The 53,233-nt window shown below is 37.8% G+C and overlaps 7 protein-coding genes across 7 annotated transcripts; 3 read left to right on the forward strand and 4 right to left on the reverse strand.

Annotated features, from left to right (window-relative positions):
* Positions 1-3,650: 3,650 nt before the first annotated feature.
* LOC147862531 (golgi apparatus membrane protein-like protein ECHIDNA protein) lies at positions 3,651-6,903 on the reverse strand. Its single transcript, XM_087321205.1, has 6 exons — positions 6,815-6,903; positions 6,650-6,706; positions 5,932-6,135; positions 5,627-5,686; positions 4,265-4,391; positions 3,651-3,995 (listed from the first exon to the last, which is right to left on the reverse strand). Exons 1-6 carry the CDS (start codon positions 6,815-6,817, stop codon positions 3,907-3,909), a joined length of 540 nt encoding a protein of 179 aa, XP_087177331.1. The 5' UTR covers positions 6,818-6,903; the 3' UTR covers positions 3,651-3,906.
* A 2,398-nt stretch (positions 6,904-9,301) lies between these two features.
* On the reverse strand, positions 9,302-11,630 carry LOC147862532 (uncharacterized). The gene is made up of 4 exons (XM_087321203.1): positions 11,363-11,630; positions 11,077-11,251; positions 10,038-10,134; positions 9,302-9,779 (listed from the first exon to the last, which is right to left on the reverse strand). The coding sequence occupies exons 1-4, from the start codon at positions 11,605-11,607 to the stop codon at positions 9,499-9,501; spliced, it is 798 nt and encodes a 265-aa protein (XP_087177329.1). The 5' UTR covers positions 11,608-11,630; the 3' UTR covers positions 9,302-9,498.
* Positions 11,631-15,132: 3,502 nt separating this feature from the next.
* On the forward strand, positions 15,133-17,988 carry LOC147862533 (pentatricopeptide repeat-containing protein At3g09040, mitochondrial-like). Its single transcript, XM_087321470.1, has 2 exons — positions 15,133-15,195; positions 15,329-17,988. Exon 2 carries the CDS (start codon positions 15,427-15,429, stop codon positions 17,785-17,787), a length of 2,361 nt encoding a protein of 786 aa, XP_087177596.1. The 5' UTR covers positions 15,133-15,195; positions 15,329-15,426; the 3' UTR covers positions 17,788-17,988.
* A 774-nt stretch (positions 17,989-18,762) lies between these two features.
* On the reverse strand, positions 18,763-21,231 carry LOC147862534 (cytochrome P450 71AU50-like). Its single transcript, XM_087321471.1, has 2 exons — positions 20,282-21,231; positions 18,763-19,796 (listed from the first exon to the last, which is right to left on the reverse strand). The coding sequence occupies exons 1-2, from the start codon at positions 21,227-21,229 to the stop codon at positions 19,146-19,148; spliced, it is 1,599 nt and encodes a 532-aa protein (XP_087177597.1). The 5' UTR covers positions 21,230-21,231; the 3' UTR covers positions 18,763-19,145.
* Positions 21,232-23,326: 2,095 nt separating this feature from the next.
* Positions 23,327-33,190, forward strand: LOC147862535 (uncharacterized). The gene is made up of 2 exons (XM_087321107.1): positions 23,327-25,087; positions 29,550-33,190. The coding sequence occupies exons 1-2, from the start codon at positions 23,402-23,404 to the stop codon at positions 33,180-33,182; spliced, it is 5,319 nt and encodes a 1,772-aa protein (XP_087177233.1). The 5' UTR covers positions 23,327-23,401; the 3' UTR covers positions 33,183-33,190.
* A 916-nt stretch (positions 33,191-34,106) lies between these two features.
* Positions 34,107-39,079, reverse strand: LOC147862536 (putative serine/threonine-protein kinase At1g54610). Its single transcript, XM_087321653.1, has 7 exons — positions 38,305-39,079; positions 36,949-37,233; positions 36,410-36,727; positions 35,991-36,218; positions 35,806-35,906; positions 35,611-35,725; positions 34,107-35,075 (listed from the first exon to the last, which is right to left on the reverse strand). The coding sequence occupies exons 1-7, from the start codon at positions 38,698-38,700 to the stop codon at positions 34,605-34,607; spliced, it is 1,914 nt and encodes a 637-aa protein (XP_087177779.1). The 5' UTR covers positions 38,701-39,079; the 3' UTR covers positions 34,107-34,604.
* A 7,935-nt stretch (positions 39,080-47,014) lies between these two features.
* Positions 47,015-51,047, forward strand: LOC147862537 (glucose-1-phosphate adenylyltransferase small subunit, chloroplastic/amyloplastic-like). Its single transcript, XM_087320900.1, has 9 exons — positions 47,015-47,389; positions 48,234-48,530; positions 48,771-49,040; positions 49,248-49,427; positions 49,515-49,618; positions 49,714-49,825; positions 49,908-50,006; positions 50,353-50,472; positions 50,593-51,047. Exons 1-9 carry the CDS (start codon positions 47,177-47,179, stop codon positions 50,707-50,709), a joined length of 1,512 nt encoding a protein of 503 aa, XP_087177026.1. The 5' UTR covers positions 47,015-47,176; the 3' UTR covers positions 50,710-51,047.
* Positions 51,048-53,233: the final 2,186 nt, after the last annotated feature.

Raw genomic sequence — 53,233 nt, forward strand, 5'->3', positions numbered from 1 at the left:
ATATTTATATGCCTCCTTCCAATCTATTCAAAATAATCAGGCGCATCACAAAATTTGCAACGTCAAACTCCATGGTCAATTGTACTTACATCTAAACGTAAATGCATGTTTTCTTATGATAGGTAATGGCCAAAAACAATAAAAAAAACAAGATAGGTAGACATTCTTCCACAAGTATGTTGCACATATGGATTACTCTTAGGTGCACATGTTGTGCATCTTGGATTCAAGGAGACATTAAAACATGTAACCTAAACATCTTTCTCTAGTTCATACTCGAACTTTCAAGCAAACACGACACTACATTCCAAATCACAATGTGGGAGCGATGCATACTTATCATTCGTCATCGTCGAACTTAATAAAATATTCAACCAATGTGCTTTTTTCAAAGAAAAAACAAATTAGAAAGTTTCCACGTTTCTCTTAGTCCTTGGCAATTTCATTATTTTCATGCAAATGTTCAAAAGGGTCAAAAAAATGTATTTAGTTTTCAGTTCCTATATGTTATTCCGACTTTGTGATTCTCATAGTTGAAAACGTCCGTAAACTGCTAACCAACACCATTATCATCGAAGAGTGAGCAAAATCATGAGCCTTTTTAATCTCTTGAAAGTAAAAGATCAATTCAAGCACGTGTACATTTTCAATTTTAAAGACGACAAGACAAGAGCATATTTCACAAAAAAGACTTGAACAAAACAAAAATGTGCCATAGAGTGCCTCTCAATGTATATCCACTAGAGCACATAGCTATCTTCTTTATATGCATAAATATATAAAATTATACAAACATGGGATAATATGTATAAAGAGAGGAGTTTTTGGACATGATGAAGAATATTGAATAACTTTTCAATGTGTGTAGTAGGGGTGTTGTTTCAATGTCTATCGATTCCCAATACTTCATTTGCAAGAGGATGTGGTCAAAGATGTTGGATGGTAATCCAATCTTAATGGGGATGGATGGTGCTCGGGGAGTTGGCCTATTATTGGTGCTATTGAAGTTGACGTGATGGTTTGGAATTCTAACACATGAACTTGAAATGACTTTGAGAAATCAATTTAAGAACCTTTGAATCCGTAAAATGGATGTTGATGTCTATGTGAGGTAGACATGGAATGAATTCTTTTATCACATATGCATATCAATGATGCATTGTTTCAACTCGGAGCACATAAATTACATTTAAAGGATGGCATTTCCTTCAAGAAATGTTTAATGAGACAAGGATAAGTAAGGATATTCACATCTATTTATAAAAGAGATTTTAATAAGCAAATATATATACCTCAAATCTATAATGGGAGGGAAACTTGAACGCTTTTTACAATATGACGAGCCTATTGATCAATATGTGTGGAATAAGGTAATCTACGAAGAAACATAGCAACATATAATTATGTATACCTAATTACGCATATAATTAGGTAATAATTGAGCTTATCGATGGATGTAGACAATAATTGTTAGGATATTCTTTACTAAACGAAAGCTTTAACAAGTGTAGAAAAAAGGTAGCCATAGAAAAGTCATGGTCTTTGGGCTCTGTCCAAAAGATTCTAGTCAAAGATTGTACCATTTCATTGAGATGTCAATAAAAAAGGTCAATGTCTGAGTTTTGGCCCACCTTGACGTTTAGTAGTTATTGATTCGTAGGAGTTTTGTATTTATCTCGTTCAAAATCCAAAATGTACATTTGTTAATTTATTAAGCTTACAATGATGCGTACTTTTGTCTTTGAAATCTACATCATTATTATTATTCTAAAAGTTTTGGTGCTGATTCTTTTAATGTAGAATTCTTTATAAAGTGGATGATGGCCTCTCTCAACGACTCTTTCAGCACATCTAGATTGAAGGGGTGATAGATGAAAGCAACCACCAACTTTTGGTGGACATGTCCTAATGGAGCAAGATTGGGTTGGAACACTAGGTCGCTCCACGATTAATCCAAGGGTTGCAAATGTATCTCGAGGACCTCGTGTTGTGCAAACAAATTGGACTTAGTGGCTCATTGTGTAGTCTCTTGCTTCTAGGATGTGAATCCATTCCCCATGGTTAATGTGTTACAAACATTGGGTTATGGATTTCACTTCTTTGGGGGGTCCCAAGTCAAGAAGAGTTATGCTTTTGGATTGATTTTCCTTTCCTAGTTTCAAAATCAAAGACCTTTGTATACAAGAAGAACAAACTAAACATGATACTTGGGATTGGCTATAATGACAACAGATTAACAATGATCTAATGGCAGCAAATCAACAAGGTTAGGCTAACTCAACAAGAAATTTCATCTACAACCGATTTAAGCTACCCAATGTGACTTCTATTCCTAAAACTTGATGCACTTATCTCTCAAGATTTATGAATATATTACGATTGAATGTTCATGCATATGCATGCACGTGCATTTATATGGTTTTCAGCCCACTTTTAGTTATAAAACCCTTTTTTATTGATGAAGAGCTTACCATACAAAGCTCATAAAACCAAGAAAGGTCATCAATGCACACTCTATGAAGCTCATCAAACCATTTCTATAGTTTTCTAACACATAATTGGCTTTAAGCATTTGATCATTGTCCCACATGAAGACATGGTTGTTGTATTGGATATATAGAATAATGGCAAACTTGACATGTCATTTATGTTGGATATATAGAATAATGGCAAACTTGACAAGTCGTTTTGCGTTGTCTAAACACCATCTTTTTTCTTTTATGCATGTTAACATGCATCCTTAGGGACATTTTTATAATTTTGATTTGGCAATAGTTAACACACTTGAAGATTGTTTGTCTTATTCATGTGTTCAAACAAGAAAACAAGAAGAGTTTCAAAAACATCCTTGAATATGAATTCTTCTTTCCAAGACAAAAGAGCAGATGCATGTGGAAAGAAACATGTGTATCTTATTTCAAGTAACTTTCCTTTCTACAATTTGAACATATCCATACATAACTTATCTTTTATTTGCACTAATATTTGAACCTCACATACGTTTCTTATCTTCAATTTTTCATAGACATGATAGTTGTTTTGTACTATTCATATTCAAATGTAGGGAGTGAGTCATGATCCCAGGAAATTGGAATATCTAACTCAATACATGTTTGTTAGAAAGTCCGTGCGCGCACGCGCACACACACACACACACACACACACACACACACACACACACACACCACTCAAGGTGTTATTATAAATGTTATGAAATCTGGCCTCTCCATATTCAGCATGTTTTCATAGCATCAAGTCCCACTTGCAAGGTTGCTCCTTTAAGACATTTTTTTAAGGTCTTCTTATAAATCCTATTTGAACTGGTAATGAGCTTAATCAACAAGACGTTGAGAAGAGACAAAAGAGTGAACAAAGAAAATTTAAGTGCATTCCATTCTCACGTAATTGGAGGGCTGAGTTTGATCAAGAACAAGAGCATGAATAAAATTCAGAATAAAGTCTAATAGCAATACGATCTTCCCATTTCTGCATATTAATAGCCTATCCTTCAAAGATTTTACAAAAGAAATAATCGATTTCACTTACTTACAACCTATCATTTCAATAGTCTTGGGCACCAAAGAAAGAACTTATTTATAAGCAACCAAAAAACTGACTATTTATTATGCAAAGGAGAAACAGCTTCTATCTATAACAGAAAACAAATAATCTTGCAAGGTTTTCTCCTTCCTCTTCAAATAATATCTTTGACGTGACTCCTCACAATGTAGCTGTTTGGGCATTGTAAACTTACCTCTTAAGAGAATACAAAATATATAAAATACATACAGTGCAAATAGGGTTCTCAGAAAAAAAAAATAGAGCAGCTACGATTGATTCTTTGGATAAGCATTTGGTTGCTAATGCTTGATATATTCTACATAATATTAGCTTTACTCCATATGGTTAAACAACAGTAAAGGCTGACTGAAGAGTGGATGCTAATTGTGAGGCCACAGTTCGAGACGCAAAGGCTTGAACTTGCTTCTTAGCATCTGTCGATGATGTATCCAGACAGTAATAAGTTCTCATATACACACACACATAATCACACGTATAAAGATTGAGATATATAAATTTACTTGATCACACACGTACAAGATTGAGATATACATAAATCCACTAGATAAAAACATATATAAAGATTCAGATATAGCAAATTACTTTATTAAAACAGGTATATAAGAGAATTGATGAGACTAGTAAATTTACAGTCACACATATAGTATGCACATACCCAAACAGTAAATTGAGAAATAAATACCTTTCTTGCATCTTGTAAAGCCAATAAGATTTGCAATACTGAGACAGAGACAAACTCCCACAACCAAAAGATAATCGAAGTTCAACCTAACTATTGCAATAAGTCCAAGCGCAACCCACACTGCCGCCTACAGATAAATACAATGAAAATCATGTCAGGAAAGCCCCCAAAAACTGACAATCTCTTATTGATGATATGGGGTAAGGAAATAGTACTTGCTCTTCGTTATCTAATAATGAACCGTTTAAAGAGTGTAGATATCTGATAGTGAACCATCTATGGGTGTTTGATTATCCATCACTTATAATTCTTTTACTTTCACCTACAGCCCATTTGTTAGAAGTCTGAAATGTTGTTTCTGGTTCATCATTTCTACTATTGTATTATTTTCCTATTACTTAAAAGTTATGCACTGGCTACATTGGTCAGAAACACCCTGAATACGAGAACCAATATGCAAAAGCATCACAACATCATGAATGATGGAAAACAAGTACGTCCAAATCAAAGTAGAAACCACAGACCAGACTGTATTCAAGAGAAATGTCTTCTGGTTTCAGTTGGACCAGGGTCTGGGATAAATTTATGTAATTTCTTTCAATAGACGCTCCTGTAGATGGTGATGCCACATCATGTTTCATTTATAAGAAATTAATATAAATTACATCGTAGAAATGATAGTTGGGAAGTATCTTGCATCTGGTGACATTGCCCATGAGACCCAATCACACCTTAAGTTGTTTTAGAAGAATAAAGACCAAGGATACCTTTTGATGTGAAATCATAGAAAGACATGCAACTGAAGTTATCATTACTCATCTTTATTGGCTCATTCTGTGAAGGAGGACCCAATATGGCTATATTTGCAGATGTACAAAACATTAGAGATGGTTGTTTCCTATCCCAATTCATATATGATCAGAAATACCTGGGACTCTTCTAACTGGAGATACATAATCATAGAGAGTCTCTTTTAGGAGTAGAGGAACTTTTTTATATTGGAATTGCGCTGTGAATCTATCATGGTCTCAAGTGCAGAAGTAAATTGAACTTCTGAACAAATTCATAATCAAAGGATTACCTATAAATTATCAGAGATGAATAAGACCTAACTTTGTCTCTCATTGTCCAGTTTTCAATAAACATGAGTAGCAATATAGCATCTCACATCTGAAACATGCCTTAGAAAGTTAATCGTCATCTTTCCTATGATTTTTATCATGTCCATGAAAACTAGCTGTGTACCAGAAAATACAACATTGCCCAAAGGTTCGAATAATCAAAATCACACTGTTAGCTGCACTTGCATCGCAGAAATAGCAATGAGATAAACAACAGGAAGGGGAAGTTAGAGAAACATACATTGAGATAAAGAGTCCACCAGAATAGCCATGAATCTTTCTTATTCATTCTCAATAGCTCCTAAGCCCCAGAATGCAAAGACAAACAGTCAGATAAATATAATTCAACAATTAGGCTTGGTAATTTGAAACAATTTATTGACAAGATCTTATGGGTTGATCAAAGATTACATTGTTCAGATAACATTCACATTAAGTAGTTATGATTGATTTTTTGACAATAGTTATCATGTTGATTTGCGGGCTACATCACTGAACATGAAATCTACATATAATTTTAAGGTCAGTTAACCGACAAAACCTTACCTGTTGATCTAACGACTCATATCGCCATATGCTTTCTCCATGATCATTCACCTCATTCCACCATCTTAGGCCAACAAGGATTCTTCCACTAACATTCTTTACAACCCAGAAATCAAGAGCTTCAAGCAACACTGTAACGACAAATTGAATGGAGAAATAGTCGAACAAGATAGATGATAGGATGTAGAATGCAATGGCAAGACCCTGCATCAACCCCTCTTCACATTTCAGAATACCCTGATGGGATTAAAATTTCGTCCCATGTTTTAAAAATACTCTCATGTGACGAGAAATAAATAAAAGGTGCATTTTTGCATGCATGATAGTTTTTCCTGTTTGAATACTCTAGTATCTCGCGTGATTAAAAAAAGACATACTTTCATTATTTGCATATATTGTGTGATCAAAACACATTCTCACATTTGAATACTCTCATGTGATCAAAACAAGGTTCATGTCTAAAAACTCTAAAAACAAAACAGACGTTTGAATACTCTCATGCGATCAAACAAGATTCAATATCAGAAAACCTAAGATAAAAACACAGTTCCAAATTTGAATACTCTCAAGTGAGGAAAAAGTAAAGAAAACAACTTCATTTCGAGAACTCTACTGAGATAAAGAAACAGAAATTTCATTACAATACGAATAATGTGATCGAACAAGAGGAATGCATGTCGAGAAACCTTAAGGAGACAGAACGAAAGAGAGATCTAACCTTGAAAAGAACATGAAAGAAGCAAGTCAAGGGATTCATATACTTCTCATCTTCAGCCTGTGAATGAATGCAATTTACAATCAAGAAACACATTGAGCAAAGAAAAAAGAATCATTTTACGAGAGGATGCGATTCTAGTGTACAAAAATCAAAGCAACACTTCACCATGGCACTGCAGGAGGATTCGTGAAAGATCTGTGCAGATTGCGAGCTGCCCCTGCTGCTGCTTCTCGTTTTGCGAATATTTTACATATTTGCTACGATACCCTCGGGTTTAGACAATTTGCCGACACCCCTCAGTTTTCTTAACTTGCCAAAATGCCCCTCGAATCAAATTCAACTTAAAAGTTAATCCCCACTCCATCTCGTTCAAATCAAGCTAGAACTTTTACAATGTTTGTCGGTTGCTCTTTCGTAGCTTGATTGATTCCTTCAACATGACCATTCATTGACTGATCGTTCTCTTATTAGGGAGTCCTATCCAATTACACATGTTAACTTGTTGAAACTATATGACCATTCATTGAGTGATCGATCTGTTATTAGGGAGCCCTATCCAATTACACATGTTAACTTGTTGAACTAGATGTTGGTTAAACCAATCAGGATGCTAATTATGCCTCTACTCCCCCAAGATAGAGTTCAAATGGCAACATGGAGAGATTTTGGACATAGTCTATGTGATCTTATGCAAACGCATGCTCGTTAAAAAGGGGTTCTCCTTATGTAAGATAAAGCACATTGCAACTGGAAGCTGAATCTACTCAAATGAGAATATGAGTCCGCCATACATAAGTTACAAATTATTTCTGAAATAAATTCACCTAAAGATGGCTTGAATTCTATGAGTTTCCATCTTCTCAAGGTATGTCAACATTGTTATAGGCGACGAATTGGTTTTGAGAATATTAATATTCCCCAAGTGTGTGAGGGATGCATGTATAGAGGATTGATTATGGCATGGCATAGAGATTTGGTATAAAAGGCTAAAAAAGTATCACTATTGTAGCAACAAGCAACAATCATTAATCAAGAAGCTATATCTAGCTACATCTACACATTCAAGTATGCATGGGTCATTCCATAACCTTCAAGTTTACAAAGCAAGACTCTTTCTAGTATCAACATTATCAATAACCAATGTACTATATCGATCAAGGAGAGTGTTTTGGGTGTTGCATAACAAAGTAAGACCCCAATTGAAATAGTTGTTTCAAGATCAAAACGTTTGGGAGGAGTATTAGAAGCTTGTTTATATGAAGGCATGGCTTATGTTGTATTTCTCAATGTTTGCAAGCATGACACATCATCATTTACCCAAAAGCTTTGCATTCACATACATAAAGAATAGTGGTCCAATAAAGACTAGGCAACTACATTCACATCCCTCTTGTTTTGCTATTCACATGTACACACTAGAATATGACAATTTCTTTTCAACTATCTAGTATATACTCAGGATCCCCAATGGTCATATATGCCACTGTGGTTTCATATACGAGGACCCACCTAGACATTATTACTATAGGTTTAAAAGATGGCAAGTAGAAGCTTTGTTCAAGCTCTTAGGTGATTTGATCAAGTATGTGATCATCGAGGATAGATTAGTAAAGGTACTTGTGATGAAGCAACAAAATGCAAAAATGTCAAAATTACAATGTTACATTGCAACTATTGACCCCAATACAAGGTAAAAATGTGATAGCCAATTTAGTGGTGATTAATGATTTTCCAAATCCATTTACCCATAACTATATTTAGGCATATTGATCGATTAGCACTAGTTGACAGTTAAGGGTCATCACTATATTCTCTTCCCAAGGCAATCTACTCGTAGGGAAAAAAACACTAATACATACGAGGTTCATGTGTACCATGCAAGGATTTCATTAAAAGTTCATTAGGTTTTGGTGTAATTCGTGAAAGCTATGATGACATATTAAGAGGGGATTATGACTCAAGTGTCACACTAAAGAGAACACAGAGAAGTTTGAGCTCATATGTGTATGTCTTATTTATACACATCAAGACTTTGTGCTTCAAAGTTCAAAGTATGAACATTCCTTCTTAGGAAGGAGACACACATTGAGAAAACTTGTTTAGTTAGGTCCCATGGGCCAATATTGGCCTCTCTATAAATGCTAAAATTATCTAATCTAGTAAGTAGAAACCCAAAACAATCAAAGTGAACCTCACACTTGCTTCTATCTTGTAAACAACAATTTCTATTGTGTACGGTGTCAAAACAATCAACAAAAACCATGATGACCTCTTGCTTTAATTGTCATATAGACAACTACATTTGTGTGAACAGGTGAAGCTGAACCATTGTGTGGAGCCCATAAAAGGCAAACACAACCACATCAACCATCATGTTAAAGGGTTGAGGTTCATTCACAACCATCTCATAGAGTTTAATTTGATGTGTGAAATAACTACTGCTATAAACAAATGCTACCAAGGATTGAAGTCTTCATCCCAATTTCAAAACAAGCTAATTTCTTCCGTCAATAAAGACCCCTCTTTTGCTCTATAGTTAATATCCTATGCATTAAAGAACGTTTTAATAAAACATTTGAAACAATTAGGTGAGGCGTCACCTACATGAATTACTATTCTGTAAGCAATCCCACAATCAAAAGAGATAATGTGGGAGAGAAGTGGCTCTCAATTTATGATTTCTTAATGGCAAAACGCAATAGCAATTAATGTGCCTTTTAAACTGGCAATGGATGAGTTGTTTTACGTGTACTTGTTTCACTATTAAATTTACAGAATAATCACACGGTTTCACAAGTACTTAAGAGAAGAAACTCTAATCTAAAATTTATCTTTGGGGCTATTCAGCTTCACTTCACTGCCACACGCTTTACGACTACCACAAGAAGCACTACAACAGCGAGCATCATGGAAGATGCCAAGGTCTTGTCGATATTATTTGTGTCTCTTGCTGAGACAAATGCTTGCTCAACTGATGTAAATATTGAACCAACAATCTCGACAACCTTGTCAAGTATTTGTAACACCGTCCCACTTACAAAATCGCACACCTTTGAAGCGATCATAGTAATGTTAAACTCCTCAGGGTCATTTTTGTGGCAAAATGAAGTTTTTTGCCCAACTGTAGCATCTATATGATCCAAAAGAAAACACATCAGCATATCAGATGGCCATCATATTATCCAAATGTACCCATAAAATGCAAAATATGAACTATAACCAGGATGTGATCCACACCCCAACATAACTTGTTTAATATTTAAAATTGTTGAAAAGAATAATTGCATAAACATGGAATTAAACAACATACCCAACCACAGAAGTAATTAATGCCATGCCTATGCATAAGACAACTAAGAGATAGTAGAAAGAATACAGATATGAGTACCATTATCTTGGAGACCTCGGGCAAGCTCCATGACTTTCTCATTGCTTAAGACTGCATTCCAGACACTAGGATCACGAGCCAATGATTTCACTGCCTCCTGCCATGACATAAGCACATGACTACTTCAAGGATAACAAAAAATCCAACTTTGGAAACAAATGCATATAATTCCTTAACCACTTAACTATGCATGAAACCAATCCTTAGTTTTTGATGCACAAATATACATAGAACTAAAAAGCAGCCATCACTTAGATCAGGGTTATTTCAAAGCCCTTGTTTCATACACTTTCTAATTTACATGCAAAAGATGTATTACTTAAAATAGGTAAAAGATGCAACCATGGTACATGACTTCATCATAAGGAATTTTTCTAGGTCTAGTGTTTCAGACCATAGTATGAACCATACGTACCATACGTGTCTTCACATTCGAGAATGTTTCAATCATTCGAGTATGGTAAACACCCTCGAAGTATGGTAAATACCATACTTTTGTATTCATTATTTATTATAAGGTAATTTTTTTTAACGTAAGAAAGTTGAGGTAAAAAGTGTAAAAAAAACATAAGAATGTCTTGATAACATACACATTCGTTTGCATTTGTATGGAAAAGAATGTTTGCCAATGCATTCGAGTATATTACGTACTATGTTTCGGACTACTTATTTTGCATACAAAAGGGTATTCATTTACATGGACATATATGTTAATGTAACTATTGCAACTAAGTTCAAAAACTATGTTTTCTAAGACCCCTGTTTTATACAACACCTAACATATGAAGATAAGGTATGTTTTTATAGGTTTGAGTAGCCAGAGAGGATATGCATATTCCTAAAATAAAGCTGCAGATAAAGTGATTGTTTTGAAAGGGAGAAAACACGAAAATACCCCTGAATTTTTCTTTACTTCCTTCCCGAAAAGCGAAAAAATCAGACAAATTCACCATATGGTTTCCCCACCATGTAATTGTGCCACAATGTAATGAAAAAAAAGTGCGGGTATTTTTGAAGGTTTGATAGTTAGTATACTTACCTGAACCTTAGGATTTGTTTGCATGAGATGAAATGCTTGGTGGACTGAGCTGCTACGTCCTTGAAGCAGTCCGAGACGGAGTGCCAAATTAGAAGAAAATGCATTATCTTCCCTTTTCTCTTTATTCACAACAACACTCTCTTTCTTCTCAACGCTTGCAACACACTCCTCTGAGCTGTGTATCGAAAAGTTCTCATTTCAATGAATCTTTCTCCGAGAAAGTGCATCTGAATTATAAGAGCCAACGGGCTAAAACACTTGTTGCTATAGATTATGTATACATTACCGATCAAGGGCCGCTCGGAGATCTTTGGTAGCTTCTTCAACCTCTTCCTCAGATGGTATAGGTGCAAACACAAGGTGATCAACTGAATTTTGAACCCATTCTTCTTTGCCCGGAGTTTCCCAATCCTTGGCCATCTGGGCATGTGTGAAATCAACTGAATTTGACGTGGAATTTGATGGCAATGCAATGTCTATATCATCTTTCGGGTTTGAATCCACCCATAGTTGGTTCAAGCCTCCACCCATACCTACCAGGCAGACTGGAATAAATCAAAGGAATTTTTTTTTAGATACAACTTCTCATGCCAATTTCTTCAGTTTATAGTTCAACGGGATGTACATCAAATACAACAGAATAATGAGGATCAACAACCGAAAATAGAGAATTAAAGCACATGTTTTTTTATAGATCTCTTTGCCAAATTTATGTGCCTAAAATGCAGAAACGAAAACACAAGGAATGAGAACACAAAACTAGAATAAAACCACACAAGCGTATATACATCTTTAAGTCTACTCTTCAGTTTATGCAACCAGAATCTATACCCAATAAATTGCCCAAAAACACTAGGACGGAACACAAGAACATAAAAAAAAATTGCATAATATATATACATATATACATGTGTGTGTGTGTGTGTGTGTGTGTTTGTCTTTATGCCAATTATGCAGTTTATGCAACCAAGATATATGCCAAATATAATGCCGAAAAATCAGGATTCGGAACAGAAAAATATAAGTCAGAATGTATACATACATATTTACACCAGTCTTTGGTTTATACAACTACAATGTATACCCATGATGAACAATAAAACAATCAACACAAAAACATAGGAATAAATTGGATGACTTCTGCATACACTTGTATTCATTTCTTCCGTTCATGAAACAAGAATTTATACCAAATGTAAACAAAAACACATAAGGACATAATTTCCACTATAAATCTTTATACCAATTCATCAATTTATGCATTCGACCGAGATTTACACAAAAATGCAAGAATAACAAGCGTTTTAAAACAATAAAAAACACATTAATTCTTATATACACCTGTATAAATTTCTTCTGTTATCATATTCACCAGGATTGATACCGTATGTACCCAAAACCAAAACACGAAACATTACCGCAGAAGAAGAAACACGGAGTCCATACACGTTACTGAAAAGGAAGTTCATTAAAACATTCCGAGAAACAGTTGATAAAATCAAGGGTTGAAAACCCACATAAAAAAAGAAATTTCATAAAACATTCTGACAAAAAAGGGTTGATAAAAACAAAATCATAGAAACAGAGTAGTCTGTGGATGCTTCAAATCTTTCTCTTTCCAATGTGTTTAAGCGATGAGAAGAAGAAGAATCAGGCAGACATTAATAAACACATCGTATGTATATAATCAGTGAGAAAAAGAAAACGGGGGTCTATATGACAGAGATGGGCTCATACCTGAGATCGTGAAAAGCGAAGCGGAACCAGAAGAAGGTGGAAGGGAGAAGAAGAACAAGTAGTAGTAGTAGTAGTAGTAGTAGTAGTAGTAGTAGAAAGCAAAAACTCTATAATTATTATTATTATTACTATTACTATTACTACTATTTTAGAATTTGGCCTATATATTCAATTATAATTGTACAATTGAGAATACATACATACATTGTAACATTTCATTGAATTAGTTATGTATATGAAATGTCCGAATAATGATTCAACAAAATAAATAGTTAAAAAGTAGTACATGAATGACAAGAACATTATGTCGGAAAACGGGGCCGAATGACAAAGAAGCGCATTTGGCCCCCAAATCCACCCGTTATTATCCCTGCCTACCAGACTAACTAGTAACTACTACACAACTTAACTACCTACCCAGTAGCGGACTATGGTTTATCGGAAGCGAGGCCATGCAATTTGGATCCCGACCAATCATGATAAAAACTTGTCAACACATCACCAGCTAATGGCCAGCAACGTGTTGCGACGGATGGCCGTTGGCTCCCTCCTCGATATTGAGCATTTGCATCCAAGTCACTTCCGACTCTCTTTGCCCACAAAAAATGATATTGATTTAAATTTGGGCCACATGTTGCTTTCTACTGTGTCGATTCAAGTGAAGTTTTAGGAGCCTCTTGCAACTCTTTTACGGCTATCATGGCTTGGCCGTGTGGTAAACATCTTGGCCCATGGGTACGAGTGATGATTCTCCGCGCCTTCTTTTTGTTTATGGATCCTCTTGCAACTTCTTTATATTGTGATTGGCCACCTAGTGCACATCTTAGTTCGTGGATTCTATCTTCATCTACATTGTTAAAAACCTTATCATGTTTTTGTTGATCAATGCCACCCAATAATAGTTTGATCTAAGTATTTGCCAAGTATGGAGAGGGATATCATCACCTTTCCCCTCTACACCAAATTCTTTCCACATGAAGGTCCTATGTGTGCAAGAACTCACATCCTAGATCAAATTTCAATAGCTTTTCTATTCTCTTGAGTAAGTGGTTACAACATTGAATGATTCATCTTGCAATAAAATTTTCATGAAAACTTGTGGATATTAAAGATTCTCCAAATCCTGTCCAATGCACTCGATGAACTCCTAAGGATCAATTTTGCAACCAAATTGGCATGGAAAACTTTAGGATATCAAGGATTCCTAGAGCCCCATGGACTTTGGGAGAACTGTAAATATACATCCCCCTATGGGAGTTTTGACCGTCCGATCATTTTCATATGTATTAGAGTTTCAAAAACTATGCTTGTTTATTTTTTAATTTTACTTATATTCTGCTTGGTAAGGCTCCTAATCACATGCAAATTAATAAAAATCACATATTTAATAAAACTCATAAGCAAGTGTTCGACACATGATTAATTTAATCAAAAAAATTTAAAGAGGATTTAATGATTAAATATCAATCTCAACAAAACTTGTTTCTAACTTAACCTCATATATCAATTTTTGGAAAAATTACTAAAAGATATTTTTATTTATTTTCAAAGCTTATACATGACTGGTTCAAATGTAAACATCTAATAGCATGAAACTAACTTTGAGGATATTATCAATTATTATTATAGTGATATATAATTTATTAGTGATTTATCAAATAGCATGAAACTAACTTTGAGGATATTAGCAATTATTATTATAGTGATTTATTAGTGGACAACCAACATTACAAGTTAGCAATAATTCGTGTTGTAGCCTTCATGAATGTGACCAAAAAGCTAAAGAGAAGGTTGGGAGATTTGCATGCATTGTAATCATCTATTGGTTTGAAATAAAAAAGAGGAGCAACTAGAGCTGTAGAAGGAAGGAGGAAGTGAAATAGTTAAACATAGTGTTATTGCCAATATAGCGAAAAATATGTTACGTGAAAACATTGCCATCACACATCACATAAGAGACTATCGATGTCCACAGAAATGATGCTAATATGCTCACGAGGTTACCATGTAAAAATTGTAAAGATTTGTAAGCTTCATGAACATATCATAAATCTTTCTACATGAATTCATTCTTTTCGTATTTCTTCATTCCCAATCCTATCCTTATAGTGGATCCATGGTTTCTAATGAAGTGAATTGACATTTACTTTACCTTGGTGGTAAGTTCTTAATCTTCTACTTTCACGTCTTGTGTTCAATCCCCCTACTTAAACACCATTCTGTTATATATTTAAAGCGTTAGGAAACCATGGGATTAGGAATAATAGAAGACATGCATACGTAGTTGAGATGACAATGTCAAATTGTTTGGAGACTCCATTAGTTGGATAGCTCTCCATGCCATGGCAATGTGGGCATGGAATGGAGCCTACACAAAATGATGTACATGATTGGTTCTTAAGAAAAAGATTCGAATGAATTTCTGATGCTAGTCGAATTGCTTTCTCATACGATACAGTGAGAACATTGTGCAGATCATTTTGCAGTTTAACCTAATTGCTCTTCATTTCGGCAGCTTTCAAAGGAGACCATGCATGGGTGGCCTTAACAGCTATGCTGCTATGCAAGGATGAGGTAAAGCTATTTGCATAAGAGAGAGAGAGAGAGAGAGAGATGATCATGAGTGAAAAATGTCATGTGGAGCTTGTGGCCATGCTCAAGACATGTGCCAAGAAGAAGGATCTTTACAAGGGCACTAAACTACATGCATATATCACGACTAAAGGTCTATTACTTGAACAAAACCCTTATTTAGCAAATGCGTTAATCAACATGTATGCCAAATGTGGTAACCTCATGAAAGCACAAGAAGTACTGGAAGAGCTCCCAAATCGAAATGTAGTCTCGTGGTCGGCCCTTATTGCTGGATATACCCAACAAGGTAATGGCCAAAAAGCCTTTAATTGTTTCAGAAAGATGAAACAAGAGGGTTTCTACCCTGACGCGGTTACTTACACTTGTGTATTGAAAGCATGTTCTGTCACCCGAGGCCTAGCAATGGGCGAGAAAATTCATAATGAGGTCATAAGTAACGGATTATTAGAGAAGGATATTATGCTCGGCAATGCTTTGGTAGATATGTATGCCAAGTGTGGTTCTCTTGCAAAAGCTCAACAAGTGTTAGAGGGACTTCCTATCCGGAATATTATCTCTTGGTCGGCATTAATTGTAGGATATGCCCAACATGGACAAGGTCATGAAGCATTGGAATGCTTCCAAATGATGGAAAATGAGGGCCTCTCTCCCGATGTGGTTGTATTTACTTGCATTTTGAAAGCATGTGGTAGATCCGGAGCTTTACAAATGGGCGAACAGGTCCATGATAAGATTGTTGCAATGGGGTTGTTGGAGAAGGATATTGTGATTGGTAATGCTTTGGTGGATATGTATGCCAAATGTGGTGAATTTGTGAAAGCACAGAGATTGCTTGAAGAGCTTCCTCGGAGAGACATATTCTCTTGGAATGCATTACTTGCCGGATACGTTCAGGAAGGTCAAGGGCGAGAAGCTTTGAATTGCTTTGAATGGATGCAAAATGATGGCATAACTCCAGATGTGGTCACATTCATTTGCATATTGAAGGCTTGTGGTAACTTAAAAGATTTTGAGAAGGGCCGACAAATCCATGAAGAGATTCTGAATATAGGCTTACTTGCAGAGAAGGATATTGTGCTTAGCACTGCATTGTTGGATATGTATGCCAAATGTGGCATGCTTGTAATAGCACAACAATTGTTCGACAAGATTCCAGTTCGGAATGTAGTGTCTTGGTCAGCATTGATTGCGGGGTATGTCCAGCATGAGCGAAATCATGAAGCAATACATTGTTTTGAGGAGATGCAACATGAGGGGATCTTTCCAGATTCAGTCACCTTCATTTGTGTCTTAAAAGCCTGTGGCAATATTGGAGCTATAAAAATGGGAGAATATATAAACGAAAAGATTGAGGAGAGAGGCATTTTGAAGAAAGACATAGTGCTTGGTGCAGCTCTAGTTGATATGTATGTCAAATGTGGCGTTCTTGAGAAAGCACGAAAGGCACTACAAGAGCTTCCTGCCCGAGACCTACTCTCTTGGAATGCATTAATTTCAGGGTATGTTCAGCAAGAGAAAGCAAATGATGCACTAAGAAGTTTCGAACAGATGCAAAGCGATGGTATAGCTCCAAATATGGTCACCTTGGTTTGTGTCCTCAAGGCCTGTGGTAGTGCAGGAGCTATTGACAAGGGAGAACAAATCCATGAAAGAATCAAGAGTGAGGGCTTTCGAGATGAAGAAAACATTACCATACTCGGCACTGCATTGGTGGATATGTATGCAAAATGTGGTTCACTCATAAAAGCTCAAAAGATTCTTCATGAGATTCCTCAACGAAACATCGTCTCATGGAATGCATTAATCGCGGGATATTCCCAACAAGGGCAAGGTCAGGAAGCCTTGGCATGTTTTGAAAAGATGCAAAATGAGGGGATATCTCCAAATAAGGTCACGTTCCTATGTGTTTTAGTTGCATGTAGTCACTCAGGGCTCTTGGATGAGGCCGAGGTGCTTTTCGAGAAAATGACCAAAATATATGCTATCAACCCTGAGTTCGAGCACCATACATGCATGGTACTAGTTTTTGGAAGCAGAGGGAACTTCGATAAGGCATTGTTAATAGCTCTGCAATCTTGTGATCATCTTGAAGTCTGGGTTGCATTGTTGGGAGGTTGTAGGAAATGGGGAAATGTGAAGCTTGGAAGCTTGGCATTTGATCAAGCAATGCAATTAGATAGCACTTGTGCTGCAGCCTATGCCCTTATGGCTAATATATTTAGTATAGCTGGTTTTCAAGAGGATGCAGAGAAGGTTGATGCAATGAGATTGAAGTATGGCGTTTTGCACAAGAGAGGAGGACATGGTGGTATGGTCCATTCATTTCCTCTCCACCAGCTATTGAAAGCATCAGTTGGGATAGTTTTGGAACCTTCATAGATTGCATAAAGAGAACTTTAATGCATTTGTATCTTGTTCAAGTTTCGAAGAGTTCCTAGTGATAGGTTTGTCCTACAGAGTAGGACAGATTCTACAAATGATTGACCAAATGACATGTTTAAATTTAGTAAACTTACCACGAGTCTATACATTTGGTTAATGGGTTCCAAGGATATGAGTGAAGTGAATTCCAGATATCTTTAATGGGTTCACAAGGAATACTTGGGAAAGGCTTGTGGTGCTGACATTGCCATGAGAAGATATGTTCCCTTGAAACGGGATGTGGTGCTGCTGATATGGGGATAAATGATTGGTTGAAAAAAAGTAGGGACACCTTGTGATACTTGGAAAATGGGTGTGGTGCTGACATTGTAATAATGATTGGTTGAAAAAATATATCAGCGATATTGGTATTCGAGTCTGGATCAAAATGTTGTCAGATGGGCAAATACCAATTGGGATTTGAACTCATGCCTAACAAATTGTATTAAAAAGTTCTTGCTTGTTGTCCACTTGGTCATCATCTGTCACTTTTACTGGATTCTCCAATGTTTCCCAGCCTTCTCTGCCCGGATCTTTCTCATGAAATGTTTTTAACATGTTTGAGTTGCTTGTCACTATGAATTGTTGGGAAGATAATGTTGCATTATGAATTGTTAGATCAATGCCAGTGAGAATACTGAACATAGGGCTCCATATCTGAAATCATCAATCTCATAGACTGTTGATGTATATGCATTGTTGGAAACGTTGTGCCTCATGTTACTATCCTACAACAGAAAACATAGAAATGTTTTGCTGCCCCTTGAAGAAATAATCCCACATTAGTAAAACAGGGTTTGCTAATGCTTTCTTCACAAGCAAAGGTGAAGAAAGGTAAGTAGACAATGCAACACTCGGTCATGTATATATTATTGTTTGTGCTTTGCCAATACACATTAATTATTCGAAGACTTTTATGAGGATGAGTTTAAGTTTAAAATTTTAAGGGCCATTCAGATCCCATTATACAATATGTTTAGTGCATATAAATATGGACTTATCTTACATGCCCACACGTTGGTCCAGGGTCGTTTGACTTCAATATAAATAAGGACATGTGATACACCGATTGTCTTTACAAGCCATTGATTATATTAAGGTTAAGATAACATACCGTTATATGGAGGTAATTATATGTATAGATTAGTAAGCTGAAAATAATAGAATGTACACAGGGAGGTGATTACATGTAACCATGTTCGATTTATTAGTAGGTAATTACTAGTGGTAATAGTTCATTATACAAATATGAGATTTGAAGTGAGAAACAATTTTATGATGGGGGTCTTGTGAAGGGAAGTAACAGTTACATTCTTTCATGTTTTCAAGCGAAAGGTTGGAAAAGCAAGGAGAGGGTTAGCCAGGGTTAGTGCGCGTGCATGACTACTTTTGGACTCTGAGAGGTCAACAGTTGAAGTTGAAGGGGACCAATGGAAGCAATGGAGCAGGTTAGCTAATGTAAGTTCAACAACATGAAGGCCTTGGCTCATGCCAGGGCACATTCGACGTCCCGACCCAAATGGTAGCAGCTCAAAGTGTTGGCCTTTCAAATCGATGGCACTATCTACAAAACGCTCGGGCTTGAATTGATCTGGTTGCTCCCAGACATGCTTATCCCTCCCAATTGCCCACAAATTAATGAAAACCATCGTTCCTGCTTGTATCTTGTAATTATATGTCTTGTCTGTGCCATCCAAATCCACTCCCAACACTTCGATCTCGCAAGCTTCTTTCGACATATGTGGTATCATCATCGATGCAACAGGATGTAATCGGAATGTCTCCTTTATTATGGCCCTCAGATAAGTCAACTTCTCTAAGTCATCATCATTTACCATCCTTTCCATCCCCACTACCGCCTCCAACTCTTGTTGTACCTTCCTCATCTCCTGTGGATTGGCTAGTAACTCTGCCATTGCCCAATTCATCGTGTTTGCTGATGTATCTACACCTACTATGAACATTTCCTGTATCCACGAGCAATCCAAACTTTGTAATATGATGAGTGAAAATCGAAAAGATTAATCGATTCTCAGTGGCTATGAAACATTTACAAGTACATGCACGTAAGAAGTCTGGATTATTACGAACCTTAGGGGCGGGTAATGTCTCAAATATTCTAGAACTTAAAATTATAAGGAAGTAATCACAAAAGCTCGAAAACATTAAATTAGTTGGGTTCTTCCTAGTCCCTACCTAATAAAGCCCCAAGAATAATTAATTAATTATTAACCTCTACATTAATCAATGTTCCCATATTGGTTAAAAAAATAACCCCGAAGAGTACACTCCAAACAACAAGTCAATTTCTTAATCCGGTTCATTAGTTTCTTCTTAATCTACTGCACTTATCCTGCGAGAAGGGTAATCACGGTATTTTTCGAGGAATTTGTGATGGGTTTTGACCTAAATTTCAATCAAATTTAAAGACATCTTGCTGTCATTTTTTTACCAGTATGGTGGCATTGAGAAAGGCTTGGTCCTCAGTAGTGTGGTCTAGCAGGAGGTCGAGGATGTCATCAAATCGAATGCCGTCCGACCGGGCACGGACACGACGGGCCACAATCAAGCCGAGGAGGCGGCCCGCACGCGCGCGTAACGCACGCATACGTCTCTTGGCACGCGCATCAAGGAATGACAAGAACCGCACGAAATCGCCCACCAATGGCGTGAACAAGAGCCTCACCGTCTCTTCGACAATTGTGTGAAGCGGGTGCAAGGCCTCCTGGCGCACCGTCTCGATGAGCCTCTCGGACAGCACGAGGCGCCCCATGATGTTGCATGTCACATGGGACACACATGTGAGAATGTTGAGACTAGTGGTACCTGAATCGGCGCCCCGACGGATGTTGTCCACCATGTGCGCTACCTCGGCTTGCCTCACATTGCTCTTCTCGGCGATCCGTGCCTGGCTCAGGAGCCGCGTAGTCCACAGCTTGCGGAGCTCGCGCCACCTCGCGCCCGCATTCTGGAACCCGATCACGTTGGCCCGCCCAAAAAGCAGGTGCTCCGGGACGCTGAACAATGCCGGCCGGTCACTGAAGGCCACGTCGTGCGTGTGAAGGAACTGCCGCGCGCTCCCGGCCGTGCACGCCACCAAGGCCGGCGTGGAGCCAAGGCGGATCGAGAGGACTGACGTGTTGTATTGCTCGGCGAGATGTGCTAGGGCTCGGTACGCCCGTGGCCCTGCTAGGATGGGAAGGTTGCCGATGATCGGCCAAGGCCGTGGTCCAGGAGGACACAATCCCGGGGAATCCCTTGATAAGGCGATCTTTGTCGCCCATACTATGGCTACCAACAAAGTGGCAATCCCTAGTAAGACCACCCCAACAACTTGTTGTGTGGGTTGTTGTTGGTACATGATTCTTTCACCGTGGTCGCGAAAGAGAGCATTCATCATGGGTCGCCACCTATTTAGTTTTCTTTGTTGTGTTTGGGGGGGGGGGGGGGGGGGGGGGAAGTGGAGTTCTTTTGTTGGTGGTTCACAACTTACAAGTTCATGTGTCCATTTGCTAGGCCTTTCTCGCGGCATATCGTGTATGTGGGTGGGCACTTCCACGAATTCCCCTGTCTATATTCACTAGGCACATCCATGTCCCTACTTATTTCTTGTATCCTATGGCCCATGTTTTTTAAATAAATTTGTAGGAAATGTACACAACTCAAGCCCAAATTCAATTTCTTCACATGAAATTATGAATAAGAAGAAGGTAAGGCTTACAAATTTCAAGAGAATTGATAAATTTCTAGCGGACTTAGTTCACATTATAAATAATTTGCAACCGAGAAGTCAGAAAAAGCAACTGACATTTTATGAACGAGGTCACATTGTTCCTAAACATTTAACACAAATTGAATATATTAATGATAGTTGGGTGATTAAGGTCAAAATGGAGTGGACTTTTACAATTTTTATATGTATATGGCCTAATTCTACATGCCAAAGTTTCTCCATACCATGAAGCCTGAATTTATGGAATATGTGAGGACTAAGGTAGTACCACCATGATTTTCATCCGTTACGAAGGCTTAGCTGTCAATATATAGCTCCCAAGTGTGAAAGAAACCTAGGGAAAAGGGCAAATCTCAATATATGTTACATGGTTGGAATAGAGTCAAATTATGCATTGTGTGGTTTTTTGTCATTTATCTCACAATATATAGAATTGAATACTAGGTAGAAGTTATGTGACACTCAATCCATATCATTAGAGATGTTCAGACAATTCAAAAGCACACACCCCACCTCATAGTTAACCTATCAAAAAATTAGTATGCATCTTTACCATAACTTCTTTGGTTACCACCAAATAATTTCATCTCTCATTGAGAAATTTGAAAACTCACAATCTCAACATCAGCAAGGCACATGATTTACTACTACCTTATCATGTTTATATACTTGAATTCTAGAATTTTCTAAAACCTTGTGAATATCTTTATGCAATAAGAATTTACGATGACAATTGATGTCTTCTCTTATAGGATATACATTGGCAATCGGTTTCATATTGTGCTTTACCACAAATGTATTGTTATATTTGTTGTTGATTTCAATATGTTGAAATTTGGGCCACCTTCTAGAACCTCGCTCTTTCCATTACTCTTTTTGTGACCAACAACTAAGTGCTTTTTTATTTGTTGGTTTGTTCTTGCTAGTTTCGACGACTTGGAAAAAAACCACCTTGTATGAGAGTCTTAGATATTTAAGAAGGCCCAAGTACAAAAGGCCACGACTCTCACATTCTTCTTTATATGTGCGCCTTGGAATTTAAAATTCATATGATAAGCTATGATTCCAACCCCATATATTCTCCAACTAATGAACCACAATCATGTTTCAAGCCATATGAACAAAGAGTACGGATCATGGTAAGGTTGCATTGAGGTTGAGATTCTTGTTGTTGCATCATATGGCTTTGATTGTATCATCATAGCAGAAGTATGGTATCTTTAAGTGGTGGTAAAATTGAAACATTGATCACTATAGTGTAAGCGATGTAATGTCGTTCATTGAGCTTAATCGGTTTGTCCAAAATGCATGTGAGAGTTTTCCTTGGCCGGCAAAGGATACAAGGTTTTCCTAGCGGAGTTTGCATTTCCAATCAGGTCAATAATGCAAACATCTCAGGAGAGAATTTGAAGTTGGTCTTGGCTAGCAAAGGATACGAGGTTTTCCTAGCGGAGTTTGCATTTCCAATAAGGTCAATAATGCAAACATCTCAGGACACAATGTTTGAGGTGAGAAATTGAAGTTGGTCGATGAAAAGTTCAAGTTCAAAAAGCGGATTTCTCAAGCAAAATGTGAAAGCAAGAATGAGAGCCAGTGTGAGGTGAGAAAAGATCAAGGTGACGAAGCAACCAAGTCTCTACTCACGAAAGACTAGAGTAAAAAATGCAAAGGAGCCAAAATATCCCGAGTCCCGGGCCGGTTAAGGGAGGGAATGACTAGACTTCTTGAGAGAAAAGATCCGCACTTAGGTAAAGGGAGAGGAAGAAGAAAGAAAAGCCAATAAATTGTTAAAGACTTTAACAATGGCGATGAATGGAAACTTAAAAGTTAGTTATTAAAATGGTTTACAGGCAGAGAAAGCTAAAAAGAGTCATTCATGGAGTACACGAGAAGGAAGATCTCATTGACTTACTCAGAGTTTGTGCCATTCAGAAAGATCTCCAAAGAGGTACTACTCTACATGCTGATATTCTAAAGAAGGGTCTCCTTAAAAAGAGTCCTTATGTAGCAAGTGCTTTAGTGAATATGTATGCTAAATGTGGAAACCTCACAAAAGCACGTGAAATACTTGAAGAAGTACCTTGCCGAGATGTCGTGATATGGTCGGCAATGATTGGTGGATATGCCCAACATGGAAAAACCAATGAATCATTTATATGTTTTGAAATGATGCAAAATGAGGGCATCACTCCTGATGCTTTTATACTCGCCTCAGTCTTGAAGGCATGTGCAAACATAAAAGACGTAGAACAGGGTAAAAGAATCCACTATGAAATCGTGTCTAGAGCCTTATTGGTTGCTAAAGATGATATGGTGCTGGGAAATGCTCTCTTAGACATGTATGCCAAATGCGGTCTCATTCTGGAAGCCGAGGATGTTCACAAACGGCTTCCTTATAGTGACTCGGTAACTTGGAATGCATTACTTTCTGGTTATGTACTTGCTAAGCAAGATCAACAAGCTTTAGGTTGTTTTGATCGTATGCATAATCAAGGTCTGTCTCCAGATATAATCACTTTCACTTGCATCTTGAAGGCTTGTGGAGGTATTGGAGCTATATATAAAGGCAAGCAAATTCATAACCAAATTGTGACCGGATGCTTGCTCAACAAGGATGTTCTGCTTGGCACGGCCTTAGTGGATATGTATGCCAAATGTGGGGCTCTCACTAAAGCCCAACAGATGCTTGATGAGCTTCCTCTGCAGCATGTAGTCTCTTGGAATGCATTGATTGCGGGGTATGCCCAACAAGGGCAATGTCATGAAGCATTACAGTGTTTCGAACGGATGCAAAGCGAATCTCTCTATCCAGATATTGTCACTTTCATATGCATTTTGAAGGCTTGTGGTAGTGCTGGAGCCATAGACAAAGGCAATCAGATTCATAATGAGGTGGTTCTTCGAGGCCTCTTGGAAAAGGATATTGCAATTGGCAATGTTGTTGTGGATATGTATGCCAAATGTGGCGTGCTTGCAAAAGCACAAGAAGTTCTAGAAGAGCTTCCTGTTCGAGATGCAATCTCTTGGAATTCATTGATTGGGGGTTATGCCGAACAAGGAAAAGGAGGCAAAGTACTTGATTGTTTTGAACAAATGCAACTTGAGGGGATTTCTCCAGATGAAGGCACATTTCGGGGTGTCCTCAGTGCATGTAGTCATTCGGGGCTATTGGCTGAGGCTCAATTTATTTTCCAGAATATGGCCATACTGTATGGCATTACCCCAAACTTAGAGCACTATACTTGCATGGTTGTAGTTTTTGGATATACAGGGTATTTTGACAAGGTGGCCTCGTTGATTGAGGTGATGCCCTGCTTTGATTATCATGCAGTTTGGCTTGCACTATTGGGTTGTTGTGAAAAGTGGGGAAACGTGAAGCTTGGGACTTTTGTATTTGATCAAGTGTTACAATTAGATGATGTTTGTACCACAGCTTATGTTCTCATGGCTAACATTTTTGCTACTGCTGGCATGCATGAGGATGCTGAAACAGTTGTGAAATATATGCTGCCTCGGGGAATTCAATGAAATAGTGTGGATTGATCTGGTGAAAGACTCTTCAAAACATTGAATTGATGCCACAAGCTGTGATAATCACTTTCCGAGGCTCGGTTGGCAAACATATCTTCAGAATAAACGCAAAACCTAGATCAAGACAAATAGATTGTGCCACGTGTATTGGAGGATTGATTGTTTAGGGGTTGATGTAATTACCATTGTAAATACGTGAATTGTAACTATTGGAGTTTGACTCCAATAATAAACATAACAGCAGGAGTTTCACAAAAGGTAATTACATAGTGGTTGTTTGTGGCATAGTGGTTGTAAGGATGGCAAAGTGTCCCATATAAGCAATGACCAAGAAACAGGATAAAACTCTCATTTGAAATTAGTCCACACATGTTTATGCACGCAAATGGACTGTCCAAGCTATAAAAATAGATTTTGTATGCTTTGAAACATGAACATAACGGAGGATAGGTGAATAATATGTGTATTATCCTTCTATACACATCTCAATGGTAGCATCGTGTTCATCTGAGACATAGAAAGCCCATTTTATTACTATACACCACATGGTTATTATTGGAGGAGGAAAGGTGGCATACACTCACGATCTTACATATAGGAGTAATGTTTATTGGGCATCGATTCTCCCTATGGGAAGCTGTCTGTGCAGGACTTTGATGTGGATATGCGACCCTTTGGCTTTTGAAATATAATATGCACAATGACAACAACAAAATTGTGACTTGATATACGTGTAGCCTCAACTCTTCTCTACAGAGTAGACTTGGGAGATTAATCGTTCATAAGGAACATAATTGGAGAAATTTGGAGATGCCAAGCTCAAGCACACACCCTTATAAATGAATGCAAACCTAATGTGCACCAGAGTCCACCGCGCATTTCATTAATGCAAAGGAAGCTGGTGTATTGTTGAGCTTAACATCTTGATTCTTATCACGCCTCTTCAAACTCAACTGTATCATCGTTTAGTGGGCTTGGATTTCCTTCACTTGAGTTTGAAGAATTTGAAGAGATCTTTAGTTTCGATAATTTCTTGTATGATAAGTGAAGTATTGGTATCCCATGATATAATCCGGACAGAAATGGGAGCAGCCCCAATAATGACCAGGGCAGCAAGGCCTCTTGGTAGGAACATAGTTCACTATAAGGCCCTCTTTAACTCACATCACATGATGGATTTATCATAAAATATTCTTATATGGATAACACATCTACCACAAGCACTCCTTACTGTGATAGGGTGGCTCAAAACCTCTCCACATTAACTAGAGATTGAGACAAAAATATGCACTCAAATCTATGGAAGAACAGCTATGCCAATTGAGCCATCAAGATGTGGAATCGGAGGAACACTATGTTTCCCGTTGTACTGTTTTCTTATGAAATAAAGAGGAGATACCACTGCATCTTCAAACAAGGCTTTGACCCACTCCACAAGGTACTGGAATACAAAAGCCGAGGATGGTTGGGACTGTTCTCACTAGAAATCAAGAGACAGAGAGAGACTTTGATGGTCGACAATATAATCACAAAAGCTCATCACTCCATGCTACAAGTCAATCAAGGACTTCACAAGTAGGGTCTTGACTAGAACGTTCAAAAGAATAGTCATATCACCCTTGGCCATTATCATCTGACACTAAAGAATCTTCTTTTTGCTCGTAGACACCTTCGTCTTTGATCAGCCCACATTTTCAAAGGCAGAAGTTTTAGTTCATTGAAGCTCAAAATGTGCTTCATTGATAGAAAAACTCCATTATTCTCCACTGTGGCCATTGAATTCATGATTTTTGGTTCTTATTTTTTCACTCAAAAGTGACTGAAAATCTTGTTCGATGCAACCATAGACAATTACAATTATATCCAACCTGACTTGAGGCACATGGCAACATCATCAAGATAGAGGCTTGTGTGAATCTATATAACCATTAAATCCCTTCATGCAATTTCTACTAGAAAGCAGCATATTTTAGTCTCATTGCCTCAAATTTTTCTGCATCATCTTGCATACCAGCCGTGACAAAGATATCAGCCATGGCGATATAACTCACGGCACAACTATTATCAAGTTGCATTAGCTGGTCAAAAGCCAATATCCCAAGCTTCGAATTTCCCCAGATTCTACAAACATCTAAGACTGCAATCCACACTGCACTGTTATCAGATGACGGCATCACCTTGATCACTGACATTACTTGGTCAAAATACCCAGCACATCCAAATACCGTGACCATGAAAGCAAGATGCTGTAATCTTGGAATAATATTGTATTTCTCAGACATATTTCCAAAAAGAATTTGGACTTCATTTAGCAGCCCTGAATGGCTACATGCATTCAGAACACATTGGAAAGTGACCTCATCTGGAGAAAGACCCTCACATTGCATGGATTCAAAACAGTTCAGTGCTTCATGACCTTTCCCTTCTTGCGCAAACCCTGATATTAATGCATTCCAGGAGACCACGTTTCGAACTGAAAGCTCATCAAACACTTGTGTTGCTTTTGTAAGCATACCACACTTGGCATACATATCAAGCAAAGAAGTACCAAGTACACTATCTGTCACCAGAAAACCCCTACTCGTGATATCTTCATGAATGAGTTTTCCTTTGTCTATAGCTCCTGAATTTCCACATGCCTTCAAGATGCAAATAAATGTTACTGGATCTGGAGCCAATCCCCCTCTGCAAATCTTTTCAAAACAGTTGAATGCTTCAGCACATCGCCCTTGTTGGGCATATCCTCCAATTATTACATTCCAGGAGACCATGTGTCTAATAGCATGCTCTTCAAGAACTTGTTGTGCTTTTGCAAAGAAGCCGCATTTGGCATACATATCTACCAATGCAGTAGTAAGAACCATATTGGTCTCTAACAAGCCCCTACTTAAAATCTCACTATGAAGTTGCTTTCCTTCGTTTATTGCTCTCATGCTCCCACAAGCAATCAGAACACAAATTAAGGTGACTGGATTTGGGGAGATGCCCTCACTCTGCATCTGTTGAAAATGATGTAATGCTTCATGACCCCTCCCATGTTGGGCAAACCCAGCAATTAAAGTGGACCAAGTGATGACATTTCTATAAGGAAGATTGTCAAGAACTTGCCGTGCCTTTTCCAGCATACCAAATTTCACATACATATCCACCAAAGCATTTCCGAGGACAATATCATCACCTAACAAGGAAAGTCTCACAATTTCTTCATGAATATGTTTTCCTTTGTCTATGGCTCCTATGGTACCACATGCCTTCAAAATTGAAGCTAAAGTGATCGCATCTGGGGAGAGATGCTCACTTTGCATTTCTTCAAAGCAATACAATGCTTCATGGCCTTGTCCTTGTTGGGCAAACCCAGTTATTAGTGCAGACCAAGAAACTACATCCCGAATGTGCTGCTCTTTAAGCACTTTTTGTGCTATAGAAAGAAAACCGCATTTCGCATACATATCTACCAAGGCAGTGCCAAGCATTATATCATCCTCTAACAAACCCCTATTCAAAATTTCATCGTGGATTTGTTTGCCTTTATGTATCGCTCTGGTTTTGCCGCATGCATTTAAGATGCTAGTATAAGTAATTCCATTTGGACAGAAGCCCTCGTATTTCATCTGATTGAGGCCGTTCAAAGCTTCATGAATTTTTCCTTCTCGGGAATAGCCTGAAATTAGTGCATTCCAACAGACAACATTTCGGGTGGGAATCTCTTCTAATACCTGTTGTGCTTTTGTGAGCATACCACATTTAGCATACATATTGATTAAACTACTACCTAGGTAAGGGTTCTTTTCAAGTAACCCTCGCTTAATGATATCTTTATGTAGCCTAGTGCCCTTAAAAAGATCCTTCTTCTTGGTGCAAGCCTTGAGTAAGGCCATATGATCTTGTGTAGTGTTTCCATGTCTCATTTCTCTGCATTTATCACTCTATTTTTGATGCGCTCATAATAGACCGAAAACTCAAAAATGAGATATTATTCATATCGAGAAACAGCCTGGGAGAAAGGCGATAGAGAGAGAGAGAGAGAGAGAGAGAGAGAGTAAAGTTTTATAGAAGAACCCAAAAACCTTTATACGAAAGTGATACTAAAACAGAGACAATAGTACTTATATAGTTATGATTAATAAGACATCTTTCGCAATAGTTACTATTTTTTTGTCTCGTGATCATCTCTCTAATTGAGCAAATTTATGATTTTTCTTCTCTGCAATAGGGCTGTTTCTTCACCTAAAGAATAACGCTGTTGAAAGCAAAAGTTTTTTGTATTCTTTATTGATTAAACGACATACCCTCCTTTTGGGTCTTACGAATTTATACATATTACCTTTTTTGGGGGGTTCTTTCTGGATTGTTAGATGAAATCCTTTTTTAATCTTTTCAGATTTTTAGTTAGAACAATCACGATGCGGTAGCCAGAGCAGTGGGACTGAACCTAAGAGAAAAAATGTGAATTAAGAGCATGTTAAGCAGATTAGCAAGCTCTAAGGAAGATTTCAATTATGTGGCATTGCTGAAATCTTGTGCACAGAACAAAGATCTCTGTAAAGGTACTAGAATACATGCTGATGTTGTGAAAAAGGGCTTTCTTGAGAGGGATCCTTACTTGTCCACTACACTGATCAATATGTATGCCAAATGCGGTGCTATTGAGAAAGCACAACAAATTCTTAAAGAGATTTCTTTCCGAGATGTTGTTTCATGGAATGCACTAATTGCAGGTTATGCTCAGCAAGGACAATGTCATGAAGCAATGGATTGTTTTGAACGAATGAGAAATGAAGGTCTCACTCCAAATTCAGTCACTTTCATTTGCATGTTGAAATCATGTGGCAAGATGGGAGATATAAAGAACGGGAAACAAATCCATTATGAGATTGTGATTAGAGGATTGTTGGAAAAGGACATTGTGCTTGGTACTACTTTGGTGGACATGTATGCAAAATGTGGTCTCCTTAACAAAGCCGAAGAGGTGCTTGGAGACCTTATGGAACGGAATGTTGTCTCTTGGAATGTTTTGATTTCAGGGTATGTAGAACAGGGCAACTGCCATGAGGCATGGAACTGTTTTAAGCGGATGGAAAGTGATGGTCTCACCCCTGATGTTATCACGTTCATTTACATCTTGAAAGCTTGTGGAAATTCTGGAGCCATAGACAAAGGCAAAGAAATTCATTATCATCTTGTGAATAGGGATTTGCTGGAGAAGGAGATCATGATTGGCAATGCTTTAGTTGATATGTATGTAAAATGTGGCATGCTTGTGAAAGCACGAGAAGTGCTTCATGAGCTTCTCAACCGAGACGCTGTCTCTTGGAATGCTCTAATTTCAGGATATTCCCACCAAGGAGAAAGCAATGAAGCATTTCATTGCATCGAACAGATGCAAAGCGAGGGCCTGTTGCCAAATGTGGTTACGTCAATTTGCATGCTGAAGGCATGCAGCAGTGCAAGAAATTTAGAGAAGGGCAAACAAATTCACAGCAAGGTTGCAATTAATGGCTTTCTAGAGAAGCAAATTGATCTTAGAAAGGCATTGCTGGATATGTATGTGAAATGTGGTGCCCTTGATAGAGCTCAAAAAGTTCTCGAAGAGAACCTTATTCGGGATAAGGTTTCTTGGAATGTACTTATTGCAAGCTATTCCCAACAAGGGCATACTTTTCAAGCATTGAACTGTTTCGAATGGATGCAAAGAGAGGGTTATTTTCCTGATCTTGTCACGTTTATGTGCATTTTAAAAGCATGTGGCAGCACAGGAGTTATTCAGAAGGTCTCTTGTATTTATGATGAATTAAGAACTGTAGAAAATGGAGAGCTCAAGGGAAAGCATGAAAAGGAAAAGAGCATTAGAAATTGCAAAAAAGAGTTGGTGTCAATGCTCAAGTCATATGCTAAGAAAGATGATTGTAAAGCATCTATCCATGTGGGGGTACTCGAAAAGAACCCTCATACTGAATGTGGCATGCTCCCGAAATCAAAGAAACTGCTCAATCATCTGCCTGTTGTGAATGCAGGATCTTGGAATGCATTAATTACGAGTTATGCCCATGACGGACAAGCTGAGGATGCTTTACATTGTTTTGAATTGATGCAAAGAGAGGGGCTATATCCTAATGAAGTGACCCTCATTTTCCTCTTGCAGGCTTGTGGCAAACTAGGAGATATAGACAAGGGCATGAAAATTCATCAAGAAATTTTGAGCAGAGGCTTGTTGAAGAACGATATAGTGCTCAGCACTGCCGTAGTGGATATGTATGCCAAATGTGGTGTGCTTTCTGTAGCACAACAAATGTTTGAAGCGCTTGCAGTTCGAGACACCATTTGTTGGTCAGCACTTATTGCAGGATATACACAACAAGGGCAATTTCATGAAGCTTTGCTCTGTTTTGAGAGAATGCAAAGCGAGGGTCTCACACCAGATGCGATTACTTTTACTTGCATATTGAAGAGCTGTGGCAGCACCGGAGCTGTAGAAAAGGGTAAACAAATTCATAGAGACATTGCGAGGAGGAAATTGTTGGAGAAGGATGTTTTACTTGGAAATTCATTGGTGGATATGTATGCCAAATGTGGTATGCTCGAAAAAGCAATGCAGGTCATCGAAGATCTTCCGATCCGAAATAGCAGTACTTGGTCTATGCTTATCACAGGCTATGTTCGCCAGGGGCGAGTTCACGACGCACTAAATTGTTTTGGATGTATTCAAAGTGAAAATCTCCCTCCGGATATTGCCACTTTTACTTGTATCTTGAATGCATGTGGCCAAATAGGTGCATTAGACAAGGGCATGGAAATCAATAGAGAAATTTCTAGTAGGGGCATGTTGGAGAAGGATATTGTGCTCAGTACTTCTTTGGTTGATATGTATACAAAATGTGGGGATTTGACAAGAGCACATCAAGTGCTTCAAGAGCTTCCTATCCGGGACGTGGTCTCTTGGTCTACAATCATTTGTGGGTACACCCAAAAGGGAAAAGGAGATCAAGCACTGACATGTTTCGAGCAAATGCAAAGTGAGGGCCTCAACCCAGATGCTATCGCTTTCTCTTGCATCTTGATGGTGTGCAGCAGCGTGGGAGCTTTAGAAAAAGGCAAACAAATCCACAACAAGATTGAGAATATGGGCTTGCTCGAACAAGATATCATGCTTCAGACTGCTTTGGTGGATATGTATGCCAAATGTGATACACTTGCAAAAGCACAAGAAGTGCTCAAAATGTTTCGTGTTCAGCATGTGGCCTCTTGGAATGCACTTCTTTCAGTGTATGTGCAACGAGAGGAATATTATAGAGCATTGAACTGTTTCGAAGAAATGCAAACCAAGGGCCTTTCTCCAGATGTTGTCACCTTCATTTGCATCTTGCAGGCGTGTAGCAATACGGGGGCTATAGACAAGGGCAAACAAATTCACAAAGATATTGTGGATAGATGTTTATTGGTCAAGGATATCGTGCTAGGCACAGCATTAGTGGACATGTATGCGAAATGTGGAATGCTTGCAACAGCACACCAAGTGCTTGAAGAGCTACCTGACCGAAACATTGTCTCTTGGAATGTGGTCATCAAAGAGTATGGCCAACAAGGGAAGTATGAGGAAGTATTGAGTTGCTATGAGCAATTGCAGAATGAAGGCCTCTCTCCAGATGGAGTCACACTTTTATGTGCTTTGAATGCATGCAGTCACTCTGGAATCGTCAATGAGGCTCGCATACTTTTTGGCAACATGACAATGGAGTATGGAATTACCCCAAACATCGAGCATTTTACATGCATGGTGACGATTCTCGCACATGCAGGGCTTTTCAACGAGGCAATTTCTGTGATTCAGGTGATGCCATCTTTGGAGTTTCCTGAAGTTTGGCTTGCACTATTGGGTGCTTCTAGAAAATGGGGAAACATGAACCTAGGAAGATTGGCTTTTGATCAGGTTATACAACTAGATACTAGGGTTGCTTCAGCCTATACACTTATGGCGAATATCTTCACAGCTGCTGGGATGCAAGAGGATGCAGAGAGGATTGAAGCCATGTGGCTGAAATATGCTGATTGGAACAAGCAAGGACATCATGGGTTGATGCAAGCATCGTGATGTCGAAATTGGATGGCATGATGTTTGTATGGTTTGTAGGTTTCTATCATACTTGTTGGGGATCCATTGATGAAGGGTAAACAAAAAGCATCCACAACTTTTCATGATGATGAAATGGGATAGTACAATATTTGAATGGTTTTATATGTTTCTTTCTTCATGACATTTTAGTCTTTCATTCATATCAAGGTCACTATTAGTTGTATTTTCATAATGTTTGTTCACTTGATGGAAGCTGGTAGTCACTTCATGGACACTAATAAATATAGTTACACAAAGATGAAACCATTTGTCATATTATCATATCATGCCTTAAAATCCAAGAAGTTTTAGCATGCATCTTGTTGCAACAGGAGACCTTTCCTCTTACATGGGGAGAAACCAACAAAGCGTACTCATGAGGTATAATCCAATTGACATAATCATTAACCTTAGTTTAGCCTATTACACAACAAATTTGGTTGGAGAGATACCAATAATCGTGTTCTGGATAACGTCATGATGATCAATCTACTCCCAATAAAATCATACATATGTTTGATCACAATCAGAAGGGTGCTATTCAAGAATAGGAACCGCAATTCAAAAGTCACCATACATAGCTTGACAGGTGAATATAAAACCACTCCCAAAGTATACCAATTTACCATATTATCTCAACGTCAAAGTAAGCCAAAATATGTGACCTATCCCAAATGAAGGTTCTTTATTCATTGACCGTCATTCCATTATTTTCTCAACATCAAAGCCAAAATTCAATGAGTGGGAGTTACCCCGAACGATGGTTCCCGTTCCTGGGGCTGCAACATCCCAACACATCCTTTTCTTAACAAAAATTTGGGTTCACAAGCTCAACATCAAACATACACAATGGAATTCGAGAACCTTCAGTTATACACTCACACTTTTGAGTGGTTACACCAATTCCCAATGTTAAATTCAGTATATTTCATTGTTGACTACTTTGGGACTCTGAAATCTGTATTCAAGAAATTCCCAAGTAGATCAGCTTCTAATTTGGAGCACAATTAGCAGAATATTGTTGCTGAGAACAAGCTTTGTGACTGACTACTTTCCAGTTGCAAAATATTGAGTTGATCAGTAAAAATGAGTGGATAGATAGATAGATGCAACAACTCTAAAATAGAGAGAGAAAGAGATAGAGTGGGAGTACAGCTCATTTGTAATGCTGTTTGGTGAAGATGAGGTCATTCATTCAATCCCTACATTCCACACCATATTGGCAGGCTTTGAATCCAAGTTGATACATCAATAAAAAAATACGGCTTACCACAAGTATATCCTCGGTACAAAAAGAGAGAGTTGGATCATACAACGTGTTGAATGTAGGGTTCTGGGGAAACTGATTAAAAGAATGTAATGGGTGGGCAGTGGCCGCACCACCCATCTGTCCACTGCCGCCTATCGATGTCCATCTGCTGCTGCCGGTTCCTCTGGCACTTGAGGTTTGAGATGGCTTCCTCTATTTCTAGTGCCCATGGAAGCACTGTCATTCTCATGATGATTTCTCACACTGCTCATGGTGGAGAAATCCCCACTTTGAGAGAAATTAGAGGCAATGGCAGAGTTGGCCATGTGGGCGCCACGAGACGGTGGGCGGCGAGACCGTCCATCTTCGCCGCCACCACCCATGGAGCTTTTCTTCCTCCTTCGTCCAACCCTGTTTCCAATAGTACCACTTGAGCTTCCAATCGGCCCAGACTGAGACACAAGTGAAGACATAGTTGTAGGCACCAAATGCCGTGTTATCATTGTGCTGATATTGCTTTGTCCCGATGGCTCTAGTGGGAAACCAACCACGCCATCCTCGTGTGCAGGTGGGAACTTCTCACTCTTGCTCTTTACCTGTTGCGACATAAGCCGTCGCCTCAGCTGCAAGATAAAAATTCCACTTTTTTGTTAAAACCATTGCTTTCATATATTTGTTGATAACATTTTAAGTGTAGGGTTATAAGCACTCAAAGACACATTTTCCAAGATCTCTATCAGTAGGACTTTTTAGGCTTATACGCAAATGCAAATGGAATGTCCCTTCATTCTCTAAGCTGTCTATGTTTAAACCAAAACGAACAGCTCACCATAATGGTAGCTAGCCCTTTATATACCATGAAACTCAAGGTCTGTGTCCGACCATGCCTTTCTTTATATCCCTGAAATCTGAGGCCCATCTCTAGACAATAGTTATCAACACACAAAAGGATGGCTGGTTCTTTATATACCATGAAAACCTTGAACTTTTCTCTGACCACGTCTATCCAGACCGGCCATTCAAGAACAGATGGATCAATTTCTAAGCTCACAGAAGGGTAGCTAGCCCTTTATATATTCCATAAAACTCTAGGTCTGAGTATGCTCATAACACATCATTATTACCCACAGGTAATCAAGCCATGGTTATAAATCATACCTGTATATTTGCTTGTATTTCTGCATTTGCTTCTGGCGCAGGAATAGCTTTATTAGTTCGCTGGGTCACTCGTTTTGAAGTTTCACCACGGGAACGCACAGCTTCTGCCCTTTTTCTAGAGAAATCCATAGAAGGATTTTGGTTATATGCAAATTATCTTATCAAACAAAATAGTGACTCATGCTTCACCCTTACCTTCTAGCTTCCTCATCTCGCAGTTTGGCATCCATCTCTTTGCTTGGTGGATATTGAGGAAGGCTCGAAGGATCACATGCATGGGGCTCAGTAGAAAAGAACTAACACATTGAAATATCATATAAGAAAACAGCTGAGGCAGCATAAAATGTACCAAACAATTCCATACATAAGGATGTGCTTACTTCACTTGCTAAGGCCAAGGATGCTGTCCCGCGATCTGATGGCTCGATAGCCAATAATTTCTTAAGAAGAGACAATACAGGGACTGGGAAATCTTTGAAAGAGTCTTCAATGCAACACTTATATGGTTGCTGAAACTTAAACATTGTCGCTTGAGGGAGTTTTAACCTCTTCCAATACTCCTCTGATGGTGACCCACATAGCTTAAAAATCTTGTGGAGTTGTTCAACCTGAAATGTTGTACAAGTTCATGTTGTAAGATTCGAATATACCTTCAAGCATGAACCCAAACATAATTTATTGTGTATAAATGTGAATGAGGTCAACATCCATCAGAGTCTCAATGTGTAAATGTATTTTATGTCCATCAGAGACAAAGTCAAAAATTGCATCTAGTAGTAGGGGGTAGCGCCAAATGAACCTCAGTTCGGCCCGGAAGAATCGGCTTTCTGGCCATAAGTTCAGCTAAAATGCATCCTGTACTCCATAGATCCACAGCGACACTATACTCAGTTGCCCCTAGTAAAAGTTCTGGTGGACGATACCAGAGTGTTACAACTCTACTTGTTAATGGTTGCTTTTGCTGGGGGTTGAAAAAGGTAGCGAGCCCAAAATCAGCAATTTTTAATATGCCCGAATTGTCGAGTAAAAGGTTGGAGCCCTTTATATCTCGATGAAGTACATGTCGGGTGTGACAATGTTCGAGTCCTGAAAGAAGCTGGTGCATGTAACACTTCACCTGCAATATCAAATAACCACACATCATATCTTAAAAGATCAAAATGATTAGGAACTAAATATGCTCGTAGAAAGCTATGGAGTGTTACCTAGCTTTCTATGAGCCTTATTTCATATTTATCAATAGAACACGATGGAGAGTCATATTTATTTGCTTAATCATAATGTACACAAAAAAGTTTTCCCATGGGGGACACAACTAGCAACTTAGCAGAAAAGTACCTGTGGCTCTGTAAAAGTGATGTCTGGGCAAGCTGCTAAACCAGCAAGATCATGCTCCATGTACTCAAATACAAGGTACAAGGAACATGACATCCTAGATGTTACGAGGCCTTCGAGCTTTATGACATTGGGGTGGTCAAGTCTTCGCAATACTAGAATCTCTCGGGCCATGAACCGGACACTTTCGGGCTCCAGATTGTCAAATCGCACCTTCTTTAAGGCGACAATCTTTCCTGATAGAAGATCACGAGCCTTATAGACATTGCTATATGTACCTTGCCCAATCTGCCATAAAAAATTCTTAGAACATTTACCAAAGTCATGGAATCAGGAAACAAATTCATTAATTGCAACAAATTAGATGTAGGAAGGGGATTCACTTAGATCAATTTCAAAATTCCTTACACATTTATGTGTTCTTACATTAAAACACTAACCTGCCACATGATATTAGTAGGTCTCTGCCAATTATTATGGACATGCATGTTGAGTTGAGAACTAGAATAGAAGAGGCGAACGAGGACAGATCTTGAAAACATTTTAAACACTTTTCCATCTCAGACATTGGCAAGAGCCCACATTCCATCATGTTTCCTCACAATGCACAAAATTAAAAGTTTCTGCACTTGGTGAGGCTCTAAGCGGCTGTAGGAATAAGGGACTGCTGGATACCTAGATATTTTCACATTGGAAAGAACTCACTTTTTGTCATGTTTACTCACATTTTTAAATGGTGATTTTCTGAAGATGAGGATCTACCTAGGTGAAGTTTTACACATTTTTCATGTGGGAAAGAGTCTATATTTCCTCATGTTTCCTTCCACTGTTCAACATTAGTTTCAATCATGTGGGAAAGACAAGGCTCTGCATACCTAGCTGGGTGTGGTTGGGCGCAAAGAGTTTCCAGTCGCCCATATATGAAAGAACTCAACTTGTACTCATGTTCCTCTCTATATTGTTTCACAATATCCCGTGTGGGAAAGTATCCACTTTGACATTAGTTTCCTTACAGTGTTCAAGTTTGTGTCAACGGTGTTTCTTAGCAAACCTCTGCATACCTAGCTGTGCATGCTCTGGCCCTCAGGTTCAAAAGTATCACCACATTAGGTCCTAGTCTACATTGTAGGCATCATACCACAAAAAACAGTTTTATGACCCCTTGAGATTATACAATTTAGGTAGTTAGATTGCCCTTATATACCGATAAACATTACAGTAAATGAATCGCATAAGTGTAATAAATGCCTACAATTTAGTGTGATCTTATACAATAGGGTACCAAGCTAGCTAACCCCAATATATATACACCAAGAGAGAGGGACCAATAGGAAACTGTCGCATCATACTACAACTTACCTTGTCAAGCTTTTCAAAGGTATCAGCTTTACGCGGGATCCAGCCTTTGATAGACTCACCAGCAACGGCTGAGAGCCAAGCCGGCCATCCAGCAGCCACTTGCTCCCCTTCGGTTTGTCGAGGGATATTTCTCGGTCCTCCTCCTCCTTCACCAGATGCCCTCTTCTCTTCAGCATGCGTAGCCCCCTTCTTATCTTTCTTCTTGGGATCATGAGCTAAATTGCTGTCTAATGGCGCTGTCTTGGTCTTCTTCGATTTGCTATCAGCTGTATCAGAAGGTGGGGCTGACGGTAGATCGAGTCTCTCGGCCACATTGGAATGGCGGCCAGATGAAGCCTTCGGTTTCACGCTAGATCTACCTCCTCCTACTGCTTGCTTCACACAAGCACAGCCCATCACTGAGCATTATAATACTGATTTCCACAGGGATAAAGAGTATATGTGAGAGATCTCGGACGATTTCTATGTCTTTAAGCTAATCAGAAGTTGCATCTCTGTTTTTTCAATTTTTTTTTAACAGCCATGGCCCACAGAGAGAGGAGAAATGGATTCGATGATACATATAACCTCTGCCTACAAAGCCATTCTTAGTCTTTCTAGGGCCCGGCCAGCCTCTGTGATAAGCTTAGATCTTGTTCTCTAGAGCTACAGTGGGGAGAAAGAGAAGCCATGAAAGCCCTCTCTCCCTGTCTCTCTCTGTGTGTGTGGGTGTGTGTGTGTCTGAATAGCTCAGTACCAAAAATAAAAAGACCTCCTCTTCTCCTCCCCTGTTCTCTCTCTATCCTCTCAAATTTTTTTCCACACTCAGTCTCAATAATATTAATATTATTGACCTCAATAGTAGTATTTTATGGCTTTATTAAGCCCTGACATTTATGAACCTTTCTCTCTCCAGATGAGACCTCACCATCATTTTGACCCGAATGCACCCGGGCCCCCCGACCCGATCCGATCCTCTCCACTCTCGCTCTCTCTCTCTCTCCAAACTTAGTTGGTGTTTAAGTTCTTCCTGGTTTCGTGCAATAGCAGATTGCTCGAACCATCTCGCTGAGTTAAAAATGGAAACATAAAAAAAAACATGCCCATCTTCGCACATGTGGGATGCCGTATTGTGCGTAGATGGAAACGATCGTTTTTGTCTATGCATTGGTCCTGGTAGGGAATTGAACCTTGCTTCTCTCCTATTATTACTTTCCTACTTAGAATTTGTGGTGTCTGACCTCGACTATGGAGACAAGTACATTCGTTCGCCCTACTTCTCGTGCCATGCTTCTCTCCTGCTATTACTTTCCTACTTAGAATTTGTGGTGTCCGACCTCAACTATGGAGACAAGTACATTCGTTCGCCCTACTTCTCGCGCCAGCAACCATTTTGTGTGCCATGTGAAAACTTCGTTTTATGTTGTGGCTTTCTCATTCTTAGTCATGCCAAAGTATGCTCGATCCTTTGAATCGTGTACCAGCAGTTTATAGCGTAGGAAAGAAAGGGGCATCAATCATCACTTTGTAACTACATATAACTAGTTGACTCTACAAAATGTAATAGTGATGATTCAATCCTTCAAAGTTATCATATCCTTCGTCTCCACCTTTGTGTTTATTGTCATGGCCCCTACAACATGGTAGTAGGTTTGCATGTCTCTTTTCTCTTGCTGATTTTTTTTACTTCGCATTTTCTACTAATCTTTCCAAATACCAAACTTTCATCCGGTAATGTAATATCACCTTCATTATGAACAATCATGCCTCATCGACCACAATCAAATAATAATAATCATAAATCATCAAATTATGTAATTATGGAGCAAAAGGCATAATAACTCTGGTTTCCTCGATATTTTGAGTATTTCTTAGAGGAAACCATGTTGAGGAGAGAAGTCTTTCATTTCCATCTTGAATCATCATTTGTTACTATAAATTGCCCTATCAACAATCTTGTATGCGACAAAAAAAGTTGTGTTCATGTTTAAATTACTAGCCCCAATTCTAGATCACAAAAAGTGAAATCCAAAAGTTAAGAGGGTTATTGTCTTTTGGTTTATTGAGAAATTGGTTTATGAGTAAGGGTATGCATAGTCCAATGGTCATATTTTTGTATGTTAAGTCTCTTTTTAACTGTAAAGATGCTTGAACATATTTTTTTTTAAACCACGTGTTGTGAGTCCCCATGAGCTAACCCAAGGACTCATTCTCTTTATTTGGTTGAGGAACAAAGAGGCTCAATGTGTGGTACATGGCAAAAGTGGACACGAGATGATGCATAGTTTGATGAAGCTTTTTTATTTAAAATAAAACCCCGATTTTAGTGTCCTCATATTGTTGAATGTAAAATGTTGTCTTATGGTGAATTGTCAATCGTAACAATAAGATAATTAGATCATGCGTGTGATTCAATGTGTTTTTAGCTTGGTGAATCCCTAAGTGAAATTATGCAATTGTGATTCCTCATCCCTCCTCCCTCCACGTACACACAATAGCAATAAGCTAAAGTTAAGAAAATGTTAAAACAATATCTTAGTTAATGCATTGATGAGAAAACTTCCATGACCGTGATGATTGTGAATGAGCTCAAGTAAACATGTTGATGTATTGTAATTATGCTTTGATAGACTATGTTTTCCATTTAGGTGTTAGACGATTAGGAAACTACCCCCTACCTCGTATTTAGCCGTATGGACATTTTTTTATGATCTTGCATGTTATTTTTTTGCCAATTGCGATGTGAAAATCTATCTCGTTTAGCCTTTAGGTATTGGGATTTCTATTGTAATATTTTGCATCGAAGCTAATTTAAAACATCAATAATCGTTGGTAGTACATCCTTGTTCTTTAGCATTGGTTTATAATAATGCAAACCATCACTTTTATATGACATCATTGTTGATATAAACTAGTTGATTAGCCTTTATTAGGTATGATGTTTACATGTTTCACATATATAGCATGTAACCGTTTTACGTTTTTTAAATCCTTTGACTAGCCGTAATACATATGAGTTCTGTGTTCTTTAATGGGTTTAATATAAATGCTAATGATTCAATATTTAATTTGAAGTGAATAAAGCAAACAACTCCATGCGTAGGGGCGATTGAAATTTGCGATACAACCTTTGCTTTGACACTTCTTGTAGACTGACGTGGAAATTACAAGAAGTAAATTTCTTCTTTTGATACCCTTTGTCCTCCAACCTTATCTTCGTCTACCATATTATGATTTGAAGTACTTGACCAATGACTTGCATTTACACATTTCTAGTAAAACAAACAAATAAATGGCTTCACACAATTATCGTGTTCACATCCTTCCTCAATGATCGAAACTAGGTAAAGTTCTATGAGGAATATTTTAAATCGATAACATTACAACAAGTTCATGTTGGCTTTAGGTACTACTTTAGTGATGAAAGAATCCCCAAAATTTGTGGTTGGAGTAAAGTATAAATCCATTGTTTTTAACAATCGGCAACAGTTCAGTTTGAGAGGGTCAAAATCGAACCGTTTAAATTTTTTGAAACCTGAACTTACCATGAAATCATTAAACCGAACCATTAAAAAAAAATCAAACCATTACGCCATTAAACCGGTACAACCGCGGTTTCGTGATTTGGTTTTAGTTTTAAGGTTAGGTCAAATTTAAAATTTAAAAATTTTCATTATTTAAATTTTCAAAATTTTAAAGATTTTCTTCAAATGTGAGAATAAGGCATGAAAATGAAAAGATTCTTTAAAAACAATTTTTTAAATTTAAATAAATAAATAAATAAACCGTTTAAACTACAGTTTCTAATTGTTGAAACCGAACTGAACCGTTAAAAAAACCCAAACCAAACCAAACCGCTAAGCCACGGTTCCGTGGTTCGGTTCGGTTTAAACCGAACCATTGCTGATTGTTTATTGTTTTCCCCTTCTTGTTCTTCGATAAGTCAAATTAAATTAGAAATCGTTATTGTCAAGATGCTTCAAATTTTTGTGTTGTTGGCAGAATTAATCAAGGCAATGCATGGTTGGTTGTTGATTCTCAACTTGAAGATGGTTGAGATAGGTGATGTTTGGCAACATATAAGAAATTGATTTAGATTAATCTCCGTGTGTAGTTCTTGAATCCAAACACCTCTTTGATATGCTTGGCCGCAAAATTTAACTTTCCTTCAAAATAATGTGATTGAATTCTACTTCTTTTTCCCCATGATATTGCTCTAATTGCAAGAGAAACAATAAGACAATATTTGTTTATCTTGCTCAATTATTTAGAGTTATGCTAGGCACATATTCCCTACATGCTTGGTTGCTAAATCCATTTGAGTTGTTATATATCATAACTATAGGCATTGTTGATTGTGACAAGTGCATTATCATTTTGATGGGTTTTGTTCATGGCGACATGTATCTTTAACCCTCCCATCATATAAGGTCATGTTTGTCTACCTTACGTTACAACACATGTAAATGGGGTATTGTTTGATGTTTTCCATGGGGTACCATGATGGCTAAAACGGATGTGATTTTGTGGTCTTCACATAAAAACTTTGTGGACATAAAGCACCTTGTTTTGAGACGAGTTTCCTTTGTATACTTAGCATCGAATTCAGGTTTAAAATTTTGTTTTTTTTTTCAAAATAAAATAAACTAAAAAGTTTGAACCTGAAGTTGATACTAAGAATCGAATTGTGATGAAAACACTTTGAACCTGAGTATCAAATTGTACTGAAATCTCTATTTTTAAAATAATTGTGTCAATGGTAACCATTGTGTATGAATTTACACTACTAAAAGTTGGATGACCAAGTGAGTTTCATTCACGTGAGGATTAAAGCCTTAATGTTTTCACCATGGATCGCATGAACCAAGTCCTCCATTAGCTGGTGAACTTAGGGAGCTTATTGACTTTGACGATGAGCTACTAGAGGACCCTACCATTGCTAGCCTATGTGGAGCAGATACTACTGCACAAATTTAGGAGGAGAGTTCTTAAAAGAAGAAGAGGAAAGCAATGTGAATACGCTGATAATTATGTGATATGTTCTAAGGATATATTAATGTTCACGTCTAGGTTTGACAGTTTTGATAGTTCATGAATATTGTCTATATTTTTTGAGCTCTGACTTTATGGATATTGATGAGCACTAAATTTATAGATCTTTATGACACTTTCAGAACCATTAATCTTAACTCATGCATTGTGATTTTCCTTAAGTTAACTACTTTTCATATTTGTAGACCATCAACGTTCAAACATTTATCGAAAAACTATTGAATTTTGGAAATTTATTTATTTATTTATTTGTTTTTCAAAAAAAAAACTCCTTCATTAGTTATAAATTTTTACAAATGAGACGATTATGTACAAATCCCTGTAGGGACGCGATAGTTCCATCTTATGTGGATGCCCACTGACTCAAGAGAGGGAGATGACGACCATTGTTGGATGAAGGCTATTCGTTGTCTTTCAACTCCATCATAGCCGCCCTTGAGGCCTAGCCCATCATATTGGCTCTTTAGAGTGGCTACAATTTCACTCCATATCTCTTGCAGTAACCTTGTTGGATGTGCGATTTGGTTGGAGAAGACTTGCCTACATTGTTGTTTCCATTGAATCCAAAGAGTTATTGGGCTGACCAATTCCAACACCTCTTGAGATCTGTCATTAAGAGGACTGGAGTGGACATTGCCGCTAGAGGAGAAAAATACCCCTTGTGCTTTTATCACCAAAGTCATCCCCTCCTCCTGATGCTCGTATATGCCAAATACGGTCTACCATGATAGCCAACATATATTTCTCCACTTGATTGAGCCTTGCACCTGGCATAATTACAACAAGCGGCCAACCCCCCGCCATATTCGATGGGACGTTGGGCAATCCCACAGAGCGTGTCGTATTGATTCTACTGCATGTGGGCACTCTACACAATTAGGAGAGATAAGGTTCCCACGTTGCCATGCTCCCACCAGTAGGGACTTATGTATTAATAGCCATTGGAATGTGGTAATTCGCCTCGTGTGTTGTTGTTTCCAGATTTTCTGCCAAAACTTGGTGATTCTTGTAGGAGGAACTTGAAATGTGTGCCAGCCAGACCTTCGCAGCAACCGGCTCTCGGGCGGTTTGAGCAGCTAGAATGTGGCGACCCAATCTAGTTGTGAATTGGAAGAAAGGGATGGGTTTGCTTCCTTGTCCCGTGTAGGGATCACGCCATGTCCATTGCAAAGGGTTCCAAATGACCTTACCTAGCCATGTGTTTTCATGAGTACATATGTGCCAATTGGGTTGTACTTTGATCGGATCAAGAACTACAATCCATTTATGACCAGTATACGCAAGTACTCGAATTACGTTATTCTATGTTGGTGTCTTAGTGTTTCGCAATTCAGAGCCTTCGAGCGTGTCTAGTGGTCCCCTACCTCTCGGGATCAGAGATCCCTCCTCCTCGTGGCCTATCCATTTCTCCATTGTCGTCCTTTGAGTAGCAGATTCCCTAATCAGTAGAGCGTTAATGATTTCCGATCTCATAGTCCATCCACCCCTGATTCCATGGGAATTCTAGAAATTATTATTTGACACTTGTTAAATCTAAAAAAATCAGCAAATTTTATATGTTATTTACGACATGTGATACTGGTGTATCCACTTTTTTGAAAATTGCCTAAAATCGCAAATTATAAAAGGAATCTAATAAAAGATTATGGGATCCTTCCACTTCTAAACGTGAATGTGTTCAGATTTGATGTCATTTTGTTCTAGCATGGAAATTATCGTACATGTGTTGTCATTACAAAGATTTAGAAAACCAATGGGTGATACCTTGAAGCGTCATCAACCATTCTTGGATGTAATATTCTTACTTAAAATTATGATGGTGTTAATGTTCTTGTATTGTCAATGAAATCCTTTTGTAGATACCCATTCATCCTATTTTTATAGGGAATGATCACTATTAGCATTGTATTCTTCGTGGCTTATAACACACATGAGAGCATTGTTTTATCAAGTTTATTCTGATAATTTGGTGAAGAACCAAAGCATTCACTTTTCTATTGATTTGTGGAACTATCTTGCTGAGTAGAATTATGATGCTATGAAAATTCACCAGAACCCATTAAGACTATAAGACTAATGTTTACTTGATTATGTAAGTTTGCAATGGACATGTGATGTTCATTTTTGGGTGTGTGCTTACATGCTTTGTTATTTGTGTTAGCACACTTTTCTAGTTTTCACTTGCATTCTAAGTCCACGTTAGTGGTAACATTACTTTAGAGAACATGTAAGTTTGCGTACAAAAGTTTAAACCAAGAAACATATCAGAAATTCCCATCTTTGCATTCCCAAATGTAAGAATGAAAAACAGAACATTTCATTGTCATAGGTATATACACATTGAATTCATCATACATACATGCAGACACACAAAACATGTACACTCAAATATTTATGTTTTTAAGTATATATTCTAAGACGTAAAATATTCTAAAGCATTCAAGAACCTACACACATATGCAACACTTGGCACAATCAAATACCACATAGTACCACTATTGTGATTGTTGGTCTTCAAGTTCAGACTTATATATATGTATGTATGTATGTATGTATGTATGTATGTATGTATGTATGTATGATACCTACAAGCCCAAGGATAGAGTAAACTTATGAAATGTTGGTTAAATAGGTAGGGTAAGGAGGAATACATTAATATGCAATACTAAGCCTCCATTTTGATGTTTATTTCCTGAAATTGACCAAGAAGCAAAAAGTATGGAACACGAACTCTGGTAGGAACATTTTTGTGGTGGGAAAATTGTTAAGTTTTAAGTTGACGTGTTAAGTTTTAAGTTTGTGTAATTTTAGAAGGTATGAGTTTCAATGTATGTGTAATATCTCTCATTTGAGTTTTAAGGTATGTAATTTGAAGCTCGAGGTTTTAAGTTTGGTGTAATTGGAAGGTTTTGAGTTTTAAGGTGTGTAATTTCAAGCTTTAAGTTCTAATTTCGGTGTAATTGAAAGATTTTGGTTTTCGATGATGCATATTGGTGTGTAATTTGAAGTTTTAAACTTTAATGTAAGTGTAATTTGAAGTTTTTAAGTTTTGTGTTATTGGAAGTTTTTGTTTTTTTAGAGGAATTTGGTGTAAGATTTTGATGGCAAATTTGTGTGTTACACTCATAATCTTTTGAAGTTTTTGATGTCTGATTTTGGGTCGGGCTCCTAGTGACACATGCCAACAATGAGTCCCGCGGGTTCTTGTCCTAAATCGGATGGGCTCCTGTGGTGGTGGCACAAAGGTTGCTAGCTTTTTCGATGGCGCACTTGTTTATTATCTAGATCGGACGGTGCCCTACACCCTCCGTGGGTGCGATTTCCTCGCCAGGCCTCTTTATGATTTGGTAGCAGTTAGAGATGAGCATCCATCCATCCATACATACACATACATACACATACATACATACATGATACATACATACATACATACATACATACATACATACATACATACATGATACATACATATATACATACATACATACATACATACATACAAGCATCCAAGCATCATGGAAGCATCCAAGCAGACAAATGCTCCCCCATCTAATCTGACCTTTTCATTTGTGTGGAAGAAGAAGAAAACGAAGGAAGAAGAGGGAAGGAGGAGAAAGAAGAGGGAAGAAGAAGATAGAGAGAGCTATCCATCGAGTGAACATGGATCAGCCCCCTTGTACGAGAAAGAAGGTAGCCCAGCATGCTAAAGTAGTGGATATGGAAGTGAGAGAAGAGAACGAGAGAGATATGATGAGAGAGAAAAGAGAAAAGAGAAGAGAGAAAAGAGTGGAGATGAGAGGAGAGGAGAGGCTGTCATCCAATCTAATAATTATCAAAAGCCATGGCTGGAACTACCATCTCCCCTGTTTCCTGTTTCTGCAATCCTAGAAGGAGCAAGCTCACTTCATCATTCATTCCTCCTCGCCCTTCTTCTTCCTCTCCTTCCCCTTCTTCTTCTTTGTATTATCCTCCCCGACGACTCTTTCTTGTCTCACCCCGAGCTGTCTCCGACTCTCGTAACGATGATGCTTGTTTGGACCCTGCTGCAGGAGAAGTATAGTATTTTAGCTTCTCTTACACTCACTCTCAACATTGCATTTACCATATAAATTTTGCATTGTGTCATGTACATGTCCATGGGAAAATGGAATACTACATATGTGTGGTTTATCTATGGAAAAATCAGATGTTGCACATGTAAATGAAATCGCGCACATGGATATGGCAAATGAAATGTTTCTCTATGCATGTTGCAAATGAAATGTTAGTCAATGCATATTGCAAATGAAATGTTGCTCATGAATGTTACGAATGCAATGTTTCACATGAATGTTACAGACACATGGTTTCACATGATGTCGCGACACAACAATTTCAATGTTACACAATATCAGGGTCTCTTCTAATAGAGAAGGTTAAAGAAACATAGTGGGGATCAGGGGGTAATTTGCCCCGAGTTTGAATTTCATTTTCACTTGAACAGAAGCAAGTCTATCTTGGAAATGATGCTGTCATTGTATTTCCTATGATGAAAATATTGCAGTCATTGTATCTACCATTTCAGAGATGATATATTGATCAATGATCCTGGATATTGTCTCTATTCTCTTCTAAGAATGCAAGTTAAAAAGAATTCTGGCATAACAATTTTGGAAACGATTTTGATCATATGAAGGAGCATATATGGTTCCTTTTATCTCTCAATGGCTTTGGATGCCGCTTTTGAGAAAGTTTTCATCTTTTGTAAGAGAAGCATAAAGAAAGGATGCTACACCTATCACTGGATAACCTACAGCTGATTTTGAACAGTATTCTCACTCAAGTATGAATAGTAATCACATCTGATTATCATTGTATTTATCCACCCTCGTATTTCTTTTTCTTTCTTGGGTTTCCAGAGTGTCCTTAGTATCATTCTTGGAGGAGGTGCTGGGACGAGACTCTATCCTCTCACCAAGAAGCGAGCGAAGCCAGCTGTGCCACTTGGTGCCAACTATCGTCTCATTGATATCCCAGTCAGTAATTGTATCAACAGTGACATCAGAAAGATCTATGTCCTTACTCAGTTCAACTCGGCATCACTGAATCGCCATCTATCCAGAGCATACGCAAGTAATATGGGTGGCTACAAACGTGAAGGTTTTGTGGAAGTTCTTGCTGCCCAGCAAAGCCCTGAAAATCCCAATTGGTTTCAGGTACATTGATTGCATGCAACTCAAGCATATACATATATAATCATAATTCTTTGGGAAAGACAAAAAATACATTAACTTGCTGTGTTATATCAGAATACCCCTAAAATTTTAAACATTACCTACCCCTTTGTAATCATAAATTTTATACTGGGGAGGGTTATTGTCATAGTTTTTGGAAACAAGAAGCTATTTAACCCTAATTGTAATGGCTAATGAATGTGTTTGTCTGTTATGGGAAAGGGTACTGCAGATGCTGTGAGGCAGTATTTGTGGCTTCTTGAGGAACAGCAAGTCATGGAGTTTTTGATCCTTGCTGGAGATCATTTGTATAGGATGGATTATCAAAAGTTCATCCAGGTGCATCGGGAGTCAAACGCAGATATTACTGTTGCAGCTTTGCCAATGGATGAGAAGCGAGCCACTGCATTTGGATTGATGAAGATAGATTCAGAAGGTCGTATTGTTGAGTTTGCTGAGAAGCCGAAAGGAGAGTTCTTGAAGGCCATGAAGGTGTGCTCTGTAATACAGAAATTTGACCTTGTCTTTGATATTCTAGAGTTCAGGTTTACAAAAACCATTCTTCGGAATATGTTATATATGGTTCTTCTAGGTTTAGTGTTTGGAAATCCCCATTCTTATCAATATGTTAAGACATCAAATTATGTATGCTACTACTATGCTTAGTAAAAGTTCCTTATTGCTTATTGATTGTTTCAGGTAGACACTACTATTCTTGGTTTGGATGAGGCAAGGGCCAAAGAGCTCCCTTTCATTGCCAGCATGGGTATCTACGTTATCAGCAAAGATGCAATGATCAAGCTTTTAAGGGATGACTTCCCACAAGCAAATGATTTTGGTAGTGAGGTTATTCCTGGTGCTACTTCACTTGGCATGAGGGTAAGAGTTAAAATTACATTTCAAGCATTGCCTTGCTTTATTTACAAATTTTTATATAAAACTCTGGTGCATTTTGTGGATTTGTAGGTGCAAGCATATCTTTTTGATGGTTACTGGGAAGATATTGGAACCATAGAAGCCTTTTATAATGCTAATTTAGGTATTACAAAGAAGCCATTCCCTGATTTCAGGTATGTCTAGATTATATGTTCGTCTTTGGCTCCTCTCTGAGATGCAGGATAAACGAGGGTTTGAAGTTGTTAAAATAGAAGTGGTTTATTCTCAGCTTCTATGACCGATCATCCCCAATTTATACACAAGCTAGATTTTTGCCTCCATCAAAGATGGTCGATGCAGATATTACTGAGAGTGTTATAGGTGATGGTTGCATCATTAAGGTAAAACTGAGTTTATTATCATATGAGCAATATACATACCATGCTAATTATTCATATATTGATTTGCTTTTGCTTTACACAGAACTGCAAAATACACCACTCAGTGATTGGATTGCGCTCATGGATTTCTGAAGGTGCAATCATCGAGGACACATTGCTTATGGGTGCTGACTATTATGAGGTACTTTAGAGCTTGTTTGGTAGTTAATTGGCAGAAACATTAGGAATTTATGTAGTAGATAGTTCACAGGAAACAATCTTGTTGGATTCTCACTCGAAAAAGAAATGTTGAATGATACAGTAGATCTATATAGTTAAATTTCAAAGCAAAATGAGGATAGGATCAAACTGAATGTATGGGGAAGCTCATGTTGCCTTAAGATAGATAAAATGGAAAAGCTTCTAATTGGCAAGGGCGTGATCCACTAGCCCAAGTCCAGGATTTCGATGTTCAAATATTCAAAGAAAGAATGTAATCTTTTACTTCCCTTAATCTAATATGTTCTATCCTATTCCCAATTTGCAAGACTGATGAACAACGACAAATTGTCACCAGCAATGGTGGTATTGCTGTTGGAATTGGTCGCAATTCCCATATCAAAAGGGCTATTGTTGATAAAAATGCACGAATTGGAGATAATGTCAAGGTAAAACACCATATATGTCACTTATTATATTATCTGCTTTGATGTTTCTTACAAAATCTCTCTATTATGTATTTAATGTAGTCAATGTAAGCATTTTTTATTATGTTTGCATGCCTACAGATAATCAATAGAGATAATGTGCAAGAAGCTGCACGAGAGACAGATGGATATTTTATCAAATCAGGCATTGTAACAGTCATCAAAGATGCTGCTATACCATCAGGAATAATAATCTAAGTCTAATCTTCTAAGGTTCAGATTACCACAGAAGACATGATTCTGTGAGAGAAAAAAGTCCACATATTTCTACAGTGGATGCAGCCCTCTATTTGGGTTGTTACTACTTTAGGAGTATTCATCAGGCATTGAGCTGTTGTGGTTGTGGATTCCATTGATTGTATTTGCCTTGTAGATAGTTGTACCTTAGCTGACTAGCTCCTAACTTTGAGGCTGATTGAGATCATCCTACAGTTCATCCCTCAATATTCTTTTGATCCGACATTCGGTTGTGATGTTAATTTTTTTCCCTCAAATTTCATAATCAAACCTTGTTGGAAAAAGATCTTGGAACTCTACGTGTTCGAGTATATGGATTAATTTTTTTATCAAGAAATGGAAAGGATTTTCTGAAGCAATGGTTCTAGAGCTAGTCGATTAATTCGTCAACAAAACTCACGGCATTTGTTCACTGATTGCCAAGTTACCTTATCAACTGGCCAAGTGCTTGAGTCATCAAATTGATCAATACTTATCTTGTTAGTTGGAACTTCATCTCATTGATACATCCCATTTGAGTAATTGCATGCCCTTCAACAAACTTGGTGAGAATTTATGTAAGCAGATATCAATGATGAAAGTGGAGAGCATCTAGTTGAAAAATTGCTCAATGTTGCTGGAGTAGAATTAATCTCTTTGGCTGAAATAAGGTATTGAATTCAATATATTATTGATTGAAAATGGATAGAAACTAAGATCATTGTCAAATAAAAATTAAGAAGCTAGAGTTTAGTTGGCAATAATGAGAGTTGCCATTCCAAAATGGTTATCACAAAATTTGGCTATTTCGGAAAAATCTTAGTAAGACATAAGGTCACTATGAAAATTACTTGAATCAAAGAAAAATCCCAAAGCCAAGTTGACCCAAGTAAAATTACAAACATTTTGTCATATTTGATGATAATGACATGTAAAACTAGAATGGTGTATTACAAACGTTCCTTGTTGTAGTTTGAATAAAATATTCACACGATGATGCAGTACATGACCCAAACAGGTATATTAATTTGGTAAAGTACAACATCCACCCACCTATGATAATTGTGATGAAAGATTCTTGTTTCCTTGACATATGGCTAAATAAAGTTAATACAAGACCTATATTTACCACAATAAATGGTGAATCGTAACTTTTATTACACAATTGTTCAAACAAAATGTTCTTACATTACATGCTTCTTTTGATATTTTATAATGCAGAACTTTCCTTATGCATTGATGATACATACTCTCCAATATCCTTAATGACAACTAGATCATAGATACCCCAAACATGCAAGGATGCCTTTATAGTACCTTGATATTAAAGATAGCAGCTAAATGAAAGTATCACAGTGAGACAACCAGAAAAATATGAGCAGGAAAAAGTGGGTAAGACTAATAGGTCAAACGGGATTTCATTTACTACAAGTTACCATAAACATGAGCTATGTGACTCTCTATTTACACTTACAAAGTCACACTACTCTTTATGAGTTATCCATACATTCTCCTACATGAATATGATACATATACATATCCTACTAACATACACCTTATTTTCTAAAAGAGTAAGGCTATTAAAAGGATTGTGAAATATAAAGATGTAGCAATCTTATGCAAGCATCCTCTTGAAGACTGCTCCAAGGATCATAAATCAGCGGACTCAAGATAGGTATAGAGAGAGTGAGAGTGTATGTGTGAGAGAGGGTGAATGAACTTGGACTTGCTAAATTTAAATGGTGGTGTGACTTCATAGGTTTTGTAATATTAAATGTTTAGCGGATGGGCTAAAATTTCAAGATTTGGCAATATTAGTTTCTTCCACCAAATATTACTTGCATTTTCTTACTCCTTACCACATTGGGAAATATTTCAGAAATCTTTGTCGTGGAAATAGCCAAAACCTTCCAAAATCCTTGAGCAACTACCATTGGGCTATGCATAACCCTATCTTTTCCCACATAAGGAAGGCATAAGTGTTTCCAATGTGTCCAACCTGCAGCTTAGACTCCACCTGACCAATAAGGCATTGCATCTTTTCCTACCATATGTATCTTTTTTCTGGGTGCAACTTCCCATGTGACTTCGAAATAAGGTAATTGTCCTAATTTTAATGCACTTTTCTCATCATAATGCATGTAACACTAATAACTCTATTGGCAACATCTAAAATGGCCTTGGGTGGATACACGAAGCCATCTCCTTTTCACCTTTTCATCAGAATTCATTAAAGTTAAACCCTATAATGTCTAACTTTGAATCGTTTTAGGTCATGGGTAATGTGCTCTGTGACCATTAATTTTTCTGAAGGGTGAAGATCTCATGTTGACGAGGAATTTACAATAATAGTATGGATGATATGGCAAACCAGGTGGTCACTAACCTCCATGGTATTGCCAGAATCACAAGTAATCATTGGTCAATCAACCAGTCATTCGTCCTTCTATTATTGATTTGAATTCGATGTTGGCATATCTTACTTACAAAAAATCCTTGGGTTTCT

The sequence above is a fragment of the Azolla caroliniana genome, unplaced genomic scaffold, assembly GCF_043228905.1.
Source record: "Azolla caroliniana isolate FFs.n. ecotype wild unplaced genomic scaffold, voAzoCaro1.0.p SCAF_6, whole genome shotgun sequence".
NCBI lineage: Eukaryota > Viridiplantae > Streptophyta > Polypodiopsida > Salviniales > Salviniaceae > Azolla > Azolla caroliniana.

What these genes read in the sequence shown, in the direction of transcription:
- LOC147862534 (XM_087321471.1), bottom strand. Translation starts at nt 21,229, where the DNA reads ATGATGAATGCTCTCTTTCGCGACCACGGTGAAAGAATCATGTACCAA. An exon ending in TTCTCAATGCCACCATACTG is followed by an intron (nt 19,797 to 20,281) that starts GTAAAAAAATGA and finishes TCGTGGATACAG; the next exon opens with GAAATGTTCATAGTAGGTGT.
- LOC147862536 (XM_087321653.1), bottom strand. Translation starts at nt 38,700, where the DNA reads ATGGGCTGTGCTTGTGTGAAGCAAGCAGTAGGAGGAGGTAGATCTAGC. An exon ending in CCTTTGAAAAGCTTGACAAG is followed by an intron (nt 37,234 to 38,304) that starts GTAAGTTGTAGT and finishes TTTTTATGGCAG; the next exon opens with ATTGGGCAAGGTACATATAG. An exon ending in CGAGATGAGGAAGCTAGAAG is followed by an intron (nt 35,726 to 35,805) that starts GTAAGGGTGAAG and finishes GGATTTCTCTAG; the next exon opens with AAAAAGGGCAGAAGCTGTGC.
- LOC147862531 (XM_087321205.1), bottom strand. An exon ending in TCTTTCATGTTCTTTTCAAG is followed by an intron (nt 6,136 to 6,649) that starts GTTAGATCTCTC and finishes GGGTTGATGCAG; the next exon opens with GGTCTTGCCATTGCATTCTA. An exon ending in ATGAGTCGTTAGATCAACAG is followed by an intron (nt 5,687 to 5,931) that starts GTAAGGTTTTGT and finishes TCTGGGGCTTAG; the next exon opens with GAGCTATTGAGAATGAATAA.
- LOC147862537 (XM_087320900.1), top strand. Translation starts at nt 47,177, where the DNA reads ATGGCTGGAACTACCATCTCCCCTGTTTCCTGTTTCTGCAATCCTAGA. An exon ending in AAGCCATTCCCTGATTTCAG is followed by an intron (nt 49,619 to 49,713) that starts GTATGTCTAGAT and finishes GTTTATTCTCAG; the next exon opens with CTTCTATGACCGATCATCCC. An exon ending in TGGGTGCTGACTATTATGAG is followed by an intron (nt 50,007 to 50,352) that starts GTACTTTAGAGC and finishes CCAATTTGCAAG; the next exon opens with ACTGATGAACAACGACAAAT.
- LOC147862533 (XM_087321470.1), top strand. Translation starts at nt 15,427, where the DNA reads ATGATCATGAGTGAAAAATGTCATGTGGAGCTTGTGGCCATGCTCAAG.
- LOC147862532 (XM_087321203.1), bottom strand. Translation starts at nt 11,607, where the DNA reads ATGGGTGGAGGCTTGAACCAACTATGGGTGGATTCAAACCCGAAAGAT. An exon ending in AAACAAATCCTAAGGTTCAG is followed by an intron (nt 10,135 to 11,076) that starts GTAAGTATACTA and finishes ATGTCATGGCAG; the next exon opens with GAGGCAGTGAAATCATTGGC. An exon ending in CCGAGGTCTCCAAGATAATG is followed by an intron (nt 9,780 to 10,037) that starts GTACTCATATCT and finishes TGGATCATATAG; the next exon opens with ATGCTACAGTTGGGCAAAAA.
- LOC147862535 (XM_087321107.1), top strand. Translation starts at nt 23,402, where the DNA reads ATGGTTTACAGGCAGAGAAAGCTAAAAAGAGTCATTCATGGAGTACAC. An exon ending in TGCTGCCTCGGGGAATTCAA is followed by an intron (nt 25,088 to 29,549) that starts TGAAATAGTGTG and finishes ATGTGAATTAAG; the next exon opens with AGCATGTTAAGCAGATTAGC.